A 62101-nucleotide genomic window follows, 5' to 3' on the forward strand; every position below is an offset into this window, starting at 1 on the left:
ACAGGAGACACTGGAAGCTGGAAGACACTGCAATCCACGAAGAGCAGGAGCCAGGAACAGGTAAGTGTTGCTCTGACACTCAGCGAGTGTCAGAGTGAGGTTTTTATACTGAAGGGGATTCAAAATCCCCGCCTCTAGGGTTGTGGTCATGTGACCGCCTCCGGGTGCGGTCACATGGTCCTGAATGCGGAAGTGCGGCTGGACGGAGCGGCGGAGATCAGGTAAGTCCGTGACACTCCCCTTCCCTTACAGAATCCTTTTTAAACTTCTCACCCTCACCTACAAGGCTCTCTCCCACTCCACTGCCCCTTATATCTCCAATCTCCTCTCCATCCACACTCCCACCCGGTCCCTGCGCTCAGCCAATGACCGTCGCCTCTCCTCCACTCTGATCACCTCATCCCACTCCAGAGTTCAAGACTTCTCCCGAGCTGCCCCCCTGCACTGGAATGACCTCCCATGCTCCATCCGTTTGTCCCCCAACCTGTGCTCCTTCAAACGGGCGTTCAAAACTCATCTCTTCCGCATAGCCTACCAGCTTTCCACCTAACCCTCTTTCCATGGTCTCTCTCCTCTCTTCGCTCCTCCTCAGTAGAGGGGAGCGCTTGCTTCCCTCCTCCGACACCCTCTGTGCCTGTCGTCTGTCTCCCCTCCCCTTAGGATGTAAGCTCGTATGAGCAGGGCCCTTCTCCCTCCTGTCTCTCTACCTTCTCTTCTGCTCCAACCTCCATATATTTGCTTTGCCTGGAGCCTCTGAAGTCTTGGTACTACTCGTTTATTGTTTTGTACTGTTATTCCCTGTACTGTCCCTTGTTTGTATTGTGTACGGCGCTGCAGAAACCTTGTGGCGCCTTATAAATAAATGATAATAATAATAATAATAATAATAATAATAATAATAAAATGCATATGTATATATGTATATATATATATATACACTTATATATATGTGTGTGTGTATATATATATATATATATATATATATATACAGTGTTTACCATACAGTGCAGCTCCATATTCTATGCTCATGTCTGCCATACAGTGCTAGCACCGTGGAGTTTATATAGCACAGCTCAATATTCTTACCTTGTGCTCACCATACGGGACAGTTCCATACCCTAGCCACATGTCTACTATAAAGGGCATTTCCATATCTACCATATATTACATCCCCCTGTCCTAGACCTATACCCACCACACAAACTTTAGCAGCAAATTTAAATATACTAAGAGGGAATTCAGCTAAACACAAAGTCCCACCCTAACATTGTAGGATGTGATCCCACATAATACAGTGCGAGCAAAGATGAGAGTTCAGCCCAGACATTGCCGTGGAGTCTCTTCATTTGAACCTTTGGCGGCATGTCGCTTAGAGTTGAATCTGCCCCCAAAGGTCTAGCCATGAACTCCAGCAGCCAGTTCCTTTCTGCTCTAGGACTAGCAATAAACTCCAGTCAATTAGAGATTACTGAAGGGCTAACTAACTGTTTCATTGTAGCAAATGATACTATCACTCACAGACTGTGGTAGTACAGGTATTCCTCACTTAACGACCTAGTTCCGTTCCAACGACTAGGTCATTAAGTGAATTGGTCGCTAAGTGAGTACAGTACTGTAATATACACCTACATGTATTGTTATCATTTATATTGATTCTGAATAAAGAAATGGACAAAAGAAAATTGTATTTTGAAGTTTGCTTTACTTTGCATAACTTTACATAACAGAAAAGAAACATGTGTACAGTAAAGCTGTACAAACAGCAACAATTACAGTACAGTACTGTATAACAAAGAGGGCCCAGGGAGATCACAGCAAGGATATCTAAGGACCTGTAGATGTATGAGTGGAGGTCCTAGGTGTAGGTTTCGGGAAGTATCCTTTTAGTGTGGTTTGTTTTGTAATTTCTTTCTTTTCTTCATAAATTTCACGATAGCATAGTAAAACATTATTTATTTTTCGCCTCACTTTCATGAACCGTTCCACATTCGGGTCCATAGCCTCTAGTTGTAACATAGCCGCATTCACTTTTGAAAACACACCAGCTAACTCTTTTAAAGTGAACTTCTTTTGTACTTCTTCCATTTTTTCCTCTTCGTCATCATTTTCCAAGTGTTGCTGAGCTTCCAACTCCATTAAGTCTTCGTTGCTCAGCTCTCCCTCAACATATTCCACTAATTCTTAAATATCTTCTACTTCAACCTCTAAATTAAGATTGCTAGCTAGTTGCACAGATGTTTGATTTATGACATTGACCGGTGTGTCTACATCAAATACTTCAAAATTATTTGCAAATCTTTTTAGGCATTTTTTCCATATGCCTTGCATACATTTTTCTGACACTTCCTCCCAAGATGAATCAACATTCTGTATGCAGTCATAAATATTGTACGACTTCCAAAATTCTCGAAGGGTTACCTCATTACTTTCAGTTTCTGCTACAGCTTTGGAAAAAGTTGTGCGCAAATAGTGTGCTTTGAACGTTGCTATAGCCCCCTGATCCATTGGCTGAAGAATAGCAGTTGTGTTTTTAGGCAGATCCACCACCTTTACATCTGGTTGTAGATCATCAAGATGTTGTGGATGGCCTGGGGCATTATCAAGGAGGAGCATAATTTTAAAGACAACTCCCTTCCTCTGACAATATTGCTTGACTTGGGGTATGAAGCAGTTGAGGAACCAATCCTCAAACAAAGCTTGCGTCATCCATGCCTTCTTATTTGAACGGTAGTAAATGGGCAATGTGTGCTTATTAATCTGCTTAAATGCACGTGGGTTCTCTGAGCGATAGATGAGGAAAGGCTTTAACTTGAACCCGGCGATATTTCCTCCCAACAACAGGGTGATCCTATCTTTAAAAGCCTTGAAACCGGGCATTGTCTTTGCTTCCTTGTGAATGTAAGACCTTTCCGGCATTTTTTTCCAAAAAAGTCCGGTCTCATCCACATGAAATATCTGTTCCATACAGTAGCCACCTTTCTCAATGATTTCATGAAATTCGTGAACAAATTTTTTAGCTGCTTCGAAGTCAGCGCTTGCTGCCTCACCACATGTACTCCGATTATGCAAATTGAATCTTCAACAAAACCGTTGAAACCATCCATGGCTTGCCATAAATGTTTCTGTTGATTCCTCTCCTTCACGCTCCTTCAAAGTATCAAAGATACTGCGTGCCTTAGCTTGAATTATGAAAAGGCTCATCGGCATTCTTTTTTGTAGCTGGTCGTCAAACCAGATTGCCAGTAACTTCTCCATTTCATGAATGAGGCCTTTCCGCTGCCTTGTTATGATGGCTTTAAATCCCGTTGAGGCTTTTACTGCCTCTTTCACTCTATCTTTGTCCTTCAGAATTGTTGAAATGGTCGAATGGGCCAGCTCCAAATCTTGTGCTATCACTTTCACTTTTTTACCAGCTTCGTAGTCTTTAATGATCTTTATTTTCATCTCAAGGTCAATAGCCTTTCTTTTTTTGGACATTTTTTATCTATGGGTGCACACAATTGTTCAAATTTAGAAACCAAATACTGTATGTACAGCTGTATGTTGTATGCAGGGGCGGATCTAGAAAAATGCTGTACCCGGGGCGATTTAGGGGGGGGGGATTTAGGCCCCGCCCCTTTCTAACATCTTAGGCTGCCGACGGCTGCACACTATGTACAGGTCCGTCCAGCCGTGACAGTGTTCTGCCCGGCTGCTCTGATTGTGTTAAACACAGTCAGAGCAGCCGGGCAGCACACTGTCCCTGCCTGTCACGGCTGGACGGACCTGCACACAGGGCCGCCGAGAGGGGGGGGGAGCGGGTACAGTGTACCCGGGCCCGGCCATGCCAGGGGGCCCGGGCCGGGCCCTCGCTGCTAATTAATTTTTTTTTTTTAAATTTTTCTGTCTTGCGCTATTTTTTTTTAACTTTTTATATTTTTTTTTTCCGCGGGGGGTTCGGGGGGTGGGGGGGGGTCTTGGGTTTCTTGGGAGCTGGGAGGAAGAATAAACTAAAAAAAAAAAAAATACTCACGTGATCGCGCGGCGCCGTGTCCCTCCTCTCCTCCATTCACACTGACTGCCGGGCGTGACGTCATCAAGTCACGCCTGTCAGTCAGTGAGGAGCGCCGCAGCCAGCAGGAAGAAAGAAGACAGAAGAGGAGACAGAAGAGCAGAAAAGAAAAGAAAGAAGTTGACAAAAGGTAAGTAAAGAAACGGAGAGGCAAGGGGAGGAAAACAGAGAGGGACAGTACTATAAAGAAAGGGGACAGAGAAACAGAGGAGGAAAAAAAAGGAGAGAGCCACAGAGGAATAAAAAAAAATTGGGGAGAGAGGAACAGAGGAGGGAAAAAAATTGGGGAGAGAGGAACAGAGGAGGAAAAAAAGGAGAGAGCCACAGGGGAATAAAAAAAAAAGTGGGAGAGAGGAACAGAGGAGGAAAAAAAGGAGAGAGCCACAGAGGAATAAAAAAAAATTGGGGAGAGAGGAACAGAGGAGGAAAAAAAGTGGGAGAGAGGCACAAAGTAAAAAAGAAGGGGGAAAAGCGGCATGGAGGTCGCAGTGTGAGCATAAGGGGGTACAGTGTAGTTGTGATGAAGGGGCACAGTATTGTGTGTGTGATGGCACAGGGGGCTTGTTGCAATGTAGTGTGTGTGAGGTAGGTGGCAGCTAATTAATGGGCGCTATTTTGTTTGTAGGGTGATGGTGAGGCAATTTAATAGTAGGGACTATTAATTTAAGATGGGGTGGTTTGGGGGCTATTGAATCTTGGGGTGAGTTTAGGGAGAATGAGGTCTATTTATTAAATGTGACTATGAATTATTTAATGGCAGTGATGGTTGCGGGAAATAGGTATTGCTGGGGCTGTTTGCAGGAAGGGAAATAGGTTTATTTATTAAATGTGAATAGTATTATTTTAATGTTGGGGCTGGAGGAAGGCCTAATTATTAATCGTGAGTGCTATTGATTTAACGCCGGGGCTGGCTGTAATTTTCTAAATGTAGCCATTTTTTTTTCAAAATAGGTCCTTCAACATTTCTGGATCCGGACAAGCCACAACTAAAGAAAGCAGCAGCCACAGGTGGAGAAAGTGAGAAGAACAGGTAGGAGAGAGCAGCACAGTGTGTGAAATGTTGTGATTCTAGTAGGGACAATACCAATTTTTGGTGAATGTTGTGTCCAATGTAAGGTGTAGGCCAAGACTGAACTGTTTGTGTACACACTGCATTGTTTGTATACTACCCTGTGGTGGTAGCTGTCCTGAAAGTCAGGAGTGCTTGAACATATGTGACGCTCCGGCGAATTGAGAGCCTAGTGGTTTTTATGTTAGCCACGCCCCAATGGCATGTTTACCACGCCCCCAAATGCATGACCACACCTCCCAAATTTTTTGCACCGCCGTTTGGCTAGCCACGCCCCTGAATGCATGACCAGACACCTAATATTTTTTTGGGGCTTACTTCACTATGAGGGGGGCCCCATGAATTTGTTGTACCCGGGCCCTGAATTCTTCTTGGCAGCCCTGCCTGCACATACTGTGCAGCCGTCGGCAGCAAGTGCAGCGATCGCCCCCCCCTGGATCCGCCACTGGTTGTATGTACTAATTGAGTGTGAAAGCGAGCTAACTTACACATGCACATACACATGCTTCAATAGCGAGGACAGGTTTAGTATATGAAAGTATGGCAAATTATTGCAAGTCTTGTTTGGGGAACCCCAAAAGAGGCACTACATAATGCTGATGTGGGGCACTCGTATCCTTTAATAATTAGTGTCCTATGTATCTGGTTACTAAAATAATAAAAATTCTTTTCATTTTAAAATAGTTTCAGCAGCTTAGTTGAATGATGAAAATACTGTACTGTATACATATGCATGGCAATAAAAAATCAGCATGTGCATATGCAGTTTTATATTCCTTCCTTTAGTAAAAAGATATTATGTTTAGTTAATGTCCTTGCAGTATTACTTCAGAACCAAGTGCTTTCAAGTACAGTACTGTAGAGCTAACTTACCGCACGATGGAGACTGCAAGGGTATCAGGTGCATCTTGTCTTGTCTTCTTCTGCCCAGAAAGACACTACGCGGGTACTACAGGCGTGGTTACGTCCCGTCGCAAGGGCACAGGTCGTTAGCACAATAATTTCCCCTATTGCTGAGCGGCGGAGCCGGACGTAACGACGGGTCGTAAATCCGAATGGTCGATAAATAGGTAGGTCGTTAAGTGAGGAATACCTGTAATGAGTATTGGATAATTTAACAACTTGGAACTGCATAATTGGGGGCTGGTGCACAGCATAGGCAAACCGAGGGGGAGTTTCCTAGTGCCTGGAAACCTCCCTCTAAGCCTGGGGCACTGTATAATTGAGGTGGTTGGGACCCTGCCCCCATTTCACACGGCTCTGCGTGCACCTAACAGTAGTGCATGCCCATGTATATTATAGGGATAGGAAGAGTTGGAGAGCAGCCAAGCACTGTCTAATATTATAGCCATGCCCCCATGCATGCTGGTCACGCCCACTGGTGGCGTGGTGTGGAAACCCCCCTCTACAAATCCTGTGTTTGCCCCTGAACGGGGATATTGATTGCCAAACAGTGAGGAAAGAATAGTGTGAATACACAGCTTCCAGGGATGTTTACAGTATATAAATTGTCTAAACTGTCTCTCTGCAGTTCTTCCCTCCTGCACAGCAGTTCCAATGTCCAGATCAGTTCTTTCTGCTTTATCTTTAAAGCCAAAACATAAGTACACTTGTCACCATTAAAGTGTAAATGTAAGCGATTATCATGTCCTCGTTTGTCCTAGGGATGTGCACCGGCCACTTTTCGCGTTTTGGTTTTTGGGTTCTGATTACCTTCAGCTTTTGGGTTCTAATGGGTTTTGCCAAAACACCCCCCTCAAGGTTTTGGGTTTTGGGTTCTGATTTTTTTTTTAAAAAAAAAGCATAAAAACTGCTAAAATCCAGATTTTTGGGTTTGTTTTTTTCACTCCTACGCTATTATTAACCTCAATAACATTCATTTCCACTCATTTCCAGTCTATTCTGAACACCTCACACCTCACAATATTGTTTTTAGGTCAAAAGGTTGCACCGAGGTAGCTGGATGACTAAGCTAAGCGACACAAGTGTGCGGCACAAACATGTGGCCCATCTAGGAGTGGCACTGCAGTGGCAGACAGGATGGCAGTTTGAAAAACTAGGCCCCAAAGAGCACATAATGCCAAAAAAAGAGGTGCAAGATGGAATTGTCCTTGGGCCCTCCCACCCACCCTTATGTTGGGGAAATAGGACATGCGCACTTTCACAAACCAATCATTTCAGCGACAGGGCCTACAAAACTGTGGCTGAAATGATTGGTTTGTTTGGGCCCCCACACAAAAAAAGCAATTCATCTCTCCCTGTACAAAGTAAACTGGCTCTACTGAGGCAATATGTCATCCTCATCCTCATCCTCTGATTCCTCGCCCCCTTCAGTGTGTACTTCCTCATCCTCACACATCCCGGGTATCGCCTGCCTAGTGAAGTGAAATCTAGAAGGGATTTAGTACCGGGGACACAATACCTCCATCAACCGTCTAAATCCCACTCCACTGATGGCGGACATCGGACGCACGTCTAATACCAACATAGCTGTCAAGGCCGCAGTTATCCGCTTTGCCATAGGATGACTGCTGTCGTACTTCGTCCTCATGGCAAACGACTGTTGTACGGTCAATTGCTTAGTGAAAGACGTAGCGGTCTTATGACTTCCCCTCTGGGAAGATGACCGACTCCCAGCAGCAACGGCAGTAGTAGGCGTAGCGCTGCAGGATCCTCCTGAAGAATCCCGGATTGAAGAGGACTCAGTCATGCCGGTGAAGAGGCTTGCAGGACTACCTTCGATCCGGATCGAGGAGACAATTGATGAGGAGGGTGTTGCTGGTGTGGATACAACAGGACCAAGGGATTTAGGTGTCCCTGGACTGCTGACAGTCCTAGCCACAGTTCTTGAACTAAACACAGAATTATGAAGGGTCTTCAGGTGACGTATAAGGGAGGATGTCCCTAGGTGGCCAAGATCCTTACCCCTGCTTATTGCAGCTTTACATAAGCTACATATGGCACAGGACAACAACTGTTTCCTTCCCTGGTGCCTCATTTAAGCAAACCACATCAGCATCCTCCTCGTCAACTTCCTCCTCAGCGCCAGCTACATCAATATCCTCCTCCTGGTGTATTATCAAAATCTGGAACTGCACTGTGGGTGATCCTTCCAGCATATGCAGAGGGCGTGCTGCAAATGGTGGAAGGAGCCACCTTGTCACGGGCACTAGGAGTCTTTACCCAGTATCACCCGCTGATGGTCTTATCAGAGCAGTAGAGTTGGTATATGATACTCTGGTGGCAGGGTGATAATGGAACTGGAAACAGCAGATGGTTAGAGAATGCTCAGAAAGTCTATGACTAGCAGCACTGGTAAACAATAGGTAACTGAACACGAGGATCCGGATGGACAAGGACACGTGAGGGTAGTCAGTGGTCTGCGCACGGCAAGTTGTACCACTGCTATAGTGAGAAGGAATGTCCAGGAGTAATAAGGAGGTGGAAGTCAGCGGTCTGCGTATAGCAAGTTGTACCGCTGTCTGTAGTGAAGGAATGGAATCCAGGTGAAGGTAACGGGGAAGTCAGTGGTCTGCGTGTAGCAAGTAGTACCACTGCTAATGTGAGAGGATATATGCAACTGGTGACACAGGGAAACAGGAATCAGTGGTCTGCCTCTAGCAAGTTGGACCACTGAATATATATGTGAGGAAGGACACGAGGAGATAAATGCAATGCAGAGTCTACACGGGTACACTGAACTTGATCCCACGTTGAACTGCACACAATTTCCCGATTTTTTGGGGCATGACTGGAGCATATGTGTGGCATCAGCACAATAGATACAAAGTCTATTCTTAATTCTTCGATTCCTCTCTGCAGAGGTTAGTTTGGAACGTCCAATCTCCATCGGTATTACCGGAGGTGAAGCAAAACGAATTTGAGAAGTGGGACGAAGAGATGTTTTAGCTGAAGTAGTTCTCTCAGAGTCCCTCTCACGAAATCTGAGATCCACACGATGACAAAGAGAAATCAAATCTTCTAAAGACGTAGGGAGTTCTTGAGTAGTCAGTGCATCTTTAATTTTATCCGAGAGCCCCTGCCAGAAGGCGGCAATTAACGCCTCAGTGTTCCACTGAAGCTCAGAGGCTAAGATCCTAAATTGAATGACGTACTGTCCTACTGTACGAGAACCCTGTCGTAAACGAAGAATGCTGGAGGCAGCGGAAATAACACGACCTGGTTCATCGGAACATTATGAAACATGGAAATAAATTTGGCACTATCCTGTAACAACGGATCATTTCTTTCCCACAGAGGGGAAGCCAATGCGAGAGCTTGTCCGGAAAATAATGAGATGAGATAGGCCACTCTGGAACGATGAGTAGAAAAGTTTTGAGGTTGGAGCTCAAAATGTACTGAGCATTGGTTGAGGAAACCTCTACATGTTTTGGGATCTCCATCATACTTTGACGGAGTTGGCAGGTGAAGCATGGAAGCCGTAGACACCTGGGATGGCACTGGGGAAACGGAGGAAAGCACAGGAGCATCAACAGAAGCTGTAATATTCTGCCCAGACGTTCTTTGGGAGACTAACGTCTGGTAACATTGTAGTAATAGTTGTTGACGAGCATCCTGTTGTTCCACACGGGTGACCAGATGCTGCAGCATCTCTTTAGCTGTGGGTTCCGAATCTGGGTCTGTCATGGCCTGATCTTACTGTCACGGGCACTAGGAGTCTTTACCCAGTATCACCCGCTGATGGTCTTATCAGAGCAGTAGAGTTGGTATATGATACTCTGGTGGCAGGGTGATAATGGAACTGGAAACAGCAGATGGTTAGAGAATGCTCAGAAAGTCTATGACTAGCAGCACTGGTAAACAATAGGTAACTGAACACGAGGATCCAGATGGACAAGGACACGTGAGGGTAGTCAGTGGTCTGCGCACAGCAAGTTGTACCACTGCTATAGTGAGAAGGAATGTCCAGGAGTAATAAGGAGGTGGAAGTCAGTGGTCTGCGTATAGCAAGTTGTACCGCTGTCTGTAGTGAAGGAATGGAATCCAGGTGAAGGTAACGGGGAAGTCAGTGGTCTGCGTGTAGCAAGTAGTACCACTGCTAATGTGAGAGGATATATGCAACTGGTGACACAGGGAAACAGGAATCAGTGGTCTGCCTCTAGCAAGTTGTACCACTGAATATAAATGTGAGGAAGGACACGAGGAGATAAATGCAATGCAGAGTCTACACGGGTACACTGAACTTGATCCCACGTTGAACTGCACACAATAATAATAATGAATGAACAGCCCTGCACAGATAAACAAAGTCACTAGAATAGTCCAGCAAAAGGAAACACAGTCAATAATAGCAATAGTCTCAGAGGATGGAAACTCCGAAGGAGAACAACTCAGTCCAGATGGATATGCAATACACCAGCACAGTCAATGAGAAGTATGCATACCGTGGTTCAGATGAGCAGGCTGTTAGAGATAGCTGCAGGGATACCTGAGCGGCAGGGAACTGACGAGATGAGAAGTCCTTGCAGAATGGAAGCGGCAGGTAGGTGCAGCGCACTGTAGGTAGGCCAGCAAGGACGACAAAATACTCAGGAAGCAGTAGTATATCGAATTGAACAGCAGGAGACCACGGGAGAGCTGAAGCGATGTAGCAGAGCTGGAAGTCGAGGAGCGTAGACTCGATGCTAACAGGCAAGTTGACACAAATGGACACACTGTAGAAGCAGTAGGCAGCGGGTCAGCTGACGGCAGGTAGAATGCAGACTGGAGCGCTGAGACGAGCAGGACTCTGTAGACACGCTGAAGTAGCTAACAGGAATCAGCTGGAACAGTAGCGATGTAACACAGGAGAGTTGGAGAGATCTGTAACTTGTTAGACACACGGAGGCAGCGGATAGGAATCAGCTGCTGGAGTCACGATGAAACACAGGAGAGTTTGCAGTAATCTGTAACTGTAGATATACGGAGGCAGCGGATAGGAATCAGCTGCTGAAGTCACTAGGAACACGAGGAGTAGAAGTGGTCTGGAAACCACAAACGGCAAACAGGAATCAGCATAAGCTGAACACACGAGGAGGCACTGGAACACCTTCAGAGACTCATGAGGAATGAGACTCCAAGATCAGGCCACGTGGTATTGACCACAGGTACTTAATATAGGGAGTGTTGCCTGATCAGCCAATTAAGTTAAAGGAACAGAACTGAAGGTTAGAAGGGACTGCACATGCGCAGTACCTCATTATAATGGACGGACACGGTTCCTAGCTACCTTAGAAGTAGCACTCACAGTCCGGTGAGTGACACACCTCTTCCCCTACAGTGATGGGAAGGTCAGGCATCGCAACCACCAACACCCTTGGGGATTTGTGATGCCATGTCTTTAGAAGGCAGAGTTGTTTGCTGTGTTTTTGATGACAGCTTAACTCTCTTAAATTTTCTAGAGGGGTGGGGAGGAGGAGGGCTTAGATCGTTGTGTGAAGCTGAACCACTAATCATGAACACGGGCCAGGGCCTAAGCCGTTCCTTGCCACTCCGTGTCGTAAATGGCATATTGGCAAGTTTACGTTTCTCCTCAGATGATTTTAATTTCTTTTTTTGGATCATTTTAATGAACTTTGGCTTTTTGGATTTTACATGCCCTCGACTATGACATTGGGCATCGGCCTTGGCAGACGACGTTGATGGCATTTCATCGTCTATGTCATGACTAGTGGCAGCAGCTTCAGCATTAGGAGGAAGGGGTTCTTGATCTTTCCCTACTTTATCCTCAAAATTTTTGTTCTCCATTATATGCAGCACAAGAGAGCGTACCCCTAAACCACACACACTCGGCAAAGCCTTTAAAAATTATATGCGGCACAGGAGAGTACCACTGGACTGGAGTTATACGGCTGTACCACTGGACTTATACGGCAGGATCAGTGGACTTATACGGCAGGATCAGTGAACTTATACGGCAGTACCACTGGACTTATACGGCAGTACCACTGGACTGGACTTAAGCAGCACAGGACAGAACCACTGGACTTATGCAGTACAGGACACCACCACTGGACTTTTGCAGCACAGGACAGCACCATTGGATTTATATGGCTGTACCACGGGACTGGACTTATATGGCAGTACCACTGGACTGGACTTAAGCAGCACAGGACAGCACCACTGGATTTAAATGGCTGTACCACTGGACTGGACACAGGACAGCACCACTGGACTGGACTTATATGGCAGTGCCACTGGACTGGACTTAAGCAGCACAGGACAACACAGGACAGCACCACTGGAATTATGGCAGCACCACCACTGGACTGAGCAGGACAGAGCACATGACAGAACCACTGGACTGAGCAGGACAGCACCACTGGACTGAGCAGGACAGAGCACAGGACAGCACCACTGGACTGAGCAGGACAGAGCACCGGACAGCACCACTGGATTCAGCAGGACAGAGAGAGGAGGTGTTTGTTTTAGCTCTGACTTCCAGAAGCCTGCAGGGTAGAGTTTTTTTTGCCTAGCCCAGCCTTGATGGAGCCTCCTGGGGCAGCATTCCAGGAGAGTCCCCTGCCTACCGGGCCTGGCCCGGGCCTAGGCCCAGTTTCATCCAGGATCCATGTTAATCAGCTTCCCAGGTTAAGTGATGCTACTGCTAATGAAAATGCAGGAAAGGCCCCGGCTTCAACATCTCCGGGTGAAAAAACAGACCGTGATCAGGATAAAGCTTAATTTAAAGCTCCTGGCTCGGTGCAGCCTGTGGAAGGAAAAAAACCTGCAGCAAAGCCAGTGATGGAGGGACCTGGGGAAGGAGAGGAGGAGAGCCCCCAGGCTCTTGGGCCTACTATGTCCTGCATGAGCAGCAATGTCTCCTACCGGCCAGTTACCAGTTTGGCGGTGGACCTGAACCCCGTAGTAGTGTGTGTCCCTTCTGGGTCTATGAATATACCCTCCTTGGATGAAGTCCCTGGGCCTTCTAAAACTACTGGGCCGGTGTCACCCTGTATGATGTCCAATATAGGGGGTCACGAGAAGGAGGATTTTGTCCAGGCCCCAGTGAAGAAACTGGGGGCCAAGGTAAGGCTGCCTGTGAAGTTTAACAGGCAGCCTCATGTGGTTATTGGAACCCTGCAGCCTGTGCTACCACAACAGGTTGTGAGTGAGGATCCCTGTATAATGATTAATACGGGAGCAGAGGGGCCTCAGGAGAACCAAGCATCGGCCGTATTGAAGGAACTAGGGGCTGTATCGGGTGCTGAAGTTCGAACGGAGAAGGTTCCCAGAGTTGCAGTGGATCCTGCATCAGTCTGCCTCCCGGATACAGAGGAGAGCGAGGAGGAGGACCTAGAGATTGGGTCGAAGATAGGGGCACTGGAACTCGAGATTACGGCCCTAGACAAAAAAATAAATAGGAAAAGGAAAAAGAGAAACCAGGCCTACAGCCGTCACCGGGTAATTATCTCAGCCGAGATTGAGGAGCTAGATGCTGTCCTAAAAGAGAAGCAGGAATTGCTAACGAGGTTAAAAACAATCGTGCAAATAACGAACCTGGTGTCTTCGGAGCCGCTGCCTCCCAATATGGCGGGCGAATCGGAGGAAGAGGTCGTGGCCGGTTGCCTATACGATTCAATCCGGGTGCTGGAGGGCGAGCGGTCAGTGATGGGCCAGGCGGAAGCTGAAGGTGTTCCCGGTGGGTGCGAGGTACAGGCTGCAGTCGTGGTGGCTAGCCTATGCGCCCAGTCGTCTGCGGCTTTTCCGGTGGACACCGGAAGTGGAGCGTCGGCCCGGAGACTGGTAAGCCTGGAAGAATCCTCTAAGTCGAATTATGTTAAAATTAATATTGTGAATGAAAGACTTAATGTTGGCAATATTATGGCTGATACTGGGGCTGAGCCTGAGGGTACCAGTGTGTTAGCCCACAGGGCAGGAGCTGTGCCGTCCTCTGTGGTGCAGTCTCTCTGCCGTGCAGACCCGGCGGTCCCGGCCAGCACACCCGCTGTTCACGGCCCAATGCTTAAAATGTCTGATATAATTTCTGATGATATGTCTATAGGGGCAGGCCTTTCAATGAAATCTGTGCCGGTGAATGAAGGTGTCACTGCTGGAGCTCCCGGTGTGCTAGTAGGTGATAGGTCCGAGAAGGCTGCTAATACATGTGTGGTCCCGGACCTTGCAGCCCCAGGGAGCTTGTTGAGCGGTACTTCCTCAGGAGGCATTGCAGATGTTACAGATGTAGTTATTGATAAAGGTATAGTTAATAGTACTAATAATGCCAGTAACAGTATTTCAGATATCATTGATGGTAATGTGGATATGGTTGATGTTGACAATACCATGTATGGGGTGGAAGAGAAACCTACAAGTACGCTGTTAGTAAAACATACATGTGGGTCAGGTAATATACAACGTAAGAAGGTGGGAGATAATCCAGATATAATAGTGCCTAGTCTGGTTCAAAATAGGATCATTGAAACTATTTATGGGCCTTTGGCTGTGTCAGACAGGGCTAGGAGGGCGGCTGTTCTGATAGAAGACACAGCCAAAAGTATGCCTAATATGTTGGCTGATGGTGGGGTGGTGTTGGATAGACCTGCAGCCCAAACGGTAGCTTCTGAAGTGGCAGGCCCCTCGTCACGACAAAACCCTGGTGGGAATATTTTTATACAGAAGGCTGTCACTGTCCAGCACCCGGTGGTAGGACTTGGTCCCCTCCCGGGGGTCGTATCATATGCGGGTATAGTATCCGTCCAGGGTCTAGTGTAAATATTCAGAGTATGGGCCCTGGCCCAGTGGGGGCACAACCTTTTAAACGCCGTAACGTAGTTCAGTTGAAATTCATGGGTAAGGACCCCCCAAGTAGATCAGATTTTTTGCGGGTTTTTCTGGACTCATTTAGTTTCGTTCCAGCGGATCTCTTTGCCTGCATCCACCCGGTTAGCACTGCAGAATATGATGTGAGTTTCGTATCCTACCAGGGTCTGCAGACTTTTTGGAACAGGTGGGGTGGATGCAGGGAGAGAGATCCGTGGATCAACTACAGGGCGATCCCCATAACGCGCCAAGAGCGTGTAAAGATAACCATCTTAGTAAGAAACGAGTCCATCCCGGCGGCAGACCTAGGGTTTTGGGTTAGGAGGTTTGCTAAAATGATATCCCCATTGGTAAAGGTTCCCGATCCAAGCCATGGGGTCTGGGGTGGCGGTTGGTCCACCATGGTAGACCTGAAGTGCACGGAGGCTGGCCTGGTGCATTTACCATTGGCAGCTTTTATTGGTAGGGACAGGATTCAATGTTTCTACCCAGGCCAGCCGAGGATGTGCCACAGATGTGGGGACTTCCGCCACCTCAGCGCCAATTGCCCTCAACAAAAATGTGGTCACTGTGGTGACATTGGTCACGAATCCCGCACATGTAATCAGATCAGGTGTAATCTATGCGGGGTAATAGGACACCCGTTCAGTAAATGTCCCCATGCGGCCCACAATACTGTAATCACGGATGTGGAGATTGTAAGGGTGGCTGAAAGTATGGAAAGGGTCGAGTCTATGGTGGGATTGGTGGACCCCATTAGTTGTCCAGCCCCTCCGCTTCCTGCCCCTCCGCTTCCTTCCCCCCCTGTTGCCAAGCCATCGGTGACACCGTCATCATCACTAGCAAAGGTCCCGGCAAGCCAATGGACTAAACAAAGGGGCAAGGGTAAAAAGAAGAGAACTGAAGGGGAGGGGATAGTTTTGTCAAACAAGTTTCAGTTTTTGTCCAGCGAAGAGGAGAGCATGGAGGAGGGAGATATCGTGAGGGATGAGGGGGGTAACTTGTTTCAAAGAGCTAAGTCAGGCAGGAAGCAGAGAAAAACCTGAGATCTACCATTGGGGGAAGTGGCAAAGATTGTAAGGAAGGCTAGTGATAAGGAGGTTGCTAGATCGTTCTTGAAGGATAAGGTGGCATCCCCATCTGGCCCCCATTCTGTGGAAGACCTTGTCCCCCCACCGACACAGGATTCCCCCTCAGCCCATCCCATAGAGGTTAGCCCCTCGGACAAAGCCCCGGAGTCTGTAGTAAAGAGGGACTCAATTTTGGGTAAGGACCTGGCCTGTACTTCTCACAAGCAGGATCCCCCCTTGCGTCCTTTTCCTGTAAGTCCCGATCCCCCTGAGATTTCCTTCTGTGGCCCCCCTGATCTTCCCTCAGGTCCGGCAGGGTCATTGGGAGCTGAGCCCTTGGGTTTGGGAGTCCATAGTGGGTCGGTAGGTAAGGTGTCTGGGTCAGTTGGAGTCCCCCCCTTAGAGGAAGAGGTTATCCTCAGGGGGGAGGAGTCTCTGCCAGCAGGCCTAAGCTACAAAAGATTTGGTTCCTCGGATGAAGGAAAATAAAAAAGAAGTGAGTTGTTACTACTGTCTATAGCTCTGAAGGATGGCTTCCCGGCCCATTAGATTTGCCACTATTAATGTGGCGTCTATACTTTCCAAACGAGCTCGTTTTATGGCCTTTGATTTTTTCAGCACGGTTGAGGCTGATTTTTTATTTTTGCAAGAGACCAGATTGGGTCAGCTGGCTGACTTACATAAAGCAAAAAATGAGTGGAGGCGTGGGCCCTCCTACTGGTCTCTTGCGGCCGAGCCGTATGGTGGGGTGGCGGTGCTTTTTACCGGCATGATAACCATCCAGCGAGTCATTGAGCTTGAGGTAGGTAGGTGCATGGTCTTAGATGTCAATCTGAGGGGGCACGACCTGAGGTTAATTAATATTTACAGTCCCCAAACAAAATGGGGAAGGAAGTGCCTCTTCATGGAGATAAAGCCATATCTTTTTACAGCCCGGCAGATAGTCTTTGGTGGTGATTTTAACACCGTCATTAGGACAAAGGATAGGGGAGGTTCAAGGACTTCTCTGGGCTGCGATTCCCTTTTTCTAGTAAGTATGGTTAGGCAGGCTGGTCTGGTGGATGCACACATTCGTCATTTTCCAGACCACACGGGTTTCACTTTTTATAGAGGTAGTTGTAGGTCTAGGATAGATAGGTTTTTTGTTAAGGAGAGCTCGAAAACCTTGGCTCCGGAGCTGAGGCCGGTAGAGTTCTCTGATCACGTTTACCTATCTATGTCCTTGAATGCTTCGGAGACCCTTCGGAAGGGTAGGGGTCTTTGGCGCCTGAACTCTAAGCTCCTAGAGGAGGAGTTGATAAGACAGTCTTTTAGGGACTTTTTTGAATCCCAGGAATCACTTTTGGAGGCAGGTTGGAGTAGGTCTGAATGGTGGGAGATGCTGAAGAAAAGGACCCGGAGCTTTTTTCGGGGCCTTGTAGCCAGAAATAACTTGTTAAAAGAGAGCACCTACATGGCACTGAGGAAAAAACTTGGGTTCTTGATCTCTGGCCAGGGGGATAGTGGGGAGATCCCCCGGGTGAAGGCTCGGATGAGAGAGATACAGTATGACCGGTATGCGTCCTTGGTTCTGGAGAGGGATTATGGGAAGTACCATTCGCCCGATCCTTTTCAGAGCTGCAGGAACTCGGTAGATGCTAAGGAGGTGAGGGGCTTGCGCGATGCTGAGGGTGTCCTTAGGGAGGAGAAGGAGGGCATTCTTGGTGTTGTGCGGTCCTTCTATTCCGATCTCTTATCAGAGAAGTCACTTGACAAAGAGAGGATGGACCAGTTTTTGAGGGAAACTCCTGGCCTTGGTGATTTTAGCGGCCTGCTTGAGTCCTTGGGCGATGAAATAACGGTGGACGAGGTCAGGATGGCGATAGATGGTTTATCTGTCAAGAAAGCCCCAGGCCCAGATGGTCTTACATCTGAGTTCTTTAAAATCTTTGGGGACATCCTGGCTCCGCGTCTCATGGAGGTTTTTAATGAGAGCCTGGGCAGAGGTTTATTGCCTCCCTCCATGAGGGTCTCTGCCCTTATCTTACTGTCCAAGGGGAAAGATCAGTCATGTATTGAGAACTGGCGCCCCATCGCTCTTCTCAATACTGACAGGAAGATTCTGGCGAAGGTGCTTTTTAATAGAGTGATGCAGGTTTCCGGCCAGTTGCTCTCTCCTTCTCAGCACTGCACTGTGAAGGGCCGAAGCACTTTCAGTGCTGTCCTGACGGTGCGGGAGGCCTTTGAGCGGTGCCGTGCGGAGAAGTGGGGGAAGTACCTTTTAGCCTTAGATCAGTCAAAGGCTTTTGATAGGGTAAATCATGAGTACCTTTGGGCTCTACTTCTGTGGTATGGTCTTCCAGTGCGGGTGGTGAATTGGCTCCGTACCATTTATAGACAAGCCGAGAGCTTCCCTCTTGTGAATGGTTGGGTGGGTCAGTCCTTTGAGGTCAGCTCTGGAGTAAGACAAGGTTGTCCCCTGAGCCCCCTCCTGTATGTGTTTGCCATAGATCCCTTCGTCAGAAGGGTTGGTGGTAGCTCGTTGGGAGGTGTGCTGTTGGGTCCGGAGTGCCCCTTGAAGGTAGTGGCCTACGCTGATGATGTTACTGTTGTCTTGTCGGAAGCTGAGGAGGTAACGACTCTGGTCCGTGGGTATTCTGAGGCCAGTGGCTCATTAGTAAACCAGGAAAAGAGTAAAGTTTTCTGGATGGGGGAGGAGGGTTGTGAATTCAACCTTCCAGACAGTCTTCCCCGGGCGAGTGAGAAGATCAAAATTTTAGGGATTCATTTTGGCCCTGGTGATTATGCCAAGCAAAATTGGGAGTTAAGGCTGGAGGAAGCTTCCCGGAAGGTAGTGAGCTGGAAGAGGTGGAAACACTCTCTCCGGGAAAGGGTGGACCTGATCAAGACCTTCCTGATCCCGGTATTCCTGTACATCAGCTATGTGTGCCTTTTGCCGGAGTCTTTATGGTCTAGGGTTTATGCAGTTTTCTTCCAGTTACTCTGGGGGAATAGGCTGAATCTGGTCAAGCGGGCTGTGACCTACCGACTGAGGAAGGATGGGGGCCTGGGTATGATTAACCCTGTGCTGTTCTTTATGTCAACCTTTCTGAAGTTGCACCTTAGTAGTCTCCTAGTTGAGACCCCTCCTCAGTGGGTGGGAGGCTTCAGGGTATGGGTGGATCCCTTCCTCAGTGCATGGTATGGGGGAGGCACCGTTAAGAGCTTCCGGGTCCGGCATGGGTATCTCCCGACCTACGTTTCCTTGGGATTGAAGGTGACAAGGCGTTGGGGCTTAGGGGCGGGGGAAGTTGGGAGCTCTTCTAGAAGGGAGTTGGAGAAGAGAGTCCTGCACTCCCACTTTTGGGTTCCGCTGTCACTGAGAGACTGCCCAGGTGATGTGAGTTCGGTGGGGCTTTCCTTGATTAACTCGAGGAGAATCCCGTTGAAGCTTCAGGACATTGCCTGGCTCTCCTTTCACGGGAGACTTTATGTAAGAGGGAACCTTAAGCACAGAAATGCTGATGATCGTGGCTGCCCACGGGAGGAGTGTCTAGGGGTGGAGGAGACTATGGACCATTTCTTGCTCGAGTGTCCCTTTAATGTAAAGGTTTATAAAAGAGTCTCCAGGTCGCTGGGGATCCCCTGCCTTTCGGGGCTTAGTTACCCTGAATGGGTCTACGGGGCATTCAAGGCAAGGTGGAGGGCTTTTGATTTCTGTACACTTTTTTTAGTCAGTTTAGTGGTCAGGTATTTCACGTGGAACGCACGGTGTCAGGTCACCATCCGGCAGAAAGTCCTTCCCTGTGAGGTAGTGGTGGAAGATATTCTCCACGAGGTGTGGAAATTGAGGGGCATGGAGGGTCGCCGGATGTCCAATGCTAACTGGCTCAGGCTGTGGCGGAGTCTGAGACCTCCTTAGGGGGTCAAAGTCTGGTGCCTCTCCTTTCTAAGTGGCTTCTCTTGCTGTCCTTTCACCCCATTAGATTTTGTGTGGTGGAAATTTTTTTCAAGTATGGCTTACATGCACCTACAACTAGCTTCTTAGTGGGATACGGTGATGTATATGAGTTGGGTTTGTTGTTTGTATGGTGGCACCTTCTTGTTTTATGTGATTTTATCCTTTTTTACTGGACTTATGAATTGGGCAAATAGCCCTTCTGGACTTTTGGTTAAGTTAGGCAAATCAGCCTTTGATTTCATTTGGTCTTTTTTAATATAGGTTGGTGCCACCTTTAGTAAAGTTTATTGGTTTTATTGTTTCATATGTAATGTTATGTTGCAAGTTTTAAATAAAAAAACATTAGCAGGACAGAGCACAGGACAGCACCACTGGACTGAGCAGGACAGAGCACCGGACAGCACCACTGGACTGAGCAGGACAGAGGACACCACCACACCCTCCCTCTTTCGTCTCCAATGCCCGAGTGAAGATGGCGGCGGGAAGCAGGGAATAATATGAATCCGGATCTCACGAGATCCGGCGGCGGGATGATGACGTTTTGCCTCATTCTGAGTTTTGCATCGTGCGGGAATCCCTGAACAGTGCTTGGATCCGGGCTCGGATCGGCACTGTTTGGGGGTGTTCGGATTTCAAAAATCCGAACCCGCTCACCCCTAGTTTGTCCCCTTTCTAATTGTTCAAATCTGTCAATTTTTTCTGCCTAAATTTAGCTGTTGTTCAAAACACCACTCCCTGACCAATCAAATTACCGCTCTCAATCACTTTCCCTGATTTATGTGTTGAAAATCCCAGCCTTATATTGTGCAGTGTCTAGGACAGTGATTCCCAAACTTTTTCAGTTCGCAGCACCCTTAGAGTCTCCATACTTTTTTCAAGGCATCCCTCCAAAATAATTACCAAGCAGTCCTGTTTTATAAGTATAAGTCAAAATAACGTAATAAGTATTTATGTCAGGACAGAAATACTTAGTAAGTTGTTTGCAAAAATAATACACATAAATCCAAGGGAAAAGAATATTTTTATATATTTTTTTCAATTATATTTCTCTCAAAGAATAATTTACAGCTAATATTAAGAGGAATAAGATCAAACAAAATAAAACAAAAACATGTACAAAAATCATCACATTGTGCGCCCCTTCATCCTCACACTGTGCACCCCTTCATCCTCACACTGTGCACCTCTTCATCCTCACACTGTGCGCCCCTTCATCCTCACACTGTGCACCCCTTCATCCTCACACTGTGCGCCCCTTCATCCTCACACTGTGCACCCCTTCATCCTCACACTGTGCGCCCCTTCATCCTCACACTGTGCACCCCTTCATCCTCACACTGTGCACCCCTTCATCCTCACATTGTGCGCCCCTTCATCCTCACACTGTGCACCCCTTCATCCTCACACTGTGCGCCCCTTCATCCTCACAATGTGCACCCCTTCATCCTCACACTGTGCGCCCCTTCATCCTCACACTGTGCACCCCTTCATCCTCACACTGTGCGCCCCTTCATCCTCACACTGTGCACCCCTTCATCCTCACACTGTGCACCTCTTCATCCTCACACTGTGCGCCCCTTCATCCTCACACTGTGCGCCTCTTCATCCTCACACTGTGCGCTCCTTCATCCTCACAATGTGCCCTCCCTTATACTCACACTCTGTGCCCTTTCAGCCTCACACTCTGTGCCCTCCTTCATTCTCACACTCTGTGCCCTCCTTCATTCTCACACTCTATGCCCTCCTTCATCCTCACACTCTGTGCGCCTCTTCATCCTCACACTCTGTGCCCTTTCAGCCTCACACTCTGTGCCCTCCTTCATTCTCGCACTCTGTGCCCTTTCAGCCTCACACTCTGTGCCCTCCTTCATTCTCGCACTCTGTGCCCTCCTTCATTCTTGCACTCTGTGCCCTCCTTCATTCTCACACTCTATGCCCTCCTTCATTCTCACACTCTGTGCCCCTTCATTGTCACACTCTGTGCCCTCCTTCATTCTCACACTCTGTGCCCTCCTTCATTCTCACACTCTGTGCCCTCCTTTATCCTCACACTCTGTGCCCCTTCATTCTCACACTCTGTGCCCTCCTTCATTCTCACACTCTGTGCCCTCCTTTATCCTCACACTCTGTGCCCTCCTTCATTCTCACACTCTGTGTCCTTCCTCATTCTCACACTCTGTGTCCTCCTTCATTCTTTTGCCCCTGCGTTGCTGTTTCCTCTCACCATTTCCCCTCTGTTTCTTTACTTACCATACTTGGCCTTCTTTCTTTTATTTCTTCTGTCTTCTTTCTTTCGGCTCCTCTCTCCTGCTGCTGCTCACTGAATATGTCCAACGTGATGACGTCATGCCCGACATTCAGCGAGGAGTGAGGAGGACGCTGGGTCCCGGGCGCCGCCAAATTGGTACGTTTTTGGGGTTTTTTCCCCCTGGCCACGGCACCCCTGTGACAGTACCGCGGCACCCCTGGGAACCGCAATGCACACTTTGGGAACCGCAAAGGTTCCGTGCTGGGACCACTCCTTTTTAATATATTTATTAATGACCTTGGTGATGGTTTAGAGAGTAAAGTTTCTATTTTTGCAGATGACACTAAACTCTGTAAGGTAATAAAATCAGAGCAAGATGTAGCTTCTCTACAGAGGGACTTAAATAAACTGGAGGATTGGGCGGCTAAATGGAATATGAGGTTTAACACAGATAAATGTAAGGTTATGCATTCAGGGATCAAAAACAAGAACGCAATCTATAAATTAAATGGAATTAATTTGGGAGAATCTATAATGGAAAAGGATTTGGGAGTGCTCGTAGACAGTAGACTTAGCAATAGTGCTCAATGTCAAGCAGCAGCTGCAAGGGCAAACAAAGTATTGGCATGCATAAAAAGGGGCATAGATGCAAGGGAAGACAGTGTAATTTTGCCACTGTATAAATCGTTGGTAAGACCTCCTCTTGAATATGCAGTACAGTTCTGGGCACCACTCTATAAAAAAGATCATTAAGAACTAGAAAGGGTTCAGAGAAGGGCGACAAAATTGATAAAGGGTATGGAGTCATTAAGTTATGAGGAAAGGTTAGCCAGTTTAGGCATGTTTACTTTAGAAAAGAGGCGTCTAAGGGGAGATATGATTACTATGTACAAATACATTAGGGGTCAATACGGAGAGCTTTCATGGGAACTTTTTACCCCAAGGACCATACACAGGACACGTGGTCATCCCCTAAGGTTAGAGGAGAGGAAATTTCACAACCAGCAAAGGAAGGGGTTCTTTACAGTAAGGGCAGTCAAGATATGGAATTCATTGCCAGGGAAGGTTGTGATGGCAGATTCAATAGATATGTTTAAGAAAGGGTTAGACAAATATTTAGCGGAAAGGTGTATCCAGGGATACGACCGTTAATTTAAAATAATGGATAGTAGTGGATATAGGGTAAAAATTGGATTGCAATATTGAGTCTGGGGGGATTTTCAAAATTGAAACAGATGGGCGGTTGCCTACTCTGGATTAATTTCAAATATAAGTGCAGGATCGCAGGAGATCCAAAATAGGTTGAACTTGATGGACTGGTGTCTTTTTTCAACCTCATCAACTATGTTACTATGTTACTATGTAATAACAATAGGTTTTGATAATTATATACAGCATTATATATATATATATATATATATATATATATATATATATATATATATAAAAGTTAACCCGTGCATGATACTCATGCATTCTAGTCAAATCAAGATACTTAAGGTCTTAAAAAGGTTCTTGTCATGTATTTGGGCCTAGCCCAGGCCTCCTCAGGGGAAGATCGTTACTTCCCGACGCAAGCGCCCTTTTTAATGTGTGTTCATGAGGTAGAATTACCTCACGAAAATGAGTTTGAGCCCTACCAAATTTCCGCCCTTTTTGAAATTTTTTTCCCACACACACTAAGAATTTAGTAGGTCAGTGTATAACTCTGCCCAGCAGGTGGCGCTGCAACTTGGTTTTTTTTCCCACACACACACAGACAGACAGAGGCCACTAAGCATTTATATATTTTATATATATATATATATATATATATATATATATATATATATATATATATATATATTTTTTTAATTTTTTTTAAACAGGTAAAAGCTATAAAAGCTAATAAAAAATCTTTAGAAACTGGCACTGTTCTTGGCACTAGGGATTATTGGCAGGGCTTTTATAGAAGGCATAAGGTGCAGTGATGCTACACCACATGGGCAAAACTCTGAAAGCACTGCATGCAAGTAAGAAACTACTATGCCATAGAGTTGGAGAGATGAAAAAGTGTCAGGAGAGGGAAGGAAGCAACCAGTTTAATATTTTTCAAAATAATTTTAGCACTAGGTGGCAGTGTCTGCCTATGGTGGACATACAACAACAGAACAAGTACAGCTTCCATGCATGCTAATAAATGCAAAAATGACAGGAAAAAGGTCATTCACATTTAAATGTTTGTTTAAAACATGTATTGAAAAAATATAAACAAAATGAAAAATGCAAAAACAGGATATTGAACTTCTAACATGTCCAAAATGAGCCTCTCATATATTGATCCTTCCCAGATCCACCATTTAACAACCCTAACACCACTTTCCTCTGATCACCTGCCATGTAACTTGCCTTTTTTTCCATCACATTCTATTATCTCCATCTGTCAACTAATTGGGCTCCAGGAAGGGCTAGATAATGTATAAATGTGTAACAGGTGTTAGGTAAGTGGTGGAAAGTTAGTTGTGCTTTTGTATCAAACAAGGTAAGCTGAGGTTTGGCTGCTTTAAAGGAGTGTCAATGTATGAAATGTTAGTGCATTAGTTTTGTTTTTATGTTGCATCTTATTAGTGATACTTTTGTAGTAATTTATATAATTGTATTTAATAACCTCTGCAGTAGTTTTTGTGCTGTTTTGGAATATGCACTGTACTGGTCTTGTTGTTAAGTGTAAGTCATGTAATGCATAGATGCTTTGTGAAGAACAGTCTATTAATGGTGTTTATGAGCTATATTATTTTAAAGTATGGGATTATGCATAATGCTCAGTGTCCTATAGGTATATTGCTTACTTGTACTTTTCTGGCTCAAGGGGCTAGTGCTTCTAGTGGTGAAACGTAACTGAGTGTGTAAGGCCCATTGCTTAATATACAGCAGTGCTTATGCTCTGAATATGCTGCAATTGTTTATTAGTATGAAGGCTAATCCGTGTGACCTGAGTATTTCCATTTGTATCAATGTGCCAACATGGAGTGATTTGAGTGTTGTGAACACTTGTGCTAGTGTGATGCCAATGTTAGGGGTTTAGTTCAGCTAACCAATGGCTAGTTTCTTGTAATTAGTGCAACCATATTAATATAACCCCAAAGTGTGTGTGTGTGTGTGTATATATATATATATATATATATATATATATATATATTCTGAAATGCTTGTTGGGCAGGGCATACTATTGAGATGTATCTTTCTATTCATTTTGTCTATTGAATTTTTGTACTTTTCATCCTGGTCTATTTGGTGTGTGTATATGAAAAATATATTTATATATAATATATTCCAATAGTTATTCTCTATTATCCCTTGCATATCTAATGACTGACAAGACTACTATTGCTTTGCCTAAAACTCCAGAGGAGACTGAATTTAAATCTTTTCTGGTTTTTTTTTTTGGGTTTTTTTCTTACTGGAGCTGAATATGGAAGGATTGTATTCTGTTTACACTTTTTCTGTTACTCCTCCTGTAATTGGAATGGCCTGTCTGTTTGTATCATATGAACATGTTGTCGAAGATAAAACCTTGTTTAAGGCAATAGTTCTATACAAGTAACTTATTTACTTTATTGACTGTTGGATGACACTGTTTTATTTGTGCTTATGGGGAATGCTTTTCACACTGATGAGGAACAAATACCATATGACTGACTTTTAAAATATGTAAAAGCATGACTAACACACCCTTTGTTAATATCTTCTGTTGCCTATTCAAGAAAATAATTACTGCTATATTTGACATCTATACCATACAATGAGAAGACTGGCTTAAAGGAATTTAGTACCTCTACGCTGAGGCAAATATTCTATTTATACCTGTCTGTTCACTTGTTCTTAAAGTAAATGTGCTTTGTGTATCTAAAATAGTAAAAGATTGCCAATCTCTTTACCTTCCAGCTGTACTGCCACATATATCAATAAACAGGAATGGCAGGCACACTTGTATAATCTATTAATCTGTGAATTCAGATAACAAACTGTCCTCAACACCCTGTGATTTTACATGAGCTGTCAATTAGAGGTCTTAAACTCTCTCTAGAGAATACTAGGAGGTACACACCCGAACAGTTACAGAGCTTCCAGTAGTGTAATACTCCGCTGCATTCAGAGAGGTAAACACAGCATTAGTATTGGAGGCTTGGACGGCGCTTCAGTGCTCCACAGTGCGTACAGTAGAAGACAAGGACATACGTAAAACGAGAAACGATAAGGCAGACAAAATGAAGGGAGACATGAAAAAAGGGTATGAAGGACCCTGCTCATTAGAGAGCTTACATTCTAAAGGGAAGAGGGCACAGATGAAACAAGAGGAGTGAGTATGACTCAGAGTGGAGATTTGGATAGTTGTGAGGGTGCATTAGCGATTTGATATGTAGGTAGTGAACCAGGAAAGGACTGTCGCGAAGGCCAATGGAGTGAAGGGTGTGTAGGAGAAGAGGGTGATCAACAGTATCATAAGCAGCAGAGATCTGGGAGAATGAGTGTGGAGAAATTACCATTAGATTTTGCAGTAAGTAGATCATTGGTCACTTTTGTGAGCGGTTTCAGTGGAATGTTGGGGGTGGAAGTCTGATTGCAGAAAGTCAAGAATGGAATGAGAGAAGAGAAAGTGAAATAGGCATTTGTACACTAATCGCTCAAATAGTTTGAAGGCATAAGGGAGGAGAGAAACAAGGCGGTAGTTGGAGATAGAGAGGCTGGATTGAGAGATGGTCTCTTTAGAGTAGGTGAGATGGGAGCATGTTTAAAGGAGGATGGAAATGTGCCAGAGAAGAGGGAGCAGATTGACTGGGAGAGAATAGGGTCGAGTGGACAGGTTGTAGGGTGAGATAAGTGCACCGACTTTGTCTTCAGTTACTGGAGAGATTGAATTGGGGAGTGTAGGAAAAAGTGGGTAGAGGGGAATTTGGCATGAGGAAATATCTTGTCGAATGGTGTCAGTTCTGCCTTTGAAATAGGTGGCAAAATCATGAGCAGGAAGGAGGTGCAGGTGGCAAAGAGGTGACGTGGGTTAGAAGAATGGGTGTATAGTACAGATTTTAAAAATGTTTGGCAATTGAAAGGGCAGTGCTGTAAGATGAAAAGATAAATTTATAGTGGAGGAAATCGGGATAGGAACGAAATTTCCTCTAGTGGTGCTCTGTAGTGCGCAAGCACTTTTGCAGGTAGCGAATTTGTTTGTGTCATGGCTGGGGTTTGGATTGTCAGATTATATGTAGTAGCTGTAGCTGCATTGTCTAGGGCTGGTGAGTGTTTTGCTATAGAAAGAGGCAGCCTGAATAGGACCGGACAATGCAGTAATTGGAGAAAATAGTTGTATTGGTAAAAATTAGAAGTGGATTGGGTTGAGTACTTGGGTTTCATTGTGTACGTGTGTATTTGGGTGCAGGGGGAAGGACATGAGGTAAGGTGAGGTTGAAGGAAAGGAGGTTATGGTCGGAGAGCGGGAAGGCTAAATTGGAGAAACTAGACATGGAGCAGTAGCGGGAGAAGACACGGTCAAGGGAGTGCCCATAACAGTGGGTGGGAGATGAGGTCCATTGGGAGAGACCAAAGAAAGAAGTAAGTGAAAGAAGTTTAGTGGCAGAAAAGACAGTTGGATTATCAATGAGAATGTTGAAATCGCCTAGTATGAGTATAGGGAGGTCAAAGGATAGGAAATAAGTGAGCCAAGCCGCAAAGTTGCCAAGAAATTGGGAAACTGGACCTGGAGGGTGATAAATGACAGCAACACACAGGTGGAGAGGATAAAATAGACAGTGTGTACTTCAAAGGAAGAGAATGAGAGGGAGGTTTCAGAGGGTATGACTTGAAAGGTGCAGCTTGGAGAGAGTAGAATGCCTACTCCACCACCGTCTGTTTCAGGGTGTGAGAGTATGGCTGAAGGAGAGGGCTGCAGGGCATGTAGTGTCAGAGGAGGTGAGCCAGGTTTCTGCAATGGCAAGGAGATTGATTTAGAAATTAATAGATCATAAATGGATGTAAGTTTGTTACAAACAGATCTGGCATTCCATAGTGCACGGGAGAAAGGAAGAGAGGGTAGTGGAGATATGTGGATAAGGTAGGTACGGTTGGAAGTACAGGATGGATGGAAAGGCTTGGGGTGCTGTGAGCAGATAATGAGCTTTGTGCAATGCCCAGGGTTGGGCGAGATGTCATCAGCAACCATGAGAAAGAGGACATGCAAGGAGGATTTGTGAGTGTGAGGTTTATTTCTGTTTTATGTAGGTTGGTGAGTGGTGTGTGCAGGAGACACAGCAGTTCATGCCTACAGACTAGCGATGAGGCAAGTAGTGAAGGGGAAATCATAAGCTGGGATGGAGGAATAGGATGATGGAGAAAGAAAAGGAGTTTAGAGAGCAGTATGGAGACGGTAAATAGGAGAGACTGTAACTTTAGTAGGTGCATGATGGAGAGATGTGAATGTATGTGTATTAGTTAAGGTAGGTAATGAGTAGAAAGGAACAATTGATCCAAATTGTGTGGGGCAATGGAAGAGGTGAAGGATACTTTACCGCCCCCTGGCTGGGGTTAATGAAGTAGGCAGTTGCTGTCGCTCTGATACGACAAGGTCAAGGATGATGCTGACAGTTGGGTGTGGAGGGTCCAGCAGCCAAACAGATAACAGTGAACACAACTGAACTCGGTGAGTAGCTGGACAGATGTTGAAATGGCATTGACAGCTGAGAACTGTGGGTTCCACAGCTGGACAGAGATGGTAGTTCTTTAGATCCTAAAACAGCCTTGTTTTTTGGTATGAAGTTGATCCTCAGTGCTGCTGTGAAGTTTGTAACAGTATTCAAAAATATACAAAGCGTTGTTTGTGAGAATAAGGAAAAGTGGGAGCTTGGGCTTAGAGCTGAGCCAGTGTACAGCATGCTCCAACTGCTGTCCGCTTGCCAGCGTTGGAGTCTACTAAAAGGAGGTAAACCCTAAATCCTGCAAATCTTTATTTTACCAAAGCCCCTAGCTGGTTAACACTATTGCAGGTGGGTAGCCATCGTCGGGGGGGGTGGAGGGCGGCACCTCCTGTGAAGCTTACAATGCAAGCAAGTGCAGAGAATCCCAGGACCGACTTGGCAAATAGTAAGACTCCTTTTACCGCTGCCAGCCAGCATCATTGGGGAGCTGAACATCGCTCAACTGCCCAGTGACTTTTTTTATATTTTGCCTAATAAAAGATTTTCTATTGCTGCGTACCAGAGGGCCCTTGATAAATAGACCACTAAGGTTGATTACCACTGGCATTGTGTTCAATGCTATTGATGTTGCATGTCAACACTCTTATATTTCACATGCAGTGGGTAATGGGCACCTGCCGTGAGATTTAGGATGCTTTAGATTCCCCTTATGAATGCACTTATGGTGTCCACAAATAAATGGAGCAGCGTTTGGAAACATGCGCACAATACAAACTCTCCAAACTGCAAGCGGTCGTGAGTATTGAATCATTGACACCAATGGGTCCTTTCCCGTACCATTAACATGATTTTACTGATATTTAAGAAAAAAAAAACTAGTAAACCCATATTTTGACACTAGTTTGTAAAAGCCCAAATATAATGGCATATATTGATAAACATGCGGCTACATATGTCAAATGCTGGACAGAGCCTTGGGAAACAGCTGCTTGCGTCTTTCGTTGGTCTAGAACTTTGTCATCTGTTGTCTTCATAGTAAGCAATCTCACTACTGCTATGCTCTTCTTTGACATGCCCAGTTTTTGTTCTTTTGTTTGTTTAGTAAATGTGTTTCGGTTAAAGAGAACGATGGTCTACTTTGCATCCAATTTTGGAGGATCAGGTTTTTTTTTTTTTAGCAGCTGAACTAATGACTAGTAAGAGCTTCTGCCTCTTGTGATACTCTTCTCTTGTGGTAAAGTCCCTAGAACTGTTTGTTCATTCAAGAATGTATGGGACATAGTTAACGAAGTAAGATTGTGTGGGGTGTTTTTGTTTTTTGTGCCAAAAAGAATGGATGATGGGGGCCGTCCATACACAGTAGTAAAGATCTGCCTTACTGTGATTACATTTGTACAGGAGTGGGAGGGTGAGAGGATTGACAAATCTTTAATGCAGAGTTAAATAAGTTTTGTAAAATTTAGAAGAAAGTGTTCTAGGTATTTTACTGCTGCAAGTGTGCAGAATAGAATACAGTTTTGTAAGACGGAAAGCGAGGAAGCCACTGAGAAATTTCATTGGTGATCTCAGAATGATCAATTATCTCCCCGAGATGGTTGTAATGGCCGGCAATAGCTCTGAGAATTGGAGGGGGATGGACAAGAAGGTTGTCTAAGGGATTGTCAGTCCAATTCAGAGAATGTCCATCTAAATGTTTAAAATAATGTTGTGCCCGCCCCCCAACACACACTCCATGATGTAAAAAGGTAGTCAGTCAAGCCAATCTAGAATTCAATATTTGTAACAAAGGGTAAGTGTGTGTGTGTGTGTGTATTGCTCTTTCTTCAACTTTGTCTGAGGATAAGTCAAATCTCCATAAGGTGTAAATATTCTAATAAATAGAGCAAACTGGTGATGCCATCTAAATCACATTTGCCCTCCCTATATGAGGTGTTTCCAACTGACAGGCAAGTTCCTTTTCTAGCTTTTTGATTGCCATAGTAATATTTCAATAATATAAACTGGTGAGGTTCTTTGGAAGTTGTATTTCTAGATCAATAAAATGTCTTTTTTGCCCATTGTAATGAAGTCCCGTCCCCTTCCTACCACCACAATGGCTTAGATCAATTGGCCTTTACGAGGATAGGTATGGATTTCTCCTTGATCATAAAACATCAGATCGGTCCAAAGAATCTGATCTTTTAAAAAATGGAATTTTGTTTTCTTTGCTGTGCTTTCTTTTCAGTGCTTTAAATGTAGGTGAAGTATGTCTTGTCTGAATAAATTGAGCCTATGTTGTCTGTTTTGTAGAAGATCTGTCCTCCTTGTAAGGGAAAACTTGTAAGTGTTTGGTCTACTACATGCGTTCACTCGTAAAACATGTCACTAGTATCTGGAAAATGAGCTGTTGAGAGAATTCATTTCTCTTCAGCAGTTTGTGTTTAAATAATAAAAAATACTGTCATTCTCTAGTTCAGGCAACAAGACATCAGATAAATTACATGTAGGTGCACACTCTGCAAAAACGAGGGACATGTGTGTAAAAGAGTTGGGCTTAAATATGCCTACCAAAACGGTCTGCCTTTTAGAACCTTTTCAGATACTGGAAAATTGATTTTTATTTTTGTTCCCAAACACTGTACCTTGGTTCTTTAGCTTTAATAGGTTTGTTAATGTTTCTCTCCCACTGCTGAAAATTTGACACCATTTGCATAGAGTGTTCATTTTGACCTTGGCTGATTTAATAAAATAAAATGTTTTGTACATTTTTATATACTTGTAGCTGAAAAATGAACACTGCAGCGCCTCCTCCAGAAAATGGGCAGTATTCTACATCCCAGCAGAGACCCTTCTTTTATGCACAGCCAACAGCACAACTACCTTTCCCAAATCCTTGGTACTTAAGCCAACTCTACAATCCATACTGCATGCCTGGAACCGGTAAGTTTTGTTGCGGAAAATCAAAATTTCATACTGGTGTGAAGGTTGCACTCTGTACATTTCGCCAAGGTAATCAACAACATACAGAAACTTTTCTAAAGCTAAACAAAATGTACTGGTATATAAAACAAGAGCTCTTCTCTAGCACTGTGTAAGGCCTTTATATAGAAATACGTTGAAGGGACTGTATTCATCTTTCCTCTTTTTTTTTTTTTTTTTTTTTTTTTTTTTTGTTATGCTGGTTTTAAGATATTGAGATTTTTTTTTTTTTTTTTTTTCTTCCACTATAGGCTACAGAGGAGGAAATCCTTATTTCCCGTACTATTCTGTTGCACTCCATGAGTACCCTGGATTTTATGTTCCACAGCATCAAATGAACATGAGAATGAACAGAAGACCTCATTTTAATCCCAATCCGCCCTCCCCTATGTTTTACCATGCCACACGGTTTAGGCATTACAGTAGTCCAGGGCGCAGAACAGAAACCAAAGAAACCCAGACAGACCCAAGGCAGCCTGAATATGTACCCAAAAAGCACCAGGTTACAGAAAGTAAAGTCTGTGATGCAGGAAACCAAGTATCCAATTCTTCTGGCATTAGCACAGAGAATGAAAATAGCACTGAGAATGTTGGAATGACAATATTACCAGCGACTACACTACCAGAAAGGGACTTTCACAAAAATGCTTGCAATTCATCACAATATCGAAACATGCCTCCAGGAAGCTATGCATATGAGAAAGAGGAGGTAAGAATAGAGTATGGAAGTGGTTCCCCTGCTGCTATACAGATGTGGAAATCTTATAAAGAAACAATACCAATTTACGATGTGGCAGTTGTTAAAGAGATACCAGAAAATGTAGTGCAGCGTGATCTGTATTGTGAGGGTGTATTGTATGGCCCTCGCCCAGAAGGAGAAGAGATTGCAGTGCAGAGCGTCGCCTTTTCAAGTAAAGATGAGTGTAAACAGTCTCCCTCTCCTAAACTCTGCCTTGATGCTGTACAAGAAACAGAAACTTTGTCTTCACTTGTGCAGACCAGGGAGCAGAGGCTTGAAGCAAGTAAACCAGATAAACAGAGTCTGAAGTTAAAGACCTCTGTGGAGGATGAACCTCAATCTGTGCTGCTAGAACATATTGAAGCTGTCCACCCTATTTTCGATGCCCAAGAAGATTCTGAGGGGAGTGATGCATCTGAAGAAGCAGCCAGTGGACCAGATATAAGTCCAGAAAAAGTAATTCAGAGCCAGTCTGTATGTAATGGAGGGCTGAATGTAGCAAATACTAGTGTCTGGGCAGATGACACTGTGCAGAAGATTCTCCCTTCACCAACGTGGCTGGCTTGTTTTGATAATGTAGAAACAAACTATGATTATGACATGTATATGTCTCAGAGGAAGCAAAAGCGACCAAGCATATTGAGTGTAACATCTGAGGAGCTTTCTTCCAAGGATGAAGGGTCATCCATGGATAATGCCTCCGTTTCTTATTTTGTGCCCGATTATATGCTTAGGAAAGGTTTGTATGCTTTCCGAAAAAATGCTGGGAGCTCAGAGAGGGAGAGAATTCAAAGCAGCGGCTCTCTGAAAGAGGACGAGTTGCCAGTGAAGCATGCCAGCAGCCAGTACAGTTCTTCTAGACTGAAGGTTAGAGATGTTTCAAGCAGGAGTCGCCCAATTGGTGTACCTGTAAGAGGTTTAAGCAAGAGAAAACTTTATTCTGTTAAAAAGAAACCAAGGAAGAGTCAGTCTCTGTCTGAACCTGAAGATTCTGAGGAATATTGGGTATTGGAGGAAGAGAACGTACACGATTTTGATATAGATGACCAAAGTGAAGATGAAGAATATTACTTTCAGGAAAACATACCAAATCAGCAGCTGGACCTTGGTAAAGGTAACTTCTTTAAGCAGATTGCTCAGAAAAGGATTTTGTGGAAACCTCCAAAAGGGGCGTTCCCAGCCCAGCTTGTTGGGTGGCCTGTCAAAGAGAAACTAAAGGTGAAGAAAAAGGGTGCATGTGAAGCTCTGGGGCAAGTGCATCGTCTAAAACAGTGTGAATATAGTGACTATGAAAAGCCCGACCGAGGATACAAAGAGATGACTGAACAGAAGAAATCTCTGCAGAAACCAGTGGGTGGTAAGTTAATTAGTGAAGAGTCTTCTGCATATGGTCTTCCTCTCCCTACACAGATAACTTTTTTTGCGAAATCTGCGGATTGGAAAGCAATAAGAATCTACTTCAACAGTTTTTAGGAATTTGTACTTTTTATTAATTTCAAACTACTTCAAAAATCTTTGGAGGCTGTAAGCGACTGAAATTTGTATGAACTCTGTACAAATACGCAGTTTGGAGGTATCCTGTGTCTATGAAATGGAAACAACCTTTTTTTCTTTTTTTATTTTCTGTATCTGTGCGTGCATACTGTCAGTTGGCTTGTTTAGTGTTACCAGCCAACACAGTTTATCTATGCAAGGTTGATATTTAAGGTATTAAAGACTTGTCTTCCTCAATATTTTATCTGCTTCAATTAGGAAAGCCTCAAAAGAAAACACCTGGGGCAACTGTTGAAGAGTACTGGGTTGGAAGAGGTGCTAAACCCAAATTCTGCAAACCTGCATATTATCTGCAAGATCCAGCCAAAATCAAAGAGCAAGGTATGTTATGCAGGTTAATGTCGGTACTTTGGGGATAAGAGCTGTAGAACGCAAGTGCATCAAGATAAGTGAAATGGTGTTTGCTAGACCACCATTAAGTGGAGATGAATTCAGCCACTTTGGAACACAGTTGCAGTGCACCTCAAGACCATAAAACATGTTACCTATAAATTAATAATCCCTCTTCATACAGAGTTTCTGTATATGTATGGTTAACCTTGAATGCTGGAAGATGGTTGTGTTCAAGCAGCCAGTGTTACCTAATTTGAGGTGTATGTTGGCCATGTTTACAAGTGGCTGAACCTCGGCACAATGGACCACTGGAGTAAGACATTAGCCTTATGTTTGGTGCCACATTGTGGTGCAATGTGTTTGTTTTGTTTTCCTGTACCATTTGACCCAGAAGGGTTTCCTGTTACTGTTTTAATATTGCTACCCTCAACTAGCCTACTATGTCTATCCTTATTGCATGTATCTGTAACATGGTGTTAGAAGTTATCAAGCCCTCGAATGATGTTGCTCACTGGATTTGACAAGTTGTGGTAAGCTCTGATGGCAGGATGAGGACTGGGGATATTGGTTGCATTAAAGTTAGACTTTCTTATTGACCTTTTTAAAGGTATCCTGAAGGAATAGCACACTATCAGGGCAACTAGTAATGGTAATCCTCCCCAAGATGGCATGCAGATGAGGGGCAATTTGATTATTAACTTGGGGGGGGGAGGGGTAGATATCTCAGAGCTGAGTTTGAAGAATTTGCTTTGGCCTCAGGTCTTGACTACAAGCCAGTTAATTGCAGATGGCCATCTTGAGGATGGTGATGAGCAGCTTGAACCTTACAGATGGACAACAAAAGGATGTAAAAGCCACCTTAGATGGGCTTACCTTGATCCTGAAATAAATGTGATCAGACTGGTCCATTTTGGCTACATAAAGCAAGATGAAAGAGAACCCGGTCTGTATCTTTGTTGCCTGACTGAGTGAAAGCAATAACATGTGAGGCACATGTCTTAAAAACAAAAAAACTGTTTAAAAAAATAAATAAAAAAAATAGTGGCATAAATAGGGAGTGCACACTCAATCTGTTAAGATAATGTAACTTAGATTTGCCAACAGCTACTGAGCTGTGTCGTACAGATATGAAATGGTCAATTTTTCAGGAAACGGCTTGAGGCAGATTATTTTGTCAATGGATAACTGCTTAAGAATTGTCAAGAACTTGCCAACAGCCAAATACACAGCTTGCAAAGCCTGTTGCCAAATGCATAGATAAGGGAAAGAACAGTGCCCAGCTTTTTGGGGAAAACTCGTAGATCTTGTGGCATTACAAATCACTTAACTATAGTGTGCTTGTCAAGCAAGAGATGGCATTCAGCAGGGAAAGTAAAACCTTTAGAAGAAACCATTCCTGCTGATAAACCTTTACCGTGCTCAGGTGAATTGCTCAACAATGCATTGGTACTATGAGATGAGCAAACCACTTATTGCCTGCTGATCTTAACTTCAATAATGGGCAACCCTGCCAGTTAGCATTTGGGGCAACATGTGATGAGTCTAAGATCGGAAGCTAGCACTTAGAATACTACAGCTTCAGTTTCTCATCACTTGGCAGTAGCGTTCTGGAAAGCTGATGAAATCATTGAGGGAGTTCTGAACACTATATCATGCCCATGTTGGAGGATGTTTTATACAGGCTGCCAAAACCATGAGTTTTCATGTTGGTTGATGCACAGAATTCATTCCTACAATGAAAGTTGGAAGAGAGAGCAGATATACAGTATCACTTATCCGCAAAGTAAGCTAAAAGGGCTCCATTATCATGGTCCTTTCCTGTCCTCTGATCTTTTCTGGGTCAACTTTCAAAACTTCTTCAGAGTGACCTAGGAGATGTTAAAGCTGGTGGATTGGGAGTCTGCAGTGTCTTACATATTTCTGACATATCTGTTCAAATTCATGCCTCAAATTTCAGAGGTGTGTGTGACCCTGTGCAGACTCCTTACCATGAAGGCAATCTTGCAGTGCCTTCCAAAACATGTGCAGTGCAGGAAATAAAACATATTAGTCAGCTACACCTGTGTTTAAGTATTACAATATTGCCAGACTAGACGTCAATAGTGTCCACCAGACCGACTCCATTTATACATAATGTATAGCAGGGCCGGTGCTAGCTGTCGGTGCCCCAAGCAAAGTTTCAAACTGCCGCCTTTTCTATGTGTTATGCCCTAACATGTACCTTCATCACACTTCTCCCCCTACATCACAATTTTGCCCCCCTGCATCACAATGTGGCCCCCGCAGCACCCCCTGATTAACAATACCCCCCTTGCAGCACACTGGCCCTCCCCACTTAATGTACCCCCCACAGCACAGCCCCCCCCCCTGCTCAACAATGCATTCACCCCCCCCCCTGCTAAACAATACTCCCTCTTCCCCACAGCACACCGCCCTGCTGTACCTTTTTACTTACCTGCTGGACCTTTCCTTCATGCTGCTGCTTTTCTCTGGCAGGCTGCTCACTGACTGTCAGGTGACGATGACCTCACTCCCAACAGTCAGTGAGAGGGTGGTGGGGGCGGCGATCAATCGCCCCACCCCCACCATGGATCTGCAGCTGTGCGGCGGCCATGGAAGGTAAACTCAGTGGCCACCGCACAGAATTACACAATGTGAAATATTTCAGTGGCACCCTAGGCAGCTGCCTAATGGTAGTGCTGGGCCTGATGTATAATTAACTTTCAGCTGTGTTCTAGTACATTAAAGAAAGGTGTATGTTAGAGGTTGGCCTTTTGTTTGGGGCCACCTTGTGGTGGAATGTTTTAGTTTGCCTGTACCTTTAGACATGGACTAGCATTTTGTTTTATTGCATGCATTTGAAAAATGCCTAAAGTTTTTTTTCTAGCATTCTCAACAAGAATAAATTTGGTCATACAACTGACTAATGTGTTAATTCTAAACAAATTTTACGGTCTAATTTTTAGACAAGCCTCCAAAAAAGAAAGGAACGTTCAAGTCTTCTAAAAGAAAACAAACTAGAATTGATGCAGAAGAAATAGAAGCATGGGAGATTCCCAGGTCACTTTTGTACAGAGGTATAAAGCTTCAACTATTTGTTTAAATCACTTTACTAAAACTTGTTACATTGAAATCCCATCTACTGAGCTACATATACACTTTGTTTTACTAAATATTTATTTGGCATACTGTTGAGGTTACCTGCTCCACCCTCTTTGACAGTTGCCCTCATTGTGTTGGTTTTTAATTAAACAAAAAGTGCTTGGCAGATTATGTACTTTCAGATAGCAGAATCCCGAGTGTCCAGACTTCTTAACAGGTCAGCATATATCCCAACAGTTCCCACCCCCCCCCCCCCCCCCAAACCCCCAGTCTATAATTGAGGCATCATTTTTTGTTAAAATTGAGGTATAATTGAGTATTGCTTGTTAGGATCGACTGGACTTGTATTGCATAGTTTCCAACACTGAATTAGGACAGAATAAGCCATGCTCATAAACTATTTTGGGGTGATATGCTGCCTAGTTTGTAGTCCTGCCCCTTTTATGGACCCTAAATCAGGACAGTTATAAGGTATGATATTGGGAACTAGATATATAATAGAGGAACCACTAGTGTAGCAGGGTGTGTAGAAATTACAGGAAATGGGAGTGAAGGGGGGGGGGGGGCATATGCACCACACCCACTGCAACCATTGTGCATATAGGATGGAGCATAAGCAATGAAACCTAAATCTGCTCTTTCCACATACATGCAAACATTTTGTTATGGGGCCCAGCAAAGTACTGTTCAACTCCTGGAGGTATGTTATATGTTTTGAAGGGTAATAACGGACATGCTATACTGTTCCATATACATCTTGACTAATATTGGTGGACTTAAAGTATAGAATTGCGACCACAGAGTTTAGATAATTAAGTTCTGTGTTCTTGTAAAAAGACAGAAATGGTAATGGTCCCCAGGCTTGTATGTTCAATATATTCATGGCCAAAAGTTTTTTGAGAATAACACAAATATATTATTTTTTTTTTACAAAGTCTGTTGCATGTTTTTATGATGGTAACTTGCATATTCTCCAGAATGTCCCGAAGAGTGATCAGATGAAATGCAAATTTTAAAGTCCCTCTTTGCTGTGACAATGGACTTTATCCCAAAAACATTTCCACTGCATTTCAGCCCTGGCACAAAAGGACCAGCTGACATCAGGTTAGTGATTCTCTCATTAACACAGGTGAGAGTGTTGATAAGGACAAGGCTGGAGATCACTGTCATGCTGTTTTGAGTAAGAACAACGGACTGGGAGCTTTAAAAGGAGGGCGGTGCTTAAAATCATTGTTTTTTTTTCTCTGTTAACCATGGTTACCTGCAAGGAAACTCATGCAGTCATCATTGCTTTGCACAAAAGGACTTCACAGGCAAGGATATTGCTACTAGTAAGATTGCACCTAATTCAACCATTTATCGAATCGTCAGGAACTTCAAGGAGAGGGGTTCAATAGTTGTGAAGAAGGCTTCAGGATGCCCAAGAACGTCCAGCGAGCACCAGGACTGTCTCCTAAAGGTGCTTAAGCTGCGGGATCGGGGCATCACCAGTGCAGAGCTTACGCAGGAATGGCAGCAGGCAGGTGGGAGTGCGTCTGCACGCACAGTGAGGTGAAGACTTTTTGAGGATGGCCTGGTGTCAAGAAAGCCAGCAAAGAAGCCACTTCTCACCAGGAAAAACAGACTGATATTCTGCAAAAAGTACAGGAATTGGATTGCTGAGGACTGGGGTAAGGTCATTTTCTCTGACTAATCCCCTTTTCAGATGGTTTGGGGCATCTGGAAAAATGCTTGTCTGGAGAAGGAAAGGTGAGCGCTACTATCGGTCCTGTCATGCCAACATTAAAGCATCCTGAGACCCTTCATGTGTGGGGTTGCTTCTCAGCCGAGGGAGTGCATTCTCTCACAATTTTGCCTAAGAACATAGCCACGAATAAAGAATGGTACCAAAACATCCTCCAAGAGCTACTTTCCCAACCATCCAGGAACAGTTTGGTGATGAACAATGCCTTTTCCAGCATGATTGAGCACCTTGCCATAAGGCAAAAGTGATAACTAAGTGACTTGGGGATGAAAACATCGAAAATTTTGGGTTCAATGCCAGGAAACTCCCCAGACCTTAATCCCATTGAGAACTTGTGGTCAATCCTCAAGAGGCGGGTGGACAAACAAACCCACAAATTCTCACAAACTCCAAGCTTAGATTAGGCAAGAATGGGCTGCCATCAGTCAGTATGTGGCCCAGAAGTTGACAGCATGCCAGGGTGAATTGCATGGCAACATCTGACAAAGGTATAAAAACCCTGAAGCCACAAACCTTGTGAAAAACAATACTTGTCGTTCTCCAAACTTTTGGCCATGACTACTTCTCATACATGTACTAGAAAAGTAGCCATGCCTAAGAAATGGTGAATAGCTGGACTATGGCAAGAAAATGGGCACTAGAGGTAGTTAGGTGGTTATGGAAGCTGCTAACTTAATCTACAACATTTGTAAATTTAGCAATGTATTTAATAACTGAAAACAATAACTTTTTTTTTTTTTTTTTTAACCACATTAGGTCAAACCTTAAGGAGAGGTGGCACCAAGAAGAAGTAGTGCAGCTGCTTATTAAGTGTATTAAAAGTATATTTATTTCTTAATGTATCTGTGTGTGTGTGAGTTTTGCATGAAGCAAACATTTTTTCACTCCTGAAATGGAGTCCTACCTACCCACTGATTTATGTAACCCTGTAGTTTTTTATGCACCAGAGGGGAAAATGAGGCTAAAGTTCTGAAGGACAGACACAATGAATTTATTAAAGATTATGGCATTTTGAAAACAAAAATAAAATTGCTAGAATGGCACATGACAGAAAAAAAGCACTTTAATGTAAATAGCACTGAAGTCACATGAATAACTGCATCAAATAAAAGTTTAATATACTTGCAAAAGTTGTCTATTTCTTTTCCACCAATGATACGAGATCTGGGAATAAGTGTTTTGGTAAGTGTTAATTTCTTTATTGCTGCAGTGAGAAGCATGTAACTTCACTGCACAACTTTTACCTTGACCCTGCGTAATCCACCCTATAGTAGACTGGTTTTCTCAACTGGGTTGTTCAATATAACTTTTATTGTCTGTTTTATAAGTCAGATGGGAGATTCTGTAGGCAGCATACTTTAGCCGCCTTTGCAGAATATGGCTGGTGTTTAAATAAACAAATGTGGGCATTGGATCAATTATGAATATTTTGGGGGTTCTGGATGAAGGTGTCCTAATTTTTTTAACAGGAGGTCTAAAAATAACAAACCCCAAAGTATAGAACTATAAACCTCCCGGTATTTAAATCCTCCTGCTCTTTAGCCATGTCTCTCATAGTGAGGGGTATATGCTTGTTGCATTCATGCAGTGATGTCATAAAATGAAAAGAAAATTGACCCCCCCCTACCATAACTTAAGCACTTTTCTCCTACAATAACTGATCATAGTGGAACGAGAATTTACTAAGCCTCTTGGTAGAGGTAAGTTTTTTTTTTTTTTTTTAATACCCTTTATTTACAGATGCCTTCAATATCTGCCTTAGGTGGAATAGCGTTACTCAAATTTCTTTATTTAGGCTTCAGATCAAATATAGAAGGGAAAAAGTGCATATTGAGTAATTAAAACAAATGAAGGTCTGTTTGGAACCCTTTAAGGATCATCCACCCTACAAGAAACATGCTGTAGCCATAACTAGAGAGCAATATGAAAATTAATTAATACAAGGAAATGATTGCATATTCCTTACAGATTAAATTAGATTATCAGAAAGGGGAAGTGAAGATGTATACTAGAGAATGTCCATACAACCGCCTAAAATACGTACATACAGGTGCTAAATCATATAAGGAAAGAAATGCCTCATTTCTGAGGTGGTGGGAAAAAGTTGTTGCATGTCTCCAGGGACTTGTAAAGAACTCCCAACAGAATAGGATCGATTTCAATAAACTCAAACATTTAATAAAGACTGTACAATCACATTTGGTGCAGAAGCTAAAATCAAAGCAACAGAACTTTGGTCTACATTAGATGTGAGGAATGGTTTTAATGAGTCCCATTTAACATATATCCAAAGTTACGTTCACTCTGTAGTTAGGTTAATCCTTATAATTGTAATTTCTCTGACATAACTGGGGGAATAAGGCTTAATCAGAACTGCAGTGTAAATATGGTATATAAAAATTAATCCATAACTAACTTGAGCAACTAAAATGTGAAGTCTGTGTGTTTATTCGGTGGCTCTGCACATCCTAGTGTTAGAAGATCGCAGTGTCTGCTTCAAGGACCTCATGAAGTTTTGACACTTGAATTAGACTTTTAGGAATCGCATAGCATGGTGTCTGGCACAACGAGACCATGTGATGACTGGCTAGATTTTATATAGACAAAAAAATAATTCCGTTTTCAAATATGCCACTTAAAATCAATAATGGTGATCAACCACGTATTCCTCAATAGTAAAATGAAGGGCCGCTCATATGTCAAAATAAGAGTTCTGTCACACAGAGAATTTGAGGAAATGAGTATAAGCTCGACTAATATTCTAGGCCTGTTTGGTATCAATAGATGGGTAAATTCATAGAAGATCTATTAATAATAAAACTGGGTCTGTGTGACACTCAGAAAAGTTAGGTCACATAGTAGAATTGGGTTGTAAATCGGGCAACCAGCAAATGGTGATTGTAAAAAGTCAGACCACAAGCCCTGGAGGTGGGTAAAGTGTGAAAGTGTCTTTGACAATTTCTTGTAACTGGTCTCATCTTTTTTTAGTCTTTTGGGAAATCGATCCTTCTTGATAAGCTGTCCATCTTCATGCCAATTTCCTTTGACCAGAATATACCACTTATCTGTAAGTTATACTCTGAATTTAATCCCTTTATTTTAAACTGTTTTGCTTGGTATATATGTAATCTTGGTGGTTTTTAATCTGTAAGCATTGTACATTTTGTATATTTAAATCTAAAATTGTAATACTTCATGTCCTTATTGCTCTAAACAAATTCATTGCCTGTGTTGAAGAGATAAGATTGCTTGACCATGCTTAAACCTTTCATTGCTAAGATGTGAATACATTTTGTATACCAAGTCTGGTGTGTGCCTTGCTAAATTGTGGGTAACAAGGAGTGCTCATTGCGTGCCAGTGTGGGACAGGATATTGGGGTCCTATTGCCCTTATTCAATAGGTGGTGGCAAGACCAAAGTGGTTGTGTAAGCGCTGTTTGGGGGCGATTCAGCAAATCTGTAGCCTGTGTGATAGGTGAGAAGATTGAGTGCTGGAGCTGTGTGTAACCCCATACAGTAAACACTTCCAAGTCACGAGTGCTCAAAATGCGGTTTGTGGCTGGGATAGGTTTTCCTGACAACATAGAGGTGATCTATTGTCTGACTGTGTGCATATCTGATGAGCTGTTAGGTCAGGGAGTAGCTAGAGGGGGGCTATCTCTGACACTCCAAAATAAAGTTCATACATAATCTTTAATATAGCTAAGGTTATCCCCAGTGGTCAACTGGTAGGGGATTCATCAATTGAGTAATGCCAAACTAACTAACACAATACATAAATTTAGGATGATTGGATCAAACCTCAAGAGCATGTGTTGTAATGTAAACAATGCTGTTTACTTACACTGCAGTCAATGTAGTTGTTGTCCCCTTCTCTCCAGTGTTACCCTCTGTCTGATGGGTACATGCAACATCGGCTAAAGTGTTCAAGTTACCAATACGTTCTGCTGGATGTCCTAGTAGTTGACCACCTTGTGATATCATGGGCAATATTAAGGATTATTCAAGAAATTGAAGGACTGTTGGACTTGAATTTGGAGTGAAAAGCTTTTCTTTTTTTTTGGATAGACTCTTAATGGGACTCATTGGAAATCCAGCAGACATTCCTCATATCTAATACAAATCATATTGCTACATATACTAGCAGTGTGGTAAATGAGCCAGTATACCACCACTTATCCTGCTGCTTTGATTGTAAACTTGTAAAATTCCATTTACAAACATTTTCCATACGTCTAATATTTCCACTTTGGCAACTGCGTACTAGAATACCAATGCCCTACAAGTTCACCACTTTATAACCAAGTAGAAGTATTGTGCTGAGTATTAATATGTTGTTGCTAATATCAGAGAGACTGGACACCTTTTTGTAATGCGGCAGCCCCCAATTACATTATTCACCTAGATCCCCATAAGAACAGTGAGCGCAGTATTAACTCTGTACCCTCAGAAATGTTACCTAATGTTTCACTCAAATTATCTACTGTATCGGGGTATTACAAAAAGATCACAAGACCAAGATACCGAGAAAAAAGAGGGAAGGAGACATCAATAAGAGACAACAGTAATACGTGTTTTTAATCTGTTTGGAAAAGATTTGACCCCTGCACATGAACGTTTACTAGCACATAGGCTCATCCTAACCTGTTTGACTTATTTGTTGAACTAAATGGATACATAAAATGTTTTGCAGAATGTTATTTAAAAACCATTAAAAAACATAAATATTCATTATTTCCCATCCTGCTAGATACAAATAATGAGATTCCCTTTGAGACTGAAAAAAATCTATTAGAGGAAAATAATGAAAGTAATAATGATTTTACCTTTTTTTTTTTTGCTATCAAAGGGAATCAGAAAATTTGACCTGGCATCCAAATATTTCCTCCAGCATAACAGTAATTGTATAGACCATTAAGTAAGCTGACCCTGGATGATAGTAAAATGCTAAAAGAAGATAAAAAGTGTCAGATTTCACAATCTTTCCTTGAGTTTAAAGCAATAAGTGAACTTGGCTCTAATTGCTCAATTATTAACACTTATTATTTATAGACACAGCAATGGGTGCTAGGTTTGCATCAAGCTTTACAAACCTCTATATGGTTACAAAAGTGGAAGCTGCTCAAATCAATTTATAGGCCATAACAGGTGCTGAAAGGGTGGGGTTATCCTGCAAGGAACATACACGCAACATTTTTTTTCCCCAGCACACTGCTATAGCCAGCAACAGATCTGCCATTTCTACTGTAGATAAAAATGCAAAAGTCTTTGTTGCACACATTTGCAAATGTATGTTTAAGCCATCCGCCACGCCAAGGCGCTTTTGCTAATAGGATGGTCCTACTCTAAACAATGAGTCCCATATATTTGGGCCATACATATGTGTTTTTAAATTGAGGGCCAACTTACCAAAGAGGTACCCCAGAAGCCTCCAAACAGCAATTCAGTGCCAGTACACCCTCTCAGCTACTGACACCAACATGCCTCTCAGACAAATACAAAAGTGGAAGCTGCTCAAATCAATTTATAGGCCACAACAGATCTGTTGCTGGCTATAGCAGTGTGCTGGGGAAAAAAATGTTGTGTGTATAAACCTCTATATGGGTATCTTTGAGGATGGACACACACCCACACCACACCACACCACACCACCCACTTTTGGTATCTGGCACCAAGACCTTGGCAGCAGATCCTTTAAGTACTGTAAGTTGCAGCTGGGGCGTCAATAGTTTGGACTTGTTTTTCCAGCACATCCCACAGATGTTCAATCGGATTAAAATCTGGGGAATTTGGAGGCCAAGTTAACACCTTGAACTCTTTATCATGTTCCTCAAGCCATTCCTGAACAATTTTTGCAGGGTGCATTATCCTCCTGAAAGATGCCACTGTCATCAGGGAGTAATGTTGCCATGAATAGTGTACTTGGTCTGCCACAATATTTAGGTTGGTGGTACATGTCAACGTAACATCCACATAAATGCTAGGACTATTCTTAGCAGAACATTGGCCAGAGCATCACACTGCTTCCGTTCGCTTGTCTTTTTCTCATAGTGCATCCTGGTTCCATGTAATAACGAATATACACATGCGCTCAATAACAGATTGCGTGATACACCTGCAGCAGCAGTGGAACCAAGGAATCCCTCCTTGTACAGATAAATAGAAATAAAGGAGTTCCAACTGCGCTCACAGGATGGAAGACTAAAACAGAATGTGTGAATATATAGAATACTATAACAACAAACTGATAATAACAGAGTTTAAACAACAAATAACCGTAATGACTTTAGGTGGTGTATCAATGTATAACTAATAATATGTAAGTTGACCAAACCACAAACAGAATGGCAGTAAACGTATCATATGAACTGGTAAACAGTATATATATGAGCAAGTCTCTGAAAATCACCATTGTTTAACACTCGCCAAGGCCGGACTGGGACTAAAAATCAGCCCTGGCATTTACAGCACACAGGCCCACCTGCTGTGGGCTCCATGCACGACATTGTTGCATTTGATGTGACGTCGCTGGTGCAGTGCAACATGAAGCACCAGCACAAACTTATGTATGGTCTACTGCCCACATTATCATTTCCCTTGTTCTGCAAAGCACCTGGAGCACAAGGAAAATGCATAAAACACACTCTTATAATACATCAATAACCCCCCACATTACAGCAACCAACATGACCCCCCACATTGCAGCAATACCCTCTCCTACTTATTAGCAATACTAAGCCCCAAACACTACAACATTATAACCACCCTCACGCTACAGCAATACCACCAATTATACAGGCGCCACTGTAGGGAACCAATGTTCTGCTATTTTCAAATCTCCCACAAAATAGCAGCAGAGTAGTTGCACACATATAATTAACAAGTACCCCTTTCTCTCAATTAAGCTGGAATGGCAAAATTTTCATGAACCATTCCACACGAAATAAAACGCTAACAAATATATCAGAAAAATAACATAACTGTTGAATGATCACCTGAGAATATATATATTGTAGAAAAAAACAAATCCATCTCGCTCTAGGGTTAAGACGTCCTCATCATTTGTACTTAAGAATTATTTATAATTATGTAGGAAATTCAAAATGAGGGGGTGCTCTCTCAACCAAAGATAATATCAAGAAAAAAAATGGTGAAAAGAATCACCTAAGAGAGATTGTTGACTGAGGCACTCCAGTCCCAAATCGTCGAATATTAAAATGGAGAAGTGATGAAAAATAAAGATAAGTGATAGAGATGGTTAAAAATACCCTTCCGGGAAGCCGGTGGTCACAAAGTTGTGACACTTATAATTAACTGGGGAAAATACCCATAATTATGGACATTGTATCAATGAGATTCAAAATAACACAGTTAATTGAGGTTTAATTTCATTCCCTATATTCATTGATACATTGTGTCTCGCATATAGCCAGCAAGTGTGTCTACTCTGAATTGAATGACAGTAGTATTTATAGGAATGCGCTTGTGAGGGTTGTAATTATTAAAAACACTCAGGTATAATAGTCTGACACAGACATGCAAAGAAGCTTAGATTTGTATATGTATAGTTCCAAAAATCAGGATTGGTAAGCTGACATAGCACCCTCTCATACAATGTGTGAAAGAGAGGGGTTAATATTATCATAACCACAGAGGATTTTCCTCTAACACATATCTGCTGTATTAGGGATTAAGTCAGTTCTACCTATAGTCATACTGGTGGTAATGATCTGACTAGCGGTATTGAGGGACCTCCAGTCACCTCCTATTTGTCAGACAGTATTACCTTGGTATTGGACCCTAAACAAGGCGCATTGCAACAATCTAAGTTAACTACAAAATTAGATAGAGTGTGACACGATCGCGGCTAGCTCCGTTGACCGGCTTCACACTTCCGGGTGTGTGAAGTCACGCGTCACACGTGACCCGACGTACGTTTCGCCGTGATGACTAAGCCGATCTTCTCATCATGGTAACCTATTAACCAGCACCTGTTTATATCCTGAACTCTCGTTTGGCATACATCTTCTCCTGCAAGTCTCACCTGGTACAATCGCAACCTGCAGGGTGAAGACCAAACATCCTTGCAGAGGTTCCTGGTGAAAACCTTCTCCTGTTTACACTCTGCACCCCCGTGGTGGCTGGATTTAAACCAAACAGACTGTGAAGAATCCAAATCTTCCCTGTGAGTTTTGTGACAATTGGTATTATTTGATTCGGAGAAAGTAACTTCAAGACAGATTAAATCCTTCAATTAATTAAACATTAAAATCTATTTTATAGCCTTTACAATGTACTGTGAATTAGTGTTGCTGCCATATACTGTGGTGCATAATAATGAGATACTGAACACTTAGGTAGTGCAATACTGCCATCTACCATCTTTTCTTATTGAATCTAGTTATCATAAGGCATGTCTAAATAGAAGTAGTTTGAAATCTCTCCAGTGAAATTTAAAATCAAGTGGCCCTAGTACCCTTCTACTAAAGCTTCTTCAACAGTGGGATTTCTAGCACTGTTTCCAGACAATTGTACCTGTTCGATAACCTGAAATTGTCATCAATCAGCAAATCTGTCTTTTCTATTATCGTTCCTTCTGTGACAATATTTCATGATTGTAAAGCCAAATCTTAGTTAAAGGGAAACAAAAACATTCACTTTCAATTGTTATTTAATCTGTTGGGTGTGATGTGTTGGCCATTTTATTTGCTGGGTAGAACATGTTGAACATTTGTTGTGTATGATATGTAGGTAATTTCTGAGAATGATTATCTAGTCATTTACTAGCTTTAAAATGATTTATTATGTAATTGGATAACTGTTATATGATGCTCATTTGCTGGGTATGTTATGCTGGGAGGTTGCTGGGTATAGTATGCTGGCCAGTTGCGGGTATCATGTTGTATAGTGAATAATTATCTTCACCATCATCATCACCATTTATTTATATAGCGCCACTGATTCCGCAACGCTGTACAGATAACTCACTCACATCAGTCCCTGCCCCATTGGAGCTTACAGTCTAACATACACACACAGAGAGACTAGGGTCAATTTTAATAGTAGCCAATAAACCTACTAGTATGTTTTAGGAGTCAATTGATGTTTGTAGAAAAACCACAGATAAAGACAAATAAATAAGTGCCCATTACTTTTCATAACCACTCCTTTTAATTTTGTACCAATTTATACCTAAATTGCACACTGGTCCTCTAAATGAAAATTTTTGCCCATTAAAAAAAAAGGTGTACATTACACTGCCATATCTTGCCAGTGACTCGCTATAGCTTGGCACCTCTTTTGTGCTGCCACAGGTATTCATTGTGCGACATCATTTAAATGAGAAAATGGAAAGAGATGGCATGGACAAACACACTGGCACCCTAGACTTAAAATTTGGTAGCACAGCCTTTGTTAAAATTAACTACAATTAACTGGTGGTAATCCGATGCTTGGGATGCCGACAACCACTATTCCTACAAAAACAAAATTGAATAGTGAAATAACGACCTGATTAAAATATACACAGCGACGGCATTGATTTCGAAAGAGTCTGGTATGCAACGCCTGGTAATTCCGAAGATGCTGCATGCTGGCGATGGATTGTGACATCACCAAAGACATTTAAAGAGGTATGTTAATCATACGGTTAGGGTGTGTGCGCCAAATGTCCGTTACTTACCTGACGACACAATCCAGCACTGGCATGCAGCATCTTCGGAATTCCCAGACGTTGCATACTAGACTCTTCGGAAATCAATGCTGTCGCTGCATAACTATAAATTTTATATAGGTAAATGTATATTTTCATCAGGTCGTTATTTCACTATGTTTTTTTTTTGTAGGAATAGTGGTTGTTGGTATCCCAAGCATCGGGATACCGTACCCCATCCTAATTAACAGCCAGTTTGGTCCACTCTTTTTGTGCAGACTGCTCCAGTTCTTCCAGTTTGAAGGGTGCTTTCTCCAAACTGCAATTTTCAGATCTCTCCACAGGTGTTCTATGGGATTTAGATCTGCACACATTGCTGATCACTTTAGAACAGTCCAGTGTCTTGTCTTGAATCGTTCTTGTGTGCATTTACAAGTGTTTTTGGGATCATTGTCTCTCTTCAAAAAACCCATAACCTTCGACGGACATCCAGATTTCTGGCACTATATTCAACATTGTTCTGCAAAATGGCCTGGTAATCTCCAAATTTCATGATGCCATGTATATGTTCATGGCACCCAGTGCCAGATGCAGTGCGGCAACCCCGGAACATCATTGAACCACCTCCATATTGGACTGTAGGGAAGGTGTTCTTTTCTTTAAAAGCTTAATTTTGCTTTCTGTAAACATAATAATGGTGTGCTTTACCTAAAAGCTATAGGACATTCCCCCAGAATACTTCTTTTGGTTTGTCCAGGTGTGTTTTGTTAAACATGGTTGTCTCGCAGTAGTGGGGCTCCCCTGGGCCTTCAAACATATAACCCTCTTTCATTGAGTTAATTATGTATGGAGCAAGTGAAACTGTCATACCTTGTGTCTGAAGGTCAGCTTGAATGTGTGTTGGCAGTTGATCAAGGTGCTTTCTTCACTATTCAAACAATCCTGCGCTGCAGTCTTCGATCAAGTTTTTTCTTGCAACCAAGCCAAGGGAATTGGCCACAGTGTTGTGGGTCTTAAATGTCCTAATAAAATTATGTATGGTGGAAACAGGAATATCAAGGTCTGTGGGGATTGACTTGTAGCCTAGAGATTGTCCATGCTTTGCTACAATATTCTGCCTAACCTCAATTATCTGACTTTCTCTCCTTTCTCCATGCTCATTGCAGTACAGTGTCACAAAACAGGAAAGCGATTCAAGCTTGTTTAATAATGATTTTTATATTTCAGGCACTTGACACTCACCATGTCACGGTCTGCCTCCATCTGCTTTGCAACATCTCCCTTTTGAATGCTGCTTGCATCCTGCAGCCCCTGTTTGTTTTGAACTGTGCAGTATTTGTGTTCATTTTATGTGTTCGCAGCAGTACCTCTGATCACCAGAGGTGCTGCTATTGTGCCTGCTCCTAGTCCCTTAGGCGTTAACCCTGCTGCACTAATTATCCCTGGCACATGGGTGTTTCCTATGTATACCTGTCTCTCCCAGCATTCATTGCTGGTTATTGATGTTACACTCTGTGGTCACATCATGTTATTCATTGTTACTTCCTCTTGCTGTGCTCCTGGGTTTATGCTGCTTGGGATCTCTACATACATTCTGCTTACCTGTATCATCTGTGAACCTGGTATTTACCTCTGCATTTCCCTGCACTTGCTGCCTGGAATAATTCCATACCTCCTGTTTACCTGCAACTGCCGTATACCTGGTAATTACTGCAAAGCTCATTATTACATTTTCTGTTCATACTCTTCAGTAAATAAACATTGAATGTTTTTCACCTTATTCGTGGCTCCTTAGCTGTATTCCTGCATTGATTCGTGACACACCAAAGGTGAATTCAATTCCAAAGTAGAATAATCACCTACTTGAAATCTAATTATGTTAACTACTTCTAAAAGGTAACAATAATTTTGACTGTCCCGTTTAAGGAATTATCTGTGGAATAAGCTATGACTTAGTAAATGTTTCTGCTTTTTGCGCTTACTCCTCTGCAACACCAAAGAATTACGTATGTGAATACCAAAATACTTATTACAAAATATTAATTTCAACAATTTTCTTGAAAAAATGGTGTATTATTAGAAAAAACTGGAAGAGTGTCTATATTTTTGGCCACGACTGTATCAGTATTGTAGTAACTTTCAGCTCCATGGCCCTGCAACTAACACTTTTCAAAAGGTTGTGGAAAACAGGTATTGGATCAACACCACAGAACATGTTCTGAGCCTCCTAAACCGAATCACTTCTCATATCAAGACTTACTAGCAATTGAAGAGCTAAAAGACAATACAAAGATAACTATTAAGAATGTAAACAATGGAGAAACAGCTGTCATTCTGGATACTAAGCTTGGGGAGATTTTGGGGAACAGAACGCATACAGCCGGTTAAATAAGTATTGAACACATCAACATTTTTCTCAGTAAATATATATTTAATGTGGCTATTGTAATAAAATTTACACCAAATGTCAGCAACAACCTTTGCAATCCACACACATGCAAAGAAATCAAACCATCGATGTCCATAGTTTAAGTTTTGTGTAATAATGTGAAATGACACAGGGAAAAAATATTGAACACATAAAGAAAGGGAGGTGCAAAAAGGAATGGAAAGCCAAGACACCTTCTGAAATCTATCAGTAATTAGAAAGCAATCCTGCCAGCTGGTTCAGCCCCAATGATAGCCTATAAAAAGGTGTCTCATTATGAAGGTGTCCCACAAGAAACATCTCATGACGGGTAAAAGCAAAAAGCTCTCTCAAGGCCTTCGCTACCTTACTGTTGCAAAACATACTGATGGCATTGGTTACAGAAGAATCTCTAAACTGCTGAATGCTCCAGTGAGCACTGTTGGGGTCATAATCTGGAAGCGGAAAGAACATCATTTCACCATAAACCGGTCACGACCAGGTGCACCTTGCAAGATTTCTGACAGAGGATTGAAAAAAAATATCAGAAAAGTAGTCCAAGAACCAAGGATCACTTGTGGAGAGCTACAGAAAGACCTGGATTAGCAGGTACAATTGTTTCAAAGAAAACAATAAGTAATGCACTCAACTGCCATGGCCTGTATGCATGCTCACCACGCAAGACTCCATTGCTGAAGAAAAAACATGGTGAAGCTTGTTTTAAGTTTGCTGCACTACATTTGGACGAGTCTGTGAAATACTGGGAGAATATAGTGTGGTCAGATGAGAGCAAAATTTAACTCTTTGGAGGAGAAATGGCACTGCACATCACCCCAAAAACACCATAACAACAGTGAAATTTGGAGGTGGGAACATCATGGTGTGGGGTTGTCGTTCTGCACATGGTTCTGGCATACTGCATATCATTGAAGGAAGGATGAATGGAAAAATGTACCGAGACATTCTTGATAAAAATCTGCTGCGATCTACCACGATGCTGAAGATGAAACAAGTGTGGACATTTCAGCAAGACAATTATTATTATTATTATTATCGTTTATTTGTTAGGCACCACAAGGTTTCCGCAGCGCCGTACATGGTACAAACAGTAGACTATACAGGGTAAAACAGTACAGGGCAATAAACACAAAGTACCAGTACTTCAGAAACTCCAAGCAGGCAGATACAGTAGAGACGGAGCAGAAGAACAGATATGGAGACAGGAGGGAAGAGGGCTCTGCTCATTCGAGCTTACATCCTAAGGGAGGGTAAACAAAGTCAGGCACAAAAGGGAGCCAGTGAAGCAACGGGGAGAGAGAAAGGGGGCAGGGGAGAACCAGAAGAGGTGAGAGGTTAAGTGGATGGTTGATAGGCCTTAAGGAACAGGTGAGTTTTAAGTGCCCGCTTGAAGGAGCACAGATTGGGTGAGAGACGAATGAAGCGAGGGAGGTCGTTCCAGTGAAGGGGGGCAGCACGGGAGAAGTCTTGGATTCTAGAGTGGGAAGAGGTGATCAGAGTGGAGGAGAGGCGGCGATCATTGGCCGAGCGCAGGGAGCGGGCTGGAGTGTGAATGGAGAGGAGGTTAGAGATGTAAGGGGCAGTAGACTGAGAGAGCCTTGTAAGTGGTGGTGAGGAGTTTGAAAAGGATTCTGTAGGGGAAGGGGAGCCAGTGTAAGGAAAGACAGAGAGGGGAGGCAGAGGAGGAGCGGCGTGAGAGGAAGATGAGTCTCGCAGCCGCATTGAGTATAGAGCGGAGGGGGGCAAGGTGGGAGCAGGGGAGGCCAGAAAGAAGGAGGTTGCAGTAGTCGAGACGGGAGATGATGAGGGTATGTATGATAGTTTTGGTGGCATCTTGAGAGAGGAAGGGACGGATGCGGGCAATGTTACGGAGTTGGAAGCGACAGGCTTGGGCAAGGGATTGAATGTGGGGGCAAAAGAGAGAGAGGAGTCGAGAGTGACACCTAGGCAGCGGAGTTGGGTGACAGAAGAGATAGTGGAGTTGTTAACAACGATAGAGAGGTCATGGTGAGAAGGGAGCCTGGGTGGGGGAAAGACAATGAGTTCGGTTTTGGAGATGTTAATTTTAAGAAAGCGAGAGGACATCCAGGATGAGATGGCTGAGAGGCAGTCAGTTACACGAGAGAGGAGGGAGGAGGAAAGATCAGGAGAAGAGATGTAGAGTTGAATATCATCAGCATATAGGTGATACTGAAGACCGAAAGAGGAGATGAGAGCCCCAAGGGAGGAAGTATAGAGCGAAAAGAGTAAGGGGCCAAGAACAGAGCCCTGAGGGACTCCAACAGGGAGAAGGGAGGGGGTGGAGGAAGAACCAGACGTGGATACGGAGAAGGAGCGATTAGCAAGGTATGAGGTGAACCAGGCATGGACAGAGCCAGAGAGGCCGAGTGAAAGAAGAGTTTGCAGTAGGAGGGGATGGTCCACAGTGTCGAAGGCTGCGGAGAGGTCAAGGAGGATGAGTATGGAGTAGTGACCCTTGGATTTGGCTGATAGGAGATCATCAGTAACTTTAGCCAGGGCTGTTTCAGTGGAGTGGAGGGGGCGGTAGCCGGATTGGAGAGGGTCAAGGAGGGAGTTGTCAGAGAGGTGTCTGGTGAGGCGGCTGCAGACAATCCACTCAAGTAATTTGGAGGCATATGGGAGAAGAGAGATAGGGCGGTAGTTAGCAAGAGAGGTGGGGTCAAGATTGGGTTTCTTAAGGATAGGGGAGATAAGAGCATGTTTGAATGAGGATGGGACAACACCAGAGGAGAGTGATAGGTTGAAGAGGTGTGCGAGGTAGGAGCAGGCAGTAGGAGAGAGAGAGCGAAGGAGGTGGGAGGGGATGGGATCAAGAGGACAGGTAGAGGGTGGAGAGGAAAGAATAAGGGAGCGAACTTCTTCACCTGATGTGGGGATGAAGGAGGACCACAGCTGGTTGATGGCGGGAGGTGAAGCGGTGGGGATGGGTTGAGAGTGGTGGGGGGGAGGAGATGTTGCGTCTGATGGCTTCAATTTTGGAGGAGAAAAAGGAGGCGAAGTCAGACGCCGAGAGGGAAGGCGGGACAGTGGGAGGGGGGGGGGGGAGAGGAGGGAGTTGAATGTGGCAAAGAGGCGGCGGGGGTTGGAGGACTGAGAAGAGATGAGCGACTTGAAGAAGGATTGTTTAGCGAGGGACAGGGCAGAGCAGAAAGAGGAGAGGATGAATTTGAAGTGAAGGAAGTCAGCCAGGGAACGAGATTTCCTCCAGAGGCGTTCAGCTGTACGAGAGCACTTTTGGAGGGAGCTGGTGAGTTTGGAGTGCCAGGGTTGGGGAGTAAGGCGACGACGGCGGATAGAAGAAGCCGGGGCGACGGTGTCCAGGGCAGTAGTGAGGGATTGGTTGTAGAGAGAGGACGCCTGATCAGGGCAGGCCAGAGAGGGAAGGGAGAGTTTCAAGAGAGGCAGAGAAGGAGATGGGGTCAATAGCGTCAAGGTTGCGCCTGGTGAGGGTGGCTTTAGGCGAGGTGGGAGAAGGGGAGGAGGACAGAGAGAAGGAGAGGAGATGGTGGTCAGAGAGTGGGAAGGGAGAGTTGGAGAAGTCAGAGAGATCACAGAGGTGAGAGAAGACAAGGTCGAGGGAGTGACCAAGACAGTGGGTAGGGGAGGAGGTCCACTGAGTGAGGCCAAGGGAGGAGGTCCACTGAGTGAGGCCAAGGGAGGAGGAAAGAGTGAGAAGTTTTATGGTGGCAGGGTCAGTACAGTTGTCAACAGGGATGTTGAAGTCACCCAGTATAATGGAGGGCAGGTCAGAGGAAAGATAGTGGGGGAGCCAGGCGGCGAAGTTGTTGAGAAAAAGAGAGGTAGGGCCAGGGGGACGGTAGATGACGGAGACACGGAGGTGGATGGGGGAGAAGAGCCGAATGGAGTGGACTTCAAAGGAGGAGAAAGAGAGGGAAGGTAGAGTAGGTATGACCCGAAAAGTGCAGTTAGGGGATAGGAGGAGGCCCACTCCCCCTCCTGGACGCTCGTCTGGTCTGGTGGAGTGGGTGAAAGAGAGGCCCCCATAGGAGAGAGCGGCAGGGGAGGCAGTATCAGAAGAAGTGAGCCAGGTTTCAGTTATGGCAAGAAGATTAAGAGAGTTAGAGATGAAGAGGTCGTGAATGGAGGACAGTTTGTTACAGACAGACCTGGAGTTCCAGAGGGCACACGAAAAAGGGAGGGACGAAGAAGAGGAGATATGGATGAGATTGTCAGGGTAGATGGAGCGAGGGGGGGGTGAGAGATAGGATAGAGAGATATGGGCCCTTGGCGGGGGCTGGGGGAGAGGATGGGTATAGGAAAGGAGCGAGGCGGCATGATGACAGACAGGGGAATAAGAGAACGGCTGGAGGAAGCGGGGAGGTGAGGGGGAGAAGTACAGAGAGGAGGGCAGCAGTAGGGAGTCCAAAGTGAAACAGATCAAATTAGAAGCGGAGACAAAGCAGTGAAACCAATGAAAGCAATGTGGACAATGTAAAAGGAGAAGAGCAGTGGCAGAGCAATAACAATGTGAAGTGGAGGAGAATGAAATCACGATCAAGCGGTGTAGACAATGTAAAGTGGGGAACAAAAATAAAGGTGGAATAAATAAAATAGATAACTTAAATAGATAGGCGGTGTGGTGAAATGAATGAGATATAATAATAATCACGATTTAAGCAGTGACGACAATGTACAGTGGGGAACAGTAGAATAAAGGTGGAATAAATAAAATAAATAGATTAACTTAAGTAGATTGAAGTCACGATCTAAGCGGTGTAGACAATGTACTGTGGGGAACAATAAAATAAGGTGGAGTAAATAAAATAAATGGATTAACTTAAATAGATTGGTGGTGTGGTGAGCAATGAGGACAATGTACAGTGGGGAACAATAAAATAAAGGTGGAATAAATAAAATAAATGGATAGGTGGTATGGTGAAATGAATGAAAAACACAGTGAAATGAATGAAAATACAATCTAAGCAATGGAGAGTGGGTAATACTAAAATGAAAAGTGGGAAAAATAGATAAAAATTAAATTAAATAAATGGATTGGTGGTATGATCAAATGAAACACAACAAAAGGCAGTGAGGGCTACAGAGTGCAGGTACCGGGAGAGTTTGGGAGAGTTCCAGGTAATCACAGGAGCAGGAGTAGTTTGTGGGGACCAGCATTCAGGAGCAGGAGGGTCCAGGGTTGTCAGAGATTCTGAGGGACAGGCCAACGGACCAGAGTTCGGATGGATGAACAGCCGGAGCAGTGGGGACGCCTCAGGAATCGGAGTAGCTGGAGGTCATGGGAGACAGCACTGGAAGGGAAACCGCAGGACTGGAGGAGAACAGCAGCGTCAGGACTGGAGGGCAGGAAGAGGCCACTGGAACCGAGCAACAGGAGACCACAGGATCGGCAGCCAGAGAGATGGTTACAGAGTGGCATCAGAAGGCACCGGACAGGAGGATCCGCAGCAAGAGAACCGGTAACAGAGCAGCAGAAGCCAGGGACCGCAGGCAGGAGGATCAGCGATCAGAGGACTTGAAGGGGATCAGCAGCACGTGGAGGCTGGAAGCGGCGTCGTGGAGGTCCAGAAGACTGCAGGAGTCATCACCCGGTGAGGAGATCCGCGGCACGTGGAGGCTGGAAGCGGCGTCCAGAAGACTGCAGGACCCGGTGAGTAGAACAGATACGGAGCAGGAATGGTGGGTGCAGGAAGGCAGCAGGTTGCAGGCGGGCCAGTAGACAGCAGTAGACAGCAGTTAGTTGAGCGGAGGAGTCAGGAGTGGCCGGGGAGTGAGGCCGAAGCTACGGCCCAGAGTGGAGACGGCAGGCGGCAGGGAGATGCATCAAGGGAGGCGGAAGTCACCAGGAATCGGCATCAGGTAAGGAGGCAGGCATCTCCGAGAATGAATGCGGGGCCCATAAGGTTTGCAGGCTGGGCTCCAACGGAGAGCACGCAGGACACGTCTGTCCTGTTAGCTTACTGCGTAATGAGAGGAGTTACCACCCTGGTGTGGCCATACCCCTTTTGGTGGCTGTGGAAGGGACCCCAAGGAGTTGCTGTACTGGACATCCTTGGTGACGTGCACCTATGTGAGCTGGGATTGGCTCTGTCAATGACAATGATCCCAAACACACAGCGAAGGACACTCTCAATTGGTAGAAAGAAAATAAAGCTGCTAGAATGGCCCAGCCAATCACCTGACTTCAATCCAATTGAAAATCTATGGAAAGAACTAAAGATAAGAGTTCATAGACGAAGCCCACGGAACCTTCAAGATATAAAGAATATTTGCGTTGAAGAATGGGGCAAAATCACACCTGTGCAATGCATGCGACTAGTTTTCCATACAGGAGGCGTGTTGAAGCTGTCATTACCAACAAAGGCTTGTGTACAAAGTATTAAATACATTTCCGGAAGTGTGTTCAATTCTTTTTCCGTGTCATTTCACATTATTACACAAAACTTAATTTAAGGACATCTATGGTTTAATTTCTTTGCATGTGTGGATTGCAAGGGTTGTTGCTGACATGTGGTGTAAATTTCATTACAATACAGGGGCGGATCTAGAATTTTATTTTACAGGGGGCGATTTAGTCCTCGCCCCCTTTTTGACGGCTATGGCTGCCTGCAGCTGCACACTATGTGCAGGTCAGTTCGGCAAAGACAGGCAGGGAGAGTGTGCAGCCTGGCCGCTCTGATTGTGTTCACAATCAGGGCAGCACACACTCCACTGCCTGTCTTTGCCGAATAGACCTGCACATAGTGTGCAGCTGCAGGCAGCCATAGCCGTCAAAAAGGGGGCGAGGACTAAATCGCCCCCTGTAAAATAAAATTCTAGATCCGCCCCTGTATTGTAAATGTGCAGCCGCCGGCAGCAAGTCCCGATCGCCCCCCCCCTTCCCCCTGGATCCGACCACTGTTACAATAGCCACATTAAGTATATATTTGCTGAGAAAAATGTTGATGTGTTCAATACTTATTTAACCGGCTGTATTTAATACTAAATGGAGTCACATAGATATTACAATGAGGCAGGGAAGGCTGGAGATCTCAATGGAGATGTTGGTATATACAAACCCATCAAATGGTCTTCATACTACTCTGAACAGAGGGACACGCATCTCCTGCAGACAGTTGGGTCGATGTTAAAAACCCCATGCAGCGTCTTCAAAGGTGAAGCTGCGCTACTTGCGTAAGTTCTATTTAGAGTATTAGGTGATTTCCCCAATAGCGTGAGAAAATCACATAATACAGTACATAAAGCTTACGCAATGAACGTAAGTTCATTGCGTACCGGACCTCCTGGTAGGTAGGAGGTGTTAGCGGCGGCTCCTGCTTTTTTTATTTTTCTGCAAGCAAGTCTAAAGTTTCGTGGGATGTACAAATTAGGGGCCCTCCTGGCCGAAGCAAAGAAGACTTCTAGCAACAAGGGGCCCCTCCTGGGCAAAGTGCAGAAGAGATTTGTCAAGCATAAACTTTTGGATGGTATAATTAATGTGGGACTGGGGCAAGCCAGACAATTTGGTACAGAAAGAAGACATCTTTGGTGAGTATTTGGGGTGTTATTATTTTTAATAAATATATGTGGTGTAAATGAGGGTGGTTACTGTGTTTATTGTGGGTTTTTTATTTTTATTAAATATGTGATGTTTACCAGGGTGTTGTGGTTTATTTAACATTTTTTCTTGTGGAACTACAGGTCCCAGCAAGCCAGGGATGTCAGGGCATGTTGGCACTTGTGGTTCTCCAAGTGCCAACATGCCCTGGCTGCCGTGGGTATGCTGGTTCTTGTAGTTATACAAGCAGCAGCATGGCCACACTTTTTTGGGCAACCTGGCTGGCTGGGACTTGAAGTTCCACAAAAGAAAATGGCGTCCGTTTGTTATTTTATCTCTTTATCACCGTATTACCCTACTACCCACAGCCCAGGGGTAGTAGGAAGAGCCCTAGTGCTATCAGCACTGGGCTGGGGGTCTCTGGGGGGGGGGGGGGGGGGGGGGTGCTCGTTTTTTTCGGTGGACCCCACTCCCTAGGGAATCCAGCCCAGGGCTTAACAGTCTAGGGTTGGTTAGTCATTATAGCAGGGGGACCCCTGCCGTGTGTCCCACTGCTATAGTGCCGCCAACCCTGGCTGGTTTGCCTAGTGCTAGTAAAGTGAAAATCGGGGGGAGCCCACGCAAAATTTTCCCCCCATTTTCACGGGACCAGCAGTAGTCAGGCAGCACTAGGGTTAAGCTGGAATAGAGGGGGGACCTCACGCTTTTTTTAAAAAAAATAATTCTTCTATTCTTTACCATTTTAACACTGCCAGGGCAGTGTAACAATGATGTGTTTGTACAACACGCTGCTATCAAGCAGCGTGTTGTATCTGGCGTGTTTTCAAGCAAACTCTCCTGAGTTTGCTAACTCGCAGCTTCATACATTTGAGAACTGTATAGCTGCAGTGGCAAACAGTCGGGAGTTTGATCTTTGGTGATTTTGCAAATAGCAATTTTGACAGAAGCACAACTCTGGCGATTTTGCATGAAATCTCAGCTTCATACATCTACGAGTTTCCACTCTCACGATAAAATCACTGGATTTGCAAAATCCGACCTTGATACATTTACCCCTAGGTGTGCTTTTTTAAAACATAAATCACTGTGGCAGGCTATAAGATGAATGTTGGCATTTATATTTTTTCTTCAGTTTATTCAGCCTGCTATTAATGATGTATAATTCTACAAAGTGTCATGGACAACCATGGGAACCAGAGTCACGTGATGTAGGGAGCGAGCAGAGCTTTGGAATGCCCCTCTCAGCTCTCTATTCTGTGTACTGTAAAATCCTTCCACCTCTCCCTTCACTTGACATGCTGAGAGCCTGTATATGTGTTACTGGCAGACATATTTTATGCGACCTCCGGAGGCATTTTGAAAAGGTGATTTGTAGAAGGAACAACTAAGAAAAATAGGCATGTGTACCATATCATATACATGCTTCAAAGTTACTTAATTATTTAAAGAAAAAACAGTCTATGTGGGATTTGCTGCTTTAAGTTATATGACTAATATTGCATAATACAAATCACATCTGTATTTTGTTGCTGTGACAGTATAAAACTGGTTACACACTAATAAAATTACTGCAGATACAATTTCGGTAACGATTTTACAAACTGACAGTCCAGATGAGCATGCAGATTTGTGTGTACACACCTACACGATTTACCTTCAGGGGGTAAATGTATGAACCTCCAGATTCTCCAACTCCGGCGAGTTCAGCATCTTCAGCGCTTAAATTTAAAGCGGCGCTGCCTTGTAAAGGGAAGTTTCCCTTTACAAGGCAGCGCCGCTTTAAATTTAAGCGCTGAAGACGCTGAACTCGCCGGAGTTGAAGAATCCAGAGGTTCATACATTTACCCCCAGATCTGTTCTCTTCTCTCAAAACCATCTGCTGAAAAGATCATGACTGCACACTCTATAGAGATCTACCTACACTGCTGGTTGAATGCATATACACTTCCACATTTGCCCAACATCGCTCCATTGTTGAACGGGATTTTTAGGAGGCTTATGAAAGCAAATCAAACGATACGCTTTAGTACGATAAAACATGATCATGGGATCGTACACACTAAAGCAATATCTTATCAAATGGTTTTTTATCGTGTGATCGGCATAATTGGGTGAAAACCTGTAGTGTGTACCCAGCTTAAGTTAGGACCATTATGTGCCCAGTTATATGCAAATTGAGACAAAACGTGTCTACCACTGACTGTTGCAAAGTGCAGTTAATCATCAGTATAACCAGCTCCATGTTTCAGAAAAGGACAATTGGTAGTAACAATGTGCCTATAAGCTGCTATATTGCATAAGCTCTTAACTACAATGAAGACACAATGAAGACATGCATTCTGTAATTGGCTAATTTGAAATGGCTGATATGACAACCATATTTATTATCATATCATTTATTTACACAACTCACATCAGTCCCTCCCCATTGGGGCTTACAGTTTAAATTACCCAACTTACACGTTAGCAGCCAATTAACCTATCAGTATGTTTTTGGAGTGTGGGATGAAACCCACTAAGCCACTGTGCTGCCCCAATCATCATACCTGCCAAACCAAGCAACTTCACGGTTTATTTTACAATTGCTAAAACCAAGTCTTATTTAATGAGCATAATATCTCTAACAGTAGGTACTTTCTTCAGACTAAATCATTGAAAAGTACAATAGGAATAGAACATTATTACAGTGTAAGTGGCACAGACAAACAAGAATGCATTTGCCTTGCCGAAAACTATCATTAAAATTCACTTGGGTTGGTGCATGTTTCATTCAAACATGTAATCGAAGATTTACAACATTGTGTAACTATACACCACGTAGTCACAGTCACTGATGACTCATAAACGGTGTAACTGAGATTCGAAATCTCCAAGCGCGGGAAAGATCCCAGGAAGGAAGTCAGTCACGTGTGGAGACATGATGTAGGAGGAAACACAGCAATTGCGTTAGGAATGTCGTGACGTAAGAGCATATCACTAAACACTAGAGTGATACTATGAAATAGCATCTGCAATTTTATCGCTGACGCCATTTTAGTGAAACCAAGTCAATCGTGCTCTAGTAACAACTGAAAGACGTTCTAGAACTCTCAGGGAATTTAGCTAGTTGCAGTATGCAGTTGGAAAATAGAAGTAAAATACATTGTAGTCTTGCACACAGACATCAGTGAACGACAATTTAGAAAGGACCATTCCATTCATCATTGATAGTTTCACCGTAAACGCATGATACACAAAAAGTGACTACTT

At 43.9% G+C, this 62101-nt stretch overlaps 2 protein-coding genes across 2 annotated transcripts; one reads left to right on the plus strand and one right to left on the minus strand.

The window, feature by feature from the left end:
* Positions 1 to 3078: 3078 nt before the first annotated feature.
* LOC142159460 (putative CENPB DNA-binding domain-containing protein 1) lies at positions 3079 to 3477 on the minus strand. Its single transcript, XM_075214361.1, has one exon. The coding sequence runs from the start codon at positions 3475 to 3477 to the stop codon at positions 3079 to 3081; it is 399 nt and encodes a 132-aa protein (XP_075070462.1).
* A 21155-nt stretch (positions 3478 to 24632) lies between these two features.
* Positions 24633 to 40357, plus strand: LOC142157714 (uncharacterized). The gene is made up of 6 exons (XM_075211288.1): positions 24633 to 24661; positions 31570 to 31727; positions 32018 to 33862; positions 34258 to 34380; positions 37359 to 37469; positions 39995 to 40357. Exons 2-6 carry the CDS (start codon positions 31577 to 31579, stop codon positions 40030 to 40032), a joined length of 2268 nt encoding a protein of 755 aa, XP_075067389.1. The 5' UTR covers positions 24633 to 24661; positions 31570 to 31576; the 3' UTR covers positions 40033 to 40357.
* The last annotated feature ends 21744 nt before the right edge of the window (positions 40358 to 62101 follow it).

The sequence above is a fragment of the Mixophyes fleayi genome, chromosome 5, assembly GCF_038048845.1.
Source record: "Mixophyes fleayi isolate aMixFle1 chromosome 5, aMixFle1.hap1, whole genome shotgun sequence".
NCBI lineage: Eukaryota > Metazoa > Chordata > Amphibia > Anura > Limnodynastidae > Mixophyes > Mixophyes fleayi.

Bases quoted from the DNA above. Each gene is read 5' to 3' on its own strand.
- LOC142159460 (XM_075214361.1), bottom strand. From the start codon at position 3,477: ATGTCCAAAAAAAGAAAGGCTATTGACCTTGAGATGAAAATAAAGATC.
- LOC142157714 (XM_075211288.1), top strand. From the start codon at position 31,577: ATGAACACTGCAGCGCCTCCTCCAGAAAATGGGCAGTATTCTACATCC. The intron at 31,728-32,017 runs GTAAGTTTTGTT...CTTCCACTATAG, and splicing joins ATACTGCATGCCTGGAACCG to GCTACAGAGGAGGAAATCCT. The intron at 34,381-37,358 runs GTATGTTATGCA...TCTAATTTTTAG, and splicing joins AGCCAAAATCAAAGAGCAAG to ACAAGCCTCCAAAAAAGAAA.